Source organism: Thamnophis sirtalis, unplaced genomic scaffold, assembly GCF_051295495.1.
Source record: "Thamnophis sirtalis isolate CommonGarterSnake01/CBP01778 unplaced genomic scaffold, rThaSir2_p1.2 scaffold_10, whole genome shotgun sequence".
Classification (NCBI taxonomy): Eukaryota; Metazoa; Chordata; class Lepidosauria; order Squamata; family Natricidae; genus Thamnophis; species Thamnophis sirtalis.
Genome location: NW_028261390.1, coordinates 71,387,317 through 71,459,405, shown reverse-complemented (window position 1 = coordinate 71,459,405; position 72,089 = coordinate 71,387,317). Strand labels below are relative to the sequence as shown.

The window sequence follows — 72,089 nt, the reverse complement described above, 5'->3', positions numbered from 1 at the left end:
GAGAACCAGTAGTGGAAATTTTGAGTAGTTTGGAGAACCGATAGCAGAAATTTTGAGTAGTTCGGAGAACTAGTAGTGGAAATTTTGAGTAGTTCGGAGAACTAGTAGTGGAAATTTTGAGTAGTTCGGAGAACCAGTAGTGGAAATTTTGAGTAGTTTGGAGAACCGATAGCAGAAATTTTGAGTAGTTCGGAGAACTAGTAGCGGAAATTTTGAGTAGTTCGGAGAACCAGTAGTGGAAATTTTGAGTAGTTTGGAGAACCGATAGCAGAAATTTTGAGTAGTTCGGAGAACTAGTAGTGGAAATTTTGAGTAGTTCGGAGAACCAGTAGTGGAAATTTTGAGTAGTTTGGAGAACCGATAGCAGAAATTTTGAGTAGTTCGGAGAACTAGTAGCGGAAATTTTGAGTAGTTCGGAGAACCAGTAGTGGAAATTTTGAGTAGTTTGGAGAACCGATAGCAGAAATTTTGAGTAGTTCGGAGAACTAGTAGCGGAAATTTTGAGTAGTTCGGAGAACCAGTAGTGGAAATTTTGAGTAGTTTGGAGAACCGATAGCAGAAATTTTGAGTAGTTCAGAGAACCAGTAGTGGAAATTTTGAGTAGTTCAGAGAACCAGTAGTGGAAAGTTTGAGTAGTTTGGAGAACCGATAGCAGAAATTTTGAGTAGTTCAGAGAACCAGTAGTGGAAATTTTGAGTAGTTCACAGAACAAGTAGCAGAAATTTTGAGTAGTTCGGAGAACCAGTAGTGGAAATTTTGAGTAGTTCAGAGAACCGGTAGCGGAAATTTTGAGTATTTTGGGGAACCGGCAAATGCCACCTCTAGCTGGCCCCAGAGTAGGGTGGGATTGAAGATTTTGCAGTATCCTTCCCCTGCCACGCCCGTCAAGCCATGCCCACCAAGCCACACCCACACAGAACTGGTAGTAAAAAAAAGTTTGAATTTCACCACTGGCTATAGTTATTTATAGAATTCCAAGAAGTTGGAGAATTAGCAGCTACAGTCCTCCATCCCGGTCTCCAGAAGCAAAGGTCTACTGATTCAACAGATGCTTGCATCATCCTTCAGAACAATACAGGGGTTGAGGTCACAGAATGCTACCATGGGAATGTTCCATCTCGTTTGTGTCTCCATTGCCCAAATGAACCTGCTCTGAACTCCTTCCAAGAATGCGGGACTCACGGAATGAATCTTCCCGTCTTCCATACCCCAAATCCTCCTTTGCTTAGCTACGGATTTTCTTTTTTTGGGGGGGGGGGTGTTCATTTTTAAAAATAGCTTCCACTTTTCGTTGTTCCATGTTGATTTATAAAATGTCTCAAGTAACGTGAGACCCCCTCAGGCTTCTGGGGCATCAGACCTGTGGCTTGCAGGGATTGGACGACATCTAGTCATGTTCATCACCGGCATGACCCAGGCATGATCACCAACACGACTACCAATCAGTCCAAATGATGATCAGTAAAAAGCACATCACTACCCAGAGGGAGCTACAGAAGGAGGACAGCCCTTCCCCTTGGAGCAAGTTGGAAGGTCTAGGAATCTTGGAAGGTAATGTCTGAGAGAGAGAGAGAGACGGACACTTCGGAAATAGGAAATATAAACAATACAATGATAGGTAGGTAGGTAGGTAGGTAGGTAGGTAGATAGATAGATAGATAGATAGATAGATAGATAGATAGATAGATAGATAGATAGATAGATAGATAGATAGATCGATCATAGATGATAATTGGTGGATGGATGGACGAGATAGATGATGATAGATAGATAGATAGATAGATAGATAGATAGATAGATAGATAGATAGATAGATAGATAGATCCGCACAGCCCTCAAGACCTGGCTATCCCGTCAGGCCTGGGGATAAAGATTCTAATCCGTCCCCACCCGAATGATGAATGAATGTTGTGTCTCATGTCTTGTCTTGTATTCCCCTCCCATAAATTGTAAGCCGCCCTGAGTCCCCTCAGGGAAAAGGGCGGCCTATAAATAATAAACAAATGAAAAATAGATATATAGATAGATCATATAGATAAATAGAAGATAGATAGATAGATAGATAGATAGATAGATAGATAGATAGATAGATAGATAGATAGATAGATGACAGAAAGATGACAGGTAGAGAGAGATAGATGATAGATAGATAAATAAATAGATCATATAGATAAATAGATGATAGATAGATCATAAATAAATAAATAGATGATATGTAGATGATAGATAGAGATAGATCAGATAGATAGATAAATAGATAGATAGATAGATAGATATAGATATAGATAGATCATATAGATAAATAGATGATAGATAGATAGATCATAAATAAATAAATAGATGATATATAGATGATAGCTAGAGATAGATAGCAGATAGATAGATAGATAGATAGATAGATAGATAGATAGATAGATATAGATATATCATATAGATAAATAGATGATAGATAGATAGATAGATAGATAGATTATAAATAAATAAATAGATGATAGATCATAAATAAATAGATGATAGATAGATAGATAGATAGATAGATAGATAGATAGATAGATAGATAGATAGATAGATAGATAGAAAGGTAAATCATATAGATAAATAGATAGATGATAGATAGATAATAAATAGATAGATAAATAGATAGAGACGTCTTAATGTGGGGAAATTATTTCCAAATGATGCAATAACCATAGTTAAAGTGTCCCAAAGGGGCTTTTTTCAAAAGGCAACTGGATTTTCTTAGTAGTGGACTTTTTTCAAGTAGTCTCAGATGCCACCTCAATACCCTTTTACTGCTCTTCGGGGACTCCTTTCAATGCCAATCTGCCCTGAACGTTGGGGGCCAGATGGGAGCGGAAAATACTTGGGAGGAAGGAAAGCCCCCCGCTTCTTTTCCCAGCACCATCAAGGTCAACTCCTTGGGAATGGAGTGCGGCTGCATTCCCTCCGTTGACCGGTTCTAAAAACATCTTTTTAAAATTTGTTTGGATATGAGGAGGCCAACTCTTGAGAGGCGCCTTCGGGAGAGACAAAAGTTGCACTGGGGATTTTGGCGCGCGAATTTCAGTTCCGGCTTTGCTCTATTGCAGTGTTTCTCAACCTTGGCAACTTGAAGATGTCTGGACTTCAACTCCCAGAATTCCCCAGCCAGCATTCGCTGGCTGGGGAATTCTGGGACTTGAAGTCCAGACATCTTCAAGTTGCCAAGGTTGAGAAACACTGCTCTATTGTATTTCACTTGGTTTCTAGTAAACTAAACCTTCCTCAACCTGATGCCATTAAGGATCGTTCTTACTTAGAGCAGTTGCCACCTTGCTTTCAGCTGAGGCTCTTCTCAAAAGTGACGACAAAATTACAGCGGGTGCCAAATACGATTGCAAGGATTCTGACAGGGGTAGCTGTTAGGACTCATACGGCGCCCATTTGACATTGCCACATGCCCCACCCTCCCCCGTGTTCTGACTGAAGCTTCCCCCAAAAAGCATGAACACAATTCCTGGTCCTGACAAAACCCCTTTTATTAAGTGAATTCCTCTCCTTCACCTTCAGCAAAGGCCTGGCAAACAGTCTTTCAAAGGTGGATTTATGACCACAGACCTTATCTGGCTTGGAGAGCTGCCAGGCCAATATCTGTACAACTTGGCCAGGAGTCTCGGAGAGTCCCGAACCAATGAAGCGAACTCCTGCAAACTCCACTCCCCTTTCGCTCCTCTTTTTATTTCCACTGGGAGGGGCCATTCACTGTCCACCTGTGGCCTTTCTCCCAAGTCGACCCCTGTTGTTTAGATGTTCCCTTCGTCGGGCAGCTCTGCGCATGCGCACACTGGGAACAGGCTCCAGCTGTTCCTCTGCCTCACTGATGTCTAGCTCTGAAGGCAGCTGATAACTGTCAGGCGTCCCTGGCCCCCTCTCTGCCTCTGACACAGAGCCCTCCTCAGAGCCTTCCCCAGCCTCCAGGACTGGCCCATGCTCCTCCCCAACCCTCCTCACTGTCTGACTCTGCTGCCAGCTATGCTGACTGCTGGCGGGCCACAACAGATTCAAGATGAGGCAGGTCTGACAAAAACATCCTTTGTTGAACAGGGGTGAGGCACAAAATATTAGTCCCATTTCCAAGACAAGGAAATTAAAACTTTTTTAAAATGCATGGTGTAAACCCAAGCATATGCTTGGCTTACTTCCTCCTCTCTGCCCAAGATTCTGACGGGTGATTGATGGATTGGTTGATGTATGCCCAGCAGGGCTTCCAAACTACAACATTTCAATTGTTTTACGGACTGAAATCTCCAGAGCAAATGGATTGCTTTTATTCTGTTTATTCTGTCTGTAAAGGCACTTTCAGCTGGGCAATAATTCGGTTTCACCTCCGCCTAGATCATATCCGTTGTGCCACGCAGCAGCAATCCGTGGAGATCATCTCACTGATAACTTAATTTATTTCAAGCAATAAAACCTATTTTTACAGCCCTCGGTGTACTTTTCGGTTGAAGTGTCCCAGGGCCACGTGATTCCCCTTTTACGACCTTCTGACAAGCCCAAGTCAGCTGGGAAAGCCAGAATCATGTAATGACCGTGTGGCTAACTTCAGAAGTGCAGGGATTCCCTTAGCGCCAGCGGCAAGAAAGACTATGAAGTGGGGCTGTAAACTCACTTGTCTTGCTTAGCGACATAATTTTTGGAGTCAATATTATGGTTGTAAGTTGAGTGTCAAACCTGCAGCTAGGTTTCTTTTGGATTTTTGGCCTGCCGCACTTCTATCTACTATGCATTTTCTATTGGGGGAAAATGGGAAGGGGGGATTGTACGGAGTTAGATGCTATGTAGCCATAACAACATTCTTTCTAGAAAGCCAAGGTCATCCTTTGCACCTCTGCACCTGACTGGAATTGGATGGGTGGAACTGCCACATGGCAGCGGGAGATGGGACCATGGGATGGATTTGTGGGCATGGGGGCAAGATCTTGAACTTTCAACTGGGTGGAGAAAACCAGGAAGCTTTCAGATTTGGGTTTTCCCAGATGTGCCAACATGGCTCTCTTCATAAATTGGAACTTTGAGCAATACTTTGCCTTGGACTCTGATTTAATTTTGGATGCTATTTGAAACCTTGACACTGAGGGCTACCTGTGTTCTATCTGAAGGGTTATGTGTGAACAGAGTGTTGCTGTGTCTGTGAGGATCCTAATTTAGACATGGCTTTTTCGTTACAGGAAATCCCAAGGTAGCTTGCTTGGCTTTGAGCTAAGAAGGTTTAGGTTATCGCTAAACCACGATATATGGCCGTGTCAAATGAACATAGAGTCGTGTTACAACCAAGGGTGGCTTCTGTTTAATTGTGGCGGCTCGTATATGATTGCTGTCTTTTCGTTGAACAGATTTACACACCTGGAAAACATTTGCAAAATCTTCACCTCAGGATTCCAACATGAGAAGCTTGAGGAGAATTCTGGAGGGGATTTAAAGACTTGATTAACGGAGCTCAAGGATTAAATATGGTCAAAGCGATGGGATGCAGACATCTGTATGAAGGCAAGAAGAAATATACAGGTTAGTGAACAAATGTGGGATGCTGTGGCTTATTCTCCAAGTTTGCTTTTTTCTTTCTCCAAACTTGGGCAACTTTACAACTTGTGGACTTCAACTCCCAGAATTCCCCACACTGGCTGAGGGATTTTGGGAGTTGAAGTCCACGAGTCTTAAAAGTTGCCAAGTTTGGAGAGCATCATTGTAGACCTTTGCTCTGTTACAATCTATAAGATGTTGTCTTCAAGTCAAAATGAAAACTCAGTTCCATTATCTGCATCTGTACAAACTATGAACCACCATGAATTCATTTTATTAGGGTTAAATCCTTAGTGGAACTTCAACTGAATGTAAAATATAAGAGAGATCATTTATATCTGTCTACGTCACTGCAGTATAAGGTAAAGATAAAGGTTCCCCTCACACATATGTGCTAGTTCCCAACTCTAGGGGGCGGTGGTCATCTCCATTTCAAAGCTGAAGACCCAGCACTGTCCAAAGACATCTCCGTGGTCATGTGGCTGGCAAGACTCAACACCGAAGGCACATGGAACGCCATTTCCTTCCCACCAAAGGTGGTTCCTATTTTTCTACTTGCTTTTTTTACGTGCTTTCAAACTGCTAGGTTGGCAGAAGCTGGGACAAGTCGCGGGAGCTCACTCCGTTATATGGCGCTAGGGATTCGAACTGCCGAACTGCCGATCTTTCTGATCGACAAACTCAGCGTCTTAGCCACTGAGCCACTGCATCCCACATACACTGCAGTATATTTTACATTAATTTCATTGTTAGAAAACTGTTGAAGGCATTCACACTTGAGTCTCACAGTGGGATCTATTTTTAGGCTTTAGAGCTCTAACAGCTGAAGGGGTCTTGGATTAATTTATGGAAATGTTAAATCACTTGAATTTAAAAACGCGAGAATGATGCGATTAAAGGTGCATAAAGGCCTCTGAGGTCTCCAGAAGATAACTTCTAGATAACTTTTTTAATGGGAAATGAGTCTTCTCCAACATTTGCTATGAAGGGCAGGATTTTCATAATTCCGTTATCCGCCATGTCAGATTTCTATCAATCATACTAAATCCTCTAAAAGTCTTTGAAGGACGTGTTTTTCCCTAGTTCAGGTACCCTGTTTTCCCCAAAAATAAAACCTAACCAGAAAATAGGTCCTAGCATGATTTTTTGGGATGCTTGTAATATAATTCCTACCCCCAAAATAAGCCCCAGTTAAGATTGCCAGCATTTAGTATCGTATTTCCCTGAAAATAAGACCTAAGGAGAAAATAACCCCTAATGCATCTTTTGGAGCAAAAATTAATATAAGTCCCAGTCTTATTTTCAGGGAAACACAGTAATAGCCAGCACTCCACACACACACACCAATATTTATAGAAGGACGGCAGCTCCAATCACGCTTTGCTCGCAGAAGCACGAAGCCAAAGGCACCAGCCTGAAGATAGCAAGTGGGACCTCGTCGAAATGTTGCCAAGATACTCTCAATCTTACACGGGAAAAGACCCGAATACGCCAAAACCTGCATATATACATACATACATACATACATACATACATACATACATACATACATACATATAAAGAGAGAGAGAGAGAGAGATAGTTATAGTTATAATTGTTATAGTTATAGTTATAGATAGATATAGATATAGATATAGATATAGATATAGATGATATAGATATCGATATGTCTTTAACAAGATTTCGAATTGATGATTCTGAAAGGGGAATTTGAACTTGGAACTCATTGTTGAAAAGCTTCCTGGTTTGATTATTCTATACAACACTGAACATTCTGAACATTTTGTCAAGGATTCTCGTTTGGTAGGTTTGTTTATCCAAATTAAATCGAGCTGATTGTTCACCAATTTCCTGGTTGTCAAGTTATTGTTATTCCCCTGCGTAAAACAAAGACGAGAAACCTGACCTGGGGTTGTGTTGCGTTAAGCCAAACAACTAGCCGGCAAACCATCACAACATCCAGTAAAGCTGTAAATATAGTCTTTAGAAAGTCTGCTTTTGAATCTGTTCCCAGAGCTTGTGGGAGAACCTAAACAACTCTTGTATGCACACAAGATTATTGGGTTTCACCTGCTGAATCATACCGTTCAAACAGAATGTGGTGGCGAAGATAATTTAACCGTTTCACTGACAAAAGGGTGACCGACAAAAGCACGCCCGACTAAACCGTGGTGACAAAACCGCGAGTTCTAATGAATGGGCGCTGAATCGTGCCGACAACAGTGCGGCGACAAGTGCGCTGTAAACCTAAATGTAATGCTAACCCTAACCCTAAATGTAACGCTAACCCTAACCCTAACCCTAACCCTAACCCTAACCCTAACCCTAACCCTAACCCTAACCCTAACCCTAACCCTAACCCTAACCCTAACCCTAACCCTAACCCTAAACGTAATGCTAACCCTAACCCTAAACCTAACCCTAAACCTAACCCTAAACCTAACCCTAAACCTAACCCTAAACCTAACCCTAAACCTAACCCTAAACCTAACCCTAAACCTAACCCTAAACCTAACCCTAAACCTAACCCTAAACCTAACCCTAAACCTAACCCTAAACCTAACCCTAAACCTAACCCTAAACCTAACCCTAAACCTAACCCTAAACCTAACCCTAAACCTAACCCTAACCCTAATCCTAAACGTAATGCTAACCCTAACCCTAACCCTAACCCTAACCCTAACCCTAACCCTAACCCTAACCCTAACCCTAACCCTAAACGTAACCCTAACCCTAACCCTAACCCTAAACCTAACCCTAAACCTAACCCTGAACCTAACCCTAAACCTAACCCTTACCTTAACTTAAATCGCCCTTCTGTCGACGCGCTGTTGTCGGCGTGTTGATGACGTCGCGGTTTTAGCGACGCGCTTTTGTCGGCGCGCTTTTGTCATGCGCGCTTTTGTCGGGTCACGAATTTAACCAACCTCGTGCCTGTTTCACAGAAGTCTGGCAGGGTCGTGCTTCATTTTCCCCCCTTCATTTTGCTTCAAGAGTGTGTGGGAACGGGTTGTGTCCTCCTTACTCACCTAAATCAGGGGTCCACAAGCTGTAGCCTATTCGCAACCGAGCTGCAAAAGCATCGTGTTGGCGTGTGAATCGAGCTGCATGCACATGTGCACATCAGCCCACCACACACGTGGGCCAGTTTCCTTCTCCCACCCACACTGTACCACCAAGCCGGACAGGTTGGGGACCACTGGCCAAAGTGAATGAGTTATTGCAGTTCCTCCAGGGGTGGGTTTCAACCGGTTCACGGTGGTCCCTGCAAACCGGTTGGTCGCCGAACCCGGAAGTAAGCCCGCACCCGCTCCTTACCCGGTTTTGATGAATTCTGCGCTTCCACACATGCGCAGGACGCATACAGCGCCTGCGCGAACCTCCAGGAGCAGCTGGAGCATCGCACAGACGCTAGTACGCATGCGTGCACCGCACCCGTGCGCGAGGACGCCGCCGGCCTCGTTCCAACTGAACCGGTTGGAACGGGGCGAGAAACCCACCCCTGAGTTCCTCTGATCGTAAACTGGGAAGAGTTTGTCAAGTTATTTGTGAGGCATTGTTTGACAGAAATCTGATACCATTCCAGACAAATAACTATCTGATTACGGATGTTTCATCACTGGGGATTTTTAAGAAGAGGCTGGACAGCCACCTGGGCAAGACAAGGAATATTGTGATAGGAGTGATGGCAGCTGTACAGTGAGGAAGACCCCGCCAAACAAATCTTATTGCAACCTTCGACAAAGGGACAACATTAGTGGAGCAGAGAAATGCTGTGGATGTAACTTAGTTGGACTGCAGTAAGGCATTTGACAAAGTAGACCACAACCTTTTATTGGAGAAGATAGAAAAATGTGGGTTGGACAGCATCACCACCAGATGGATTCATAACTGGCTGACCAACTGCACTCAACATGTAGTCCTCAATGGAACCTCCATCTACATGGAGGGAAGTATGTAGTGTAGGCCCAGGACTCTTCGACATCTTCATCAATGATTTGAATGAGGGGATAGATGGGGAACTTACCAAATTTGCAGTTGACACCAAGTTGCCAGGAATCCCCAAACACTCAGAAAATAGGCTCAAGATATAGAAGGATCTTGACGGACTTGAACATTGGGCACTATCGAGGTGGCGCAGTGGTTAAATGCAGCACTGCAGGCTAATTCAGCTGACTGCAGTTCTGCAGTTCGGCTGTTCAAATCTCACTGGCTCTGGGTTGACTCAGCCTTCCATCCTTCCGAGGTGGGTAAAATGAGGACCCGGATTGTTGTTGGGGGCGATATGCTGACTCTGTAAACCGCTTAGAGAGGGCTGAAAGCCCTCTGAAGCGGTATATAAGTCGAACTGCTATTGCTATTGCTACTATCGAACAACATGAAATTCAATGGTGAAAAAAAGTTAGGTTCTACATTTAGGCAAGAAGAGTTGCTTCTTGTCCTGCCTTCAGGTTCTTTGGAGAATAGGTTGACAACCCCCCCCCCTCTTTTTGTGGCAGCCCCTCCAATATTGGAACCCTGCTATCATGTCACCTCTGGTCCTTCTTTCTCCTCCCAAGCAGTGATAGAGATACTCGAGGAGACGTTATCTGTGGTCCAGCTCATCTGCTCCAAGAAGAATTCTGCCATATGCTATAGGATAAACCAGGATACGCCAGGATAGAATCTGCTCGCTGTTTAGATCAGTTGATTCTCTGCGAATCACATTTTGGCTTTTCCACGGCTACATTCAGTTCTTTTCCATTAGTCTATCTTGGTTCACCGACAAATACGCGCCTGACAAAACCGCGCCAAGAAAAGAGCGAATTCAAAATCACGCCCACAGAAGCGCGCCGATAAATGCGCGCTGACAAAAGCGCGCTATCAACAAACCACGCGAAAACAAGGTAATAATCCTAACCTTAACCCTAAACCTAAACCTAACCCTTAGGGTTTTTACCTTGTTTTCGTGTGGTTTGTTGATAGCGTCCTTTCGTCGACACACATTTATTGGCGCGCTTCTGTGGGCGTGATTTCGAATTAGCTCTTTTTTTGGCACGGTTTTGTCGGCGCGGTTTTGTCGGGCGCGCATTTGATGGGTCACGGTTTACCTTGGTGACTGCTTTGAGGGTCTTTCCTACAGTGCCTTGCCCATAGGGGGGGGGGGAAAGTTGACGAATTCTCTTCCTCCAACCTATATTGTTACAGAGGTTTAAAGATTGATTACTTTCATATCAGTCAAGTCCTCTGGAAGGAAATATAATTGGCTTCTTAATCTTTCCATTATAATGGCAAAAAAAAAAAGAGCCGAAATGCTGATTGTCACATTCTTGGCAGCAGTTGTGCCTGTAACAACTATGTTTGTATAACTGGGCTGGTTGTTTGTTTGTTTTATATGTTTGACTTCTTTGGCTGTCTTTCTCCGAGTATTTATTTACACACTTCATGGTTTTTCATACGTTTTGATTGCATTCCTTGTGGTTTATCTCACGTTGTTTTAGTTCTCATTGTAAACGTTTATAAATTGTAAATGTTTATATGTGTATATGTTTGCATATATATCTATTTCTATATCTATTTCTATTTCTATTTCTATATCTCTATCTCTATCTCTATCTCTACCTCTACCTATACCTCTACCTATACCTATATCTATATCTATATCTATATCTATCTCTATCTCTATCTCTATCTCTATCTCTATCTCTATCTCTATCTCTATCTCTATCTCTATCTCTATCTCTATCTCTATCTCTATCTCTATCTCTATCTCTATCTATATCTATATCTATATCTATATCTATATCTATATCTATATCTATATCTATATCTATAAAGGGAGACTAGTATAGATCTATTTCAAGCTATTTAGCTCTCATCAGCTAGCCATACCCTTACTGGGATTCGAACCTGTGCTCTATTACATCTTAGGCAGACGTCTTAGCCATTAAGCCACAGGTGTCCTCCTTATCAGCTGAAGCCAGGGAGGAAGGTGTATATTTAGTGTCACAACCCCTGGTATGCCCCAATTATGGGAGGAAGCTAACTGCTTCCATTCTCTGTCCATCGGCTCGTCACAAGAGTCCATCACGACAGAAACCCAATATTTTTACTGTTGCCTTTGTTATATTTGTGTTATATTTGTGTTATATTTGTGTTGATAAATAAATAAAGGGAGACTAGTATAGATCTATTTCAAGCTATTTAGCTCTCATCAGCTAGCCATACCCTTACTGGGATTCGAACCTGTGCTATATTACATCTTAGGCAGATGTGTTAACCACTAAGCCACAAGGTTCTCCTCCTTTATCAACTGAAGCCAGGGAGGAAGGTATATATTTAGTGTCACAATCCCTGGTATGCCCCAATTTTGGGAGGAAGCTAACTGTATATAATATATATATACATATATATATATATGCTCTACCTCTACCTGTCCTAATGGAAAGTCCTATCAATTGTGACTGGCAAAAGGGAGCCACAGCAGACGGATGAAAGAGCCACATGCAGCTCTGGAGTCACAGTTTGCTGACCCCTGGTATAGGCAGCATTTAAAGGTTGTCACTAAAGATTAAAAAATTGTCCAGCTCTTCCTTCTCAGATCAGGAAACGGGCCAAAACATTGCAAGCATTGTTGCTTTAGTATGCTTTTTTCTCCCTTCTGCCAAGAAGGGCATAAACTATTCCTCAACCTGAAAATTCCCCTGGAGCTGTTTGCTCGTGAACTAAATAAACCTTCAAATGAAATATTGACAGAGTTCCAAAACAAAAAAGGGAGGGGGGAAATCAAGTATTTCTTTCAAGTGCTTTCAAAACATTCAGTTTAGAACGTTTTTCATCGGGTTTTATTCCAAAGCCATTTTATATGTCCAATGGTATTTTATTTTCTTTTATTTTGCTTCTGATCATCTTTGAAAGTTATCGCGGGACACACAGAGACTGGTGAGAGTTAGCATTTTTGCCACTACATAGATAAAAAGGATTAAGATATAATACCTACAGAAGAAATAATGGCAATAATCTTAATCCAGATGAGGTTTTTTTATTTATTAAAATTGATTCAGGGATTTATTACACCCTGTGGCTCTAAAACAATTCAATGCAATCTATCCATTTTGGTTAACAACCCATATTGATGATTTTCTGTAAGATTTATGGGTAACATCAATTGCCTTGAGGTTATAATACAATCATAATCAACGTAAGCGAGAAATTCATTTGTAGTTTCTGAAACGGAACCCTTTTCTTGAGATAAAATGAAATTAATTGCGCCTTTTAAAGCTGTGTTAAACATTAATTGTAATTAGTGCTTCCTTCTTGTTTGTTCTATAACTATATACTTAATTTATAAGGACATTATAATTATTCAGGAGGGATGCAGTGGCTCAGTGGCTAAGACGCTGAATTTATCGATCAGAAGTTTGGCAGTTTAGCGGTTCGAATCCCTAGCGCCATGTAATTGAGTGAGCTCCCATTACTTGTTCCAGCTTCCGCCAACCAACAGTTTGAAAGGAGGTAAAAATGCAAGTAGAAAAATAGGAACCACCTTTGGTGGGAAGGGAACAGCGTTCCGTGCGCCTTCGGTGTTGAGTCATGCCGGCCACATGACCACGGAGACGTCTTCGGACAGCGCTGGCTTTTTGGCTTTGAAACGGAGATGAGCACCGCCCCCTAGAGTCAGGAACAACTAGCACACATGCGCAAGGTGGAACCTTTACCTTATAATCATTCACATTCTGAATTTTGTACAATTTTATTTGGGGTTCCTTATTCCATTAAGTAATTACTCAGTTCGTTTTGAATTCCTGTTGTATTTTGCACGCGGTTAGAAGTAAGTTATTATTATTTTTACAAATCAGAACCTGCCTGGTTTTAATGGTCTAGGGAAAAAAAAATTGTAAAAACAAATCTGAGGCATACTCTGAGTGGGTTATCCGGCTTCTAAAATGTTGTACTTGGGCATTTAAAAGCATCAAGTGATTTATCCTAAGGCTTTTAGCAATTATGTGTAATCATAGTAGACAGGATTGAAACTCCGTGGCAAGTTATAGGTGAGTTCGTGGTGGTTTCACAATCACTCAACCGGAATTTTAATCTGAATGAATACTTGGGCTCTTTCCCCCTATTTTAAAAACTAATGCAAATATTATTATTATTTTGCTTCGTCATACAGTCAGCCAGCTGTTCAGACTACTGATTTTTTTTTTAATCTTCCTATTGCTTGGTTAATTGTTTTGGCTGTCAGGAAATTCCTCCTTAGTTCTAGGTTGCTTCTCTCCTTGATTAGAATAGAATAGAATAACAGAGTTGGAAGGGACCTTGGAGGTCTTCTAGTCCAACCCCTTGCCCAGACAGGAAACCCTATAGCATTTCAGACAAATGGTTATCCAACATCTTCTTAAAAAACTTCCAGTGTTGGAGCATTCACAACCTCTGGAGGCAAGTTGTTCCACTGATTATAAGGAGAGAAATTTCTACTTATTTCTAGGTGGCTTCTCTCCTTGATTAGTTTCCACCCATTGCTTCTTGTTCTGCCCTCAGGTGCTTTGGAGAATAGCTTGACTCCCTCTTCTTTGGGGCAGCCCCTGAGATATTGGAAGACTGCTATCATGTCTCCCCTGGTCCTTCTTTTCATTAAACTAGAATACCCAGTTCCTGCAGCCCGTTCTTCATATGTTTTAGCCTCCAGTTCCCTAATCATCTTTGTTGTTCTCTGCACTCTTTCTAGAGTCTCCACATCGTGGTGACCAAAACTGAATGCCGTATTCCAAGTGTGGCCTTACCAAGGCCTTATAAAGTGGTATTAACATTTCACGTGATCTTGATTCTCTCCCTCTGTTGATGCAGCCTAGAACTGTGTTGGCTTTTTTGGCAGCTGCTGCACACGGCTGGCTCATATTTAAATGGTTGTCCACTAGGACTCCAAGATCCCTCTCACAATTACTACTATTGAGCAAGGTACCACCTAGACTGTACCTGTGCATTTCGTTTTTCTTGCCTAAATGTAGAACTTCACTTTTTTCACCCTTGAATTCCATCCTGTCACCCGTGGTCCTTCTTTTCTCCAGATTAGACATTCTGACTTCCTGTGTTCTTCCTGTGTTTTAGTCTTCAGGCCTTTGAGCATCTCTGTTGCTCTTCTCTGCACTTTTTCCAAAGTCTCAACATCTTTTTTGCAATGTGGTGACCAAAATTGGATGCAGGATTCCAGGTGCTAAGGATTTATAAAGCAGCACTGATATACTTCATGTGATTTTGATTCTATGCCTCTGTTTCAGAGATTGTATTCAGCAGGTTCTGACCAGTTCTGGAGAACCAGTAGTGGAAATTTTGAGTAGTTTGGAGAACCGGTAAATGCCACCTCTGGCTGGCCCCGCCCGCATCTATTCTCTGCCTCCCCAACTAATTGGAAGGAAATTGGTTTTTTTTTTCAGTAACCTTCCCCTGCCACTCCCACCAAGCCATGCCCACCAATCCACGCCAATAGAACTGGTAGTAGAAATTTTTGAATCCCACCACTGTCTATAAGCTCAAGAGCTTGGACTGAAGGCCGACAGGTCTCTTCCGTTGCTGTCCAGTAGAGTTGGAAGGGACCTTACAGGTCATCTAGTCCAACCCCCTGCTCAAGCAGGAGACCCTGCACCATTTCTGACAAATGGCAGTCCAGTCTATTCTTGAAAGTCTCAAGTGACAAAGCTCCCACAACTTCCAAGGGCAACTTCTGTTCCATTGGTTATAGCAATAGCAATAGCAGTTAGACTTATATACCGCTTCATGGGGCTTTCAGCCCTCTCTAAGCGGTTTACAGAGTCAGCATATCGCCCCCAACAACAATCCGGGTCCTCATTTCACCCACCTCGGAAGGATGGAAGGCTGAGTCAACCCTGAGCCGGTGAGATTTGAACCGCCGAACTGCAGAACTAGCAGTCAGCTGAAGTATCCTGCAGTGCTGCATTTAACCACTGCGCCACATCGGCTCAAGGTTGGCTGCTAGCAGACTTTCTGCTTAAGGACTAACTTTCAACCTTCCACGACTCCACCGTTTTTACTTTTTCACGCACCCAGGAATGGAGTGTTGCCGTTTTTTATTGCCTCCGCGCAGGAGGCTGCAATTCTCATTAAGGTGTCACTTCAGGTTTTCCTCCCTGATTCATGACTATCTGTTCAGATCCTGCTAATAGATAGGTGAAGCTTATATTCCTAAGTGTGAGCCAGCGTGCTTCCTTTTACATAATATCATACCTGCTTGCGTGACCTGTTTCCATCAGGCACATCATTTACTTCCAGGTAATAATCATGTTTTCCATTGCACTATTGCAATGTGCAAGCTTACAGTATATAATCGCGCCAAATGTATTATCAGCACGCTTAGAAGAACCATTCCAACAACGGCAAATTAATCCAAACTAGGAACAAAAGTCAGGGTTTTTTTGGAAAGTACCTTAACCATGTTAAGCCGAGGTGGCGCAGTGGTTAAATGTAGCACTGCAGGCTACTTCAGCTGACTGCTAGTTCTGCAGTTCGGCTGTTCAAATCTCACCGGCTCAAAGGTTGACTCAGCCTTCCATCCTTCCGAGGTGGGTAAAATGAGGACCCGGATTGTTGTTGGGGGCGATATGCTGACTCTGTAAACCGCTTAGAGAGGGCTGAAAAGCCCTATGAGGCGGTATATAAGTCTAACTGCTATATTGCTATGTTTATTTTTCTGATGATGTTTTATGTGTCTGCAACAACGCTGAAAAACCTCTGGAATGGTAGGTGGGAATTCTAGTGCTTGAAGTTAAGAGGAATTGATAACTGCATGTCAAGTGTAGTAAGTAACTTGACTGATACTCTTTATACAGCGGTCACCTGCTGGTGGACCGTGAGAAAGTTTTGGTGGTCTGCAGAAAAAATATTTGCATTTCTTTATACTGCACTAAATCCGGGGTCCTCAAACTACGGCCCCCGGGACGGATACGTGCGATGAACGCTTGTGTTGCTGCAGAGAGTCTCCCCCTTCGGGGTCTTTTTGTGGGGGTTGGAGGGGGGCAGAAATTCCGACTTGGGGTCTCCTTCCGCCTCCTGCTGGGGGGCTTTGGGCGAAGGCTGAAGGGAAGCACCGCTGGTGGCGAAGAGCCGGAGGGCCTCGTTCCAGTGGGACTGCATTATGGCCTGGAACTGGCTGACCATCTCAGCCCGCTGAGCCTCCAGGCGCTGGCAACTGGCCTTGCACTCCCGCAAGTCTTCCCTCTGCTTGGAAAGCCTATGCTCCTAGTCCTCAGTGAGGTGCTTCTGCTGAGCCTCCTTCTCGCTCAGATCCAATTTGAACAGAGCTGTTTTGCCAACTCTTTCTCCTGGGGGCTGCTTAGCTCCAGCAACTGCTTCCTATTGGGGCCCTAAGGAGCCCCGGGCGTGCGAGGAGTGTGTTGGGAGGGGAGGGGCAAGTAGAGGCCGGCAAGGCGCCCCTCAATGTGAGTGACATGGAGTTGGCCACACCCACCCAGTCACATGGCCACCTAGCCACGCCCACCCCGCCAGTCATTAGGCAGATCATATTAGTGGTCCGCGGGATTTAAAATGATGAATTTAGTGGTCCCGGAGGTCCGAAAGTTTGTGGATCCTTGCTTTAGTAAGCACAAATAACAGAAGAAGAAAGTCCAATAAACAGACAAACAATCACAAATGTTTGTCTGTTTATTGCATCTGAAGGTCATAAAGCAGAATACAGACTGATCAGGTTTTGGTGTGTGTGTGTGTGTGTGTGTGTGTGTTTTAGATCTTTGTGGTGAAAAAGACCTAGAAGACTCTTGCCAACATGTGCAAGAGAAAGCAATGGAACTACAACTAGCCCCTAACTTACAACAGTTCGCTTAATGACCATTCAAAGTTACGACGGCTCTGAAAAATGTAACTTATGACCACTTTTCACAGTTACGACCTTCCCAGAATCCCCCTGGTTGCATGACCCAAATTCAAACGCTGGGCAACCGGTTCATACTTAACGACCGTTGTGTTCCCACGTGATCCGCTTTTGCGACCGCCCGATAAGCAAACTCAAGTGGGAAACCAGATTCAATTTAACAACCGGGATACTCACTTATCAACCGCCGTGATTCACTTAACAAGTGTGGCAAAAGAAAGCTCGTAAAATAAAAGAGTTAAATGACCATAGCTAGTACCAATATTATGAAAATAATGATGCTTAATGTTATTACTGTATTTTTATTAGAAGATACGTAGGTGAAGAAGGAAGTATAGAGTTTAATAAGGTTCTAAGTATTCAGCGTATTACAATTTAGGGAAGAAAGTTGCACAGGAATATTTGCACCCAGATGACACGCTGCTCACGGGAAGATGGAATGTTTATATTTTTAAAATTGAAAACAGATAAAAAACTTTATATATCCTAAAATGGGACAAAACTCACTTAACACATGTATCACTTAACGGCAGAAATGTTGGGCTCAATTGTGCTTGTAAGCCGAGGACTATCTATGGATTGGCTACCTCCATGGACTACAGATTGACCTTAAAAAGGCCTCTGTGTATCTCCCCTATATATTGGCACGATCAAAACAATAATCTTAACTGGAAATTGACGTGTGGCCTCAATTTTTATTTTTGCACCTGTCAGCTGGGTCCTTTCAGAATTTTCTTAGAAGACTTTTAGCTTCAAATTTTAGATTTTCTGGTGGGTCAGAAAAAAAACCATCTCCTGTCCAAGGCCAATACTCGTATTTACAGAATAAATAATATTGGCAGAAAGAGAGTAGCGTTAGGGAAACAAGGGTGTTTCAGATAGATACAGATTAACAGAGTTAGAAGGGACCTTGTAGGTCATCTAGTCTAACCCCCAGCCCAAGCAGGAGACCCTATACCTTTTCTGGACAAATGGCAGTCCTGTCTCTTCTTGAAAAGTTCCAGTGATGAAGCTCCCACCACTTATAACAGAATAATAAGAGACTAATATATTTGGAAGGGACCTTGTAGGTCATCGGTCTAACCCCCAGCCCAAGCTGGAGACCCTACACCATTTCTGACAGAGAGCAGTCCACTGTCTTCTTGAAAGCCTCCAGTGATGAAGCTCCCACAGTTTCTGAAGGCAACTTCTGTTCCATGGGTTGATTCCTCTCACTGTTGGAAAGTTGAATCTCTCCTTGGCCAGTTTCCATCCATTCTTCCTTCTCTGGCCTTCTCGGGGGCTTTGGAGAATAGCTTGGCCCCCTTCCTCCTCACTGTGGCAGCCCCTCAAGTGTGGAAGACTGCTCTCCTGTCTCCCCTGGTCCTTCTCTTCTCTAGACTAGCCATGTTTCTTAACACCTCCTCTCATCCTTTATTTGAGGGTTGAGAAAGAGTTACAAAACTGGTGACCAAGCTATCCTTCTCAGATCTCTATGCTGTCAAGGCTGGTGTTTGTTAGAGCAATTAACCAGTGGAACGAGTTGCCTCCAGAAGTTGTGGGCGACCTGACACTGGAGCTTTTAAAGAAGAGTTTGGACAACCATTTGTCTGAAATGATTTCCTGCCTGAGCAGAGGGTTGGACTAGAAGACCTCCGAGGTCCCTTCCAATTCTGTTATTCGCTTATATTGGTTCGATTTGTTTTTGTTTTTTTTTTGTAACCTTCAATTGGGCATAGCAGTGCATGATAGAACCACAGTTTTGGAATCAACGTATCTTGAACTGGCCAACTTACAAAATGGATCCAAAATCCAGGACTCCTGTGATGTTAAAATTTGGAGAAATTTGGGGCGTTTCAGTGCTGCCCCAATCAACCAGGTCATGTGATTGCCATTTAATAGAATAACAGAATAAGAGAGTTGGAAGGGACCTTGGAGGTCTTCTAGTCCAACCCCCTGCTCAGGCAGGAGACCCAACACCACTTTAGACAAATGATTATCCAACATCTTTTATATGTGTGTGTGTGTGTGTTTGTGTGTTGTATTTGTGCTGATAAATAAATAAAGGGAGACTAGTATAGATCTATTTCAAGCTATTTAGCTCTCATCAGCTAGCCATACCCTTACTGGGAATCGAACCAGTACCAATACCCTTATTGGGTTTCTGTCTGTATGGTCTCTTGTGACGAGCCGATAGACAGAGAAAGGAAGCAGTGGGCTTTCTCCCATATTTGGGCATACCAGGGGTTGTGACACTAAATACACATACATACATACATACATACATACATACATACATACATACATACATACATGGTTTTTTTTGTTACATAATAAAAGATTCTTTTGTGAACAGTGTGTTTTCCAGCTTCCCCTTTTAACATTCCCAGAAAAAATATAATCCATTTTATATATATAGATATTTTCCATTTTCCAATCTTAGCCGTATTCCTTTTCTTCTTTCCAGTGTCTACTTTTTAACGTATACAATTTCCCCTTCTCTTTAAAAACAAATCACATTTCTTTTTCATCTATTTTCCATTAACAACTTATGTCTTCAATTTCACATTTTATGTACTCAGCATTCAACATAATTACTTAGCCCTTTTAAAATTCCCACACATCTTAACGAAAGCCTATTATTACTTTGATTACAATATTTCATTTCATCCTACAAGATCTTATCATTCTACCATCCTCCTGTTCTTAGATTGTTCTTTTCTCTTTTTCTTCTTTTTATGCATCTTTTCTTCTGTATTTTTCCTCTCACTTTCCGATAATTTGTTTGGATATCTCTCCCCCCAAACTTTCTCTTTCCCATCTCCCGTTATTTCTCCCTTTTGTTGTTGGCTAATTTCTTTTTTCCAGATATCGTTTTCCCCTTTTCTTCTCTGCTCCCTTTGTGCCTCTATAGGTCTCTCTAATCTTACCCCATCGAGTTTTATTTTCCATTTCTATTTGTTTCTTGTTCATTTACATTACTTGTCTGTTCCCCTCCTGTCTCCGATTTCCCCGTTTTGTCTGGTTCCAACATCTTAAAAACCTCCAGTGTCGTTGCAGCATTCACAACTTGTTTCGTTGATCAATTCTGCTCACTGTCAGGAAGTTTCTTGATTACTTAGTTCTTGATTACTTCTCTCCTTGATCAGTTGTAAGCCGAGGACAACTATAAACCAGATTGGAGGTATTTCTCCTGCCTAAAATGTCTAGCTGGTGATTTATTTATTTTTCACGGAACCCAAACGGTCCCACATGCTCCTTAGGAAGAGCTTACGAGAATATCGTCTGAACTTCCTTACCGTCTCTGAACAATGACACACGCAAATAAAATCCTTGGATATTTGATATATTCGACTGGGCCCTGCTAAGCACCAACGGAGCCTTCTTAAGCCATAAAAATGTTGAAAGAATGACTACCTCAAGTGCCTAACTTCTCATCCCCCTGTGCTGACGAACCTTGTAGCTCCGGATACTTAACTCCTTATTCAGATCGTTCTTGGATTTCCGTGGCATCACAGGTATGATGTGCCTTCAGTTAGTCTCTTTATTGCAGACAAGGAAGAAATAAGAAAAGTTTATACCCTTGTCTTCCGTAGAAGCTAAAGCTTGTACATATGGATTTATGGTCTTGAATACTTGGCTGTTCGGCTGATGCCCTTGGAAGGCATCTGAGATTAGATTAGATTAACGGAGTTGGGAGGGACCTTGGAGGTCATCTAGTCCAACACCCCCCCCACCCTACACTGTTTCTGACAGATGTCCAGTCTCTTCTTGAAAGCCTCCAGGGATGAAGCTCCCACAACTTCTAAATAACAGAATAATAACAGACTAATGTATTTGGAAAGGACGTCGTGGGTCATCTAGTCCAACCCCCTGCTCAAGCAGGAGACACGGCACCATTTCCGACAGCGGGCAGCCCAATCTCTTCTTGAAAACCTCCAGGGATGAAGCCCTCACAACTTCCAAAGGCAACTTCTGTTCCATGTGTTGATCGTTCTCAAGAACAATCAATCAGAAAATTCCTCCTTATTTCCAGGTTGAATCTCTCCTTGGTCAGTTTCCATCGATTATTCCTTGCCTGGACTTCAAGTACTTTGGAAAATGGCTTGAGCCCCCCGCCCCTCTCTGTAATATACATTTATTTATCTCATAAATAAAGACTCCCTTTTCTGCTAGAAGTGGAAACGCAGCTACAAGGCCCAAAATCAAGAACTTTTCTGCTAATAGTGCTTATATTTAACAGGTCCCCTCCCTTCCTCTCTGCGTCCCTCTTAATAATACTTCAATAGCTGGATTGATTCCTTTAGCAAAGCCAAATTCAGAACAATGTTTTATTCATGAGGTGCCAAGCGTATAAAATTCTGGATCGGGAATCTGTCAAGCTACTGTAACCCCATCTCATTTCTAAGAGCGCAGAAGCCCATCAATAACATGGAACAATATATATTTTTGTTAAAGGCTGTTCGGCTTGCCCAACAATTCAGTGGTCATTGGATACTGCTAAACTAAGGTAATGGGTATAGAAGTGTAGCGATAATATCTCTTTACAGGAATCAGAAGGAAACTGGAGAGAAGCGTATACGCTACTTTGAACCCTGGGTTGAAAGCCTCCTTCGTTCCCCTAACTTCCGGTTTGCGCGTTAGGCATTTTTTCGCCCTCCAGAGCCCTTCGGAGGGACATCTGTGGCATGCATGCCACAGGTTCCCTCTCACAGTTCTATGCTCCGGTCGATGTCAGCTGCCATGTTCGTTGGTGGGTTCCACCACAAAACCGCGGTAGACAAAAGCGCGCTCGACGAAAGCGCGTACGTGACGTCATCACAGCGCGACGAAAACATCGCGCTGTGAGCGGTAAATTTAAAATTAAAGCGAAAACCTTACCCTAACCCCCCCAAACCTAACTCTAAACCTAACCCTAAACTTAACCCTTAACCTAACCCTAAACCTAACCCTTAACCTAACGCTAAACCTAACGCTAACCCTTAACCTAACGCTAACCCTAACCCTAACCCTAACTCTAAACCTAACCCTAAACCTAACCCTAAACCTAACCCTTAACCTAACGCTAAACCTAACGCTAACCCTTAACCTAACGCTAATCCTAACCCTAAACCTAACCCTTACCTTTATGTGAATCGGCTTGCTTTAATTTAATTTTAATTTCAATTTAATTTATTTTTAATTTTTTTAGTCACGCTGCTGATGACGTCAGGTACGCGCTTTCGTCGAGCGCGCTTTTGTCTACCGCGGTTTTGACGGGTCACGCGTTGGTGGCCTGGTTTCCTTTTACCGCTGCGTCTTCCAAACACAATTTCTTTCTCTAGTGAACTCCCCCACCTGGTTAAAAAACAAGGGAGATTTTGTAATTTTGTGATTTTTTTTTGCCTTCTGGTGACCCATCCGATGCTACGCGGCCCAGAATTTGCGTGTTCATCACCTGTGTTGTCCGAGGATGTTTGACTGATGCTTAAATCGCCCCAATTCTTGATTTCTTTACCGGCTTAAGCTGCAAAGGAGGCATTTGACAGGGGAGGAAACGGTGCGTTTGCTTAATAACTGTTTTGCTAAATATGAGCCAGCCGTGTGCAGCAGCCGCCAAAAAAGCCAATGCAATCCTAAGCTGCATTAACAGAGGGATACAATCAAGATCAAGGAAGGTCCTAATAATACTCTATAACGCCTTAGTAAGGCCACACCTAGAGTACTACATCCAGTTTTGGTCACCACACTATAAAAAAGATTCTGAGACTCTAGAAAGAGTGCAGAGAAGAGCAACCAGGATGATTGGGGGACTGGAGGCTAAAACATATGATGAACGGTTGCAGGAACTGGGCCTGGCTAGTCTAGGGAAGAGAAGGACCAGGGGAGACTTGATAGCAGCCTTCCAATATTTGAGGGGCTGCCACAGAGAGGAGGAAGGGGGTCAAGCTATTTTTCCAAAGCACCCGAAAGGACAGAGAAGGAAGAATGGATGGAAACTGACCAAGGAGAGATTCAACCTGGGAATAAGGAGGAATTTCTGACAGTGAGATCATTCAAACAATGGAACAGGAGTTGCCTTCAGAAGTTATGGGAGCTTTATCACTGGAGGCTTTCAAGAAGGAGACCGGACTGTCATCTGTCAGAAATGGTGTAGAGTCTTCTGCTTGGGTGAAGGGGTTGGACTAGATGACCTACAAGATCCCTTCCAACCCTGTTAATTTGTAAAGGATATTGAGACTCTAGAAAGAGTGCAGAGAAGAGCAACCAGGATGATTGGGGGACTGGAGGCTAAAACATATGATGAACGGTTGCAGGAACTGGGCATGGTTGGTCTAGGGAAGAGAAGGACCAGGGGAGACAGGAGAGTATCTTCCAATATTTGAGGGGATACCACAGAGAGGAGGAAGGGAGTCAAGCTATTCTCCAAAGCACCTGAAGGCCAGACAAGGAATAATGGATGGAAAGTGACCAGGGAGAGATTCAACCTGGGAATTAGGAGGAACTTTCCAACAGTGAGAACAATCAACCCGTGGAACAGAAGTTGCCTTTGGAAGTTGTGCGAGCTTCATCCCTGGAGGCTTTCAAGAAGAGACTGGACTGCCCTCGGTCAGAAATGGTGTAGGGTCTCCTGCTGTGAAATATTGCCTCCCGTTGTTTTTTTCCAACTTCAAATTGAGTTGGTCTGATCCTCTTGGAGATCAGGCTGCAATCAGGGAATGTCACCTGGGACAGATGCCAATGTCCTACTGGAATTAAAACATTTCTTGGTAAGGGTGAGCCAAATCTTACATGTATAATGAATCAAGTCAAGATGTACTTACTGGCATGGGGATTTCAAAATTTCACAATTTCCTTGTTCCATTCTCCAGCTCGGAACAATTGGCATTCAAGAAGGCAATGCCACCACCACCACCCCCCGCAAAAAAACCCTCAAGGAGTTTCTCTGCACACACACACCCCATACAAGATGGCTAATTGGTGGCTTGTTGTTGTTAGTTGCGAAGCTGTGCCAGCTTTCCCAAGGTTAACATTTTGCAATTTTTCATTTATAGTTTCTTGCTTTTTTCTGAATGTCTCATAAAACTCACTGCTGTTTTGAGTGCTGCCATCCAATGCTGAATAAACCCATGGAAGGATTCGTAATTTCTGGTTGAAATGCTGGAATGTCCTATATAGTATTTGTTGTTAGTTGCAAAGTCGTGTCCGACCCATGGCGACCCCATGGACCATGTTCCTCCAGGCCTTCTTGTCTTCTCCCATCCTCTGGAGTCCATTGAAGCTCACACTGACTGCTTCGGTGACTCCATCCAGCCACCTCCTTCTCTGCCGTCCCCTTCTTCTTCTTTTGCCCTCCATCGTTCCCAGCATGAGGCTCTTCTCCAGGGAGTTCTTCTTCCTTCTCATCAGGTGGCCAAAGTCTTTGAGTTTCCTCTTCAGGATCCGGCCTTCTAAAGAGCAGCCAGGGTTGATCTCCTCTAGGACTGACCGGTTGGATGGCCTTGCAGTCCAAGGGACTCAATGCAGGAGTCTTCTTCTCCAGCCCCAGAGTTCAAAGGCCTCCATTCTTTGGCGCTCAACCTTCCTTGTGGTCCAACCTTCACAGCCATCCATTGCAACTGGGGAAACCACAGCCTTGGCTAGACGCACTTTTGTTGGCAGGGGGATGTCTCTGCTTTTTAGTATGGTGGCAATTGTTGCCCCCCCCCTTTTTTGTGGCTTTCTCAGCCTTCTTTATCAATTCCTGGTTGGTCAGATGCCTGGGAACATCTGGGAACGTGGCTTAGATAGATGTTCTTCTTTTGTGTGATATGGTATTTTAGTAAGTCTCCAAAGAAGCATTGTGGAATTCCAATTATCCTGTTCTGAGGAGCTCCCAATCAAAACTACTTTAGTTAGGGAAGAAGAAAAAATTGCATTTTCCTTCTAACAATCCTGCTGCAATTTCGAAACCAACTGGGAAAGTCAGCTGCTCTTCAGAGCAACGTCCCCAACCTTTCGGACCTCCGGGACCACTGAATTCATCATTTTAAATCCCGCGGACCACTAATATGATCTGCCTAATGACCGGCTGGGTGGGTGTGGCTAAGTGGTCATGTGATTGGATGGGCGTGGCCAACTCGATGTCACTCACATCAAGGGGTACCTCGCCGGCCTCTACTCACCTCACCCCTCCCAGCTACTCCTTGCCTGCCCACCCGGGGGCTCCTTAGGGCCCCAACAGGAAGCCGTTGCTGGACCTAAGCAGCCCCCAGGAGAAAGAGTCCGGCAAAACAGCTCAGTTCAAATTGGATCTGAGCGAGAAGGAGGCTCAGCAGAAGCACCTCACTGAGGACTAGAGCATGTGCTTTCCAAGCAGAGGGAAGACCTGCGGGAGTGCAAGGCCAGGTACCGGCGCCTGGAGGCTGCGTGGGCTGAGATGCTCAGCCAGTTCCAGGCCATGATAACAGTCCCACTGGAATGAGGCCCTCCGGCTCTTCGCCACAAGCATCTCTTCCCTCCAGCCTTCGCCCAAAGCCCCCCACCAGGAGGCTGAAGCAGACCCCAAGTCTGCCCCCCTGTGGACCCACACAAAAAGACCCCAAAGGGGGAGATTCTCTGCAGCAACACAAGTGTCCATTGCACGTATCCGTCCCGGGGGGGCGTAGTTTGAGGACCCCCGATTTAGTGCCATATAAAGAAACGCAAATAATTTTTCTGCGGACCACCAGCTGGTGGCCGCTGCTTCAGAGGCTCAACCGGAGTAGCTAAATTTTCCTTTCCTCAATTTATACCCACCATGTCGGCTTGTTATGAAGCTAGAAGGAAGCAAAATGTGTGTGACCATTTACCTGCGACCTGTGAGCTTGGCGGGAGGGGAAGAAAATCTAAATAAATAAAGTTAATTACAATGTTGACGGTGCACATTTAGTTCCATTAATCCAGCACCTGGCTGGCTGCGGAGTGGCAAACACACATTTGTTTATTGTCCCCGGGAGAAGAAGAGACTTCAGTTTTTCACCTTTCCTGATTTGCAAACAGTTCTTTTAGTGACTGTTGAAAGTTACGACGCCACCGGAAAAAAGCCGCCTCGCCCCTGTTTTTTCACACTTGCAAGCTCCATCATCGTCATGTGATTAAAAAATACGACCCTTGGCCACGGATTCATATTTATGACGGTCGCCACGTCACGCGACCCACCCACCCCCTTTTTGCATCCTTCTGACAAGCAAGTCGAATTCGAGCCGGATTCACTTAACAACCGCGATACTCATTCAACAACTGCACTGATTCACTTAACAACCGTGGTGAGAAAAAGTCGTAAGACGGGGCAAAGCTCGGTTAAGAAACTTCTCGCTTAGTCACATCAATTTTGGGCTCAGTTTTGGTCGTAGGTTGAGGACCACCTGTAGAAAATCCAGATTTGGTCGCCGAGATATAAAACAGATGTTGAGACTTTGGAAAGGGTGCAGAGAAGAGCACAAAGATGGTTAGGGGGGTCTAAAACATATGAAGAACAGTTGCAGGATTTGGATATGTCTTGTTGTAGCCGACCCATCGCGACCCCATGGAGAATGTTCCTCCAGGCCTTCCTGTCCTCTCCCATCCTCTGGAGTCCATTGAAGCTCATGCCGGCTGCTTTGGTGACTCCATCCAGCCACCTCCTTCTCTGCCGTCCCCTTTTTCTTCTTTTGCCCTCCATCATTCCCAGCATGGGCTCTTCTCTAGGGAGTCCTTCCTTCTCATCAGGTGGCCAAAGTCTTTGTGTTTCACCTTCAGGATCCGGCCTTCTAAAGAACAGCCAGCGTTGATCTCCTCCAGGACCGACCGGTTGGATGGCCTTGCAGTCCAAGGGACTCAATGCAGGAGTCTCCTCCATCACCAGAGTCCAAAGGCCTCCATTCTTTGGCTTCCTTCCTTCTCATTAGGTGGCCAAAGTCTTTGAGTTCCCTCTTCAGGATCTGGCCTTCTAAAGAGCCGTCACAGTTGATTTCCTCTAGGACTGGCTTGTTTGTTCTAAGGTATGTCTAGTTTAATGAAAAGAAGGACAAGGGGGGGTGACATGTCAGCAGTTGACAATATTTGAGGGGCTGCCACAAAGAAGAGAGGGTGAGCCTATTCTCCAAAGCACCTGAAGGCAGGACAAGAAACAATGGGTGGAAACTAACCAAGGAGAGAAGCAACTTAGAACTAAGGAGAAACTTCCTAACAGTGAGGACAAATAACCAGTGGAACAAGAAGTTGTGGGTGGAGGTCAGTGGTGGGATTCAAATAATTTAACAACCGGTTCTCTGGCCTAATGATTTCGTCCAACAACCAGTTCACCAAACTGGTCAGAAAGTTAACAACCGGTTCTCCCGAAGTGGTGCGAACCGGCTGAATCCCACACACTGGTGGAGGTGGAGGTTTTTAAAGAAGATACTGGACAATCATTTGTCTGAAATGGTGCTCGAGCAGAGGGTTGGACTAGAAGACCTGCAAGGCCCTTCCAACTCTTGTTGCTCTCTTAAAAGTTGAGCTCCTCCTTATCTCCCAACACATCATTATGTCATAATTATAAGACGCGTCGGGCCATTCTCAGGAGGCATCCACGCCTTTTCCAACAGGCTTCCTGACCTGCTCCCTTACTGGTTCCGTCCACTCTTCGTTTTGTCCCCCCCACTTCCCTCAAAAAAGGCGCAGATACCCCTCCCCAAAAAAAGTCAACGGGATTTCTAACAAGGTGGCTGAGAAAAAGTTATCTGCTCTTGCCAAATGATTAAACAGGGCTGTCCCATTATTTCCAAAAGGCTTCTTAAGCTAATGAGCTTTAATATCTATGTGCGGTTCGGCTAATCTTTTCCTTTCTTTGGCAACAGATCCGCGGGGAGATAAGCCCTCTCCGGAAACATTACTTTTCTCTCTCTCGTCCGAGGGGGGGGGGGCAAGCCCTATTTTAACACCCTGCTTTGTTTTGTCCCGAATGAGCCGGAGAGGTATAATAAACAGGCTGGCCAATTAAAAGAAGTCACCGCTAAATGATTATAATGCTCAGGCATGTTTTGGCAGCCGAATGACCAAAAGTTTGGACGAAGGTGGCTCTTTTAAAATTAGTCTTCACGCCAGCTAGCTTTTCACAGGGGTGGAAAAAGAAAGGAAGGAAGGAAAGGAAGAAAAAAAAAGAGAGAAGCTAAGGGATTATTAAACTGCAGGTAGGCTGTGCCTTGACAGCTATTTAGGAATGTGAGCCGGCGAAAAGCAGACTTTGCCCAATACCTGTTGTCTATATATATATATATATTGTAGCTGCAGCAGGAGACCTGTTGGAAATCTTCATTGGACACGGAAGGAACAGGTGAGTAATCGGAGCTGCAGTTTTGTGTTCCCTTCCAGCTTTGGTGGAGACAATACAGTGTTTTCTTGCCAAGGTTCTCTTGCTTTCATCTGCCGGATCTTCGCTGCGGGTCTGATGAATCGAATTGAACAAATACCAAAAAAAGAAAAAAGGCAAAGGAAGAAACAAATGTTGTTTGTGAGATCCAGATTGGCAGACTTTTGAGTCGGAGCTCAAAGTGGCATTTATCGTGCCTGGAATGCTTGATTGCTCCGGGATGGAAGGGGGGAAAGTTTTCTTATTAATGAAAGAGTCGTTGAATCAAAAAGACTAAAATAAAAAATTGAAAGTGATAGGGGGGTTGTTTTTCATTGTGGAGAAGTCAAGATGGGATGTAGGGTCTAATTCGCTGGAAATCCTTTCCTTCCGTTAATGGGATTCTCGGTTTTTTTGTAGATTTTTTTCACTTTTCAGGCTATTCTTAAATATTTAAATAATTAGATTTTTTTTCACTTTTCAGGCTATTCTAAAACATCTCAATAATTAGATATTTTTCAATTTTCAGGCTATTCTAAAATATCTAAATAATTAGATTTTTTTTCACTTTTCAGGCTATTCTAAAACATCTCAATAATTAGATTTTTTTCACTTTTCAGGCTATTCTAAAACATCTCAATAATTAGATATTTTTTCACTTTTCAGGCTATTCTTAAATATCTCAATAATTAGATTTTTTTTCACTTTTCAGGCTATTCTTAAATATCTCAATAATTAGATTTTTTTCACTTTTCAGGCTATTCTTAAATATCTCAATAATTAGATATTTTTCAATTTTCAGGCTATATTAAAATATTTAAATAATTAGATTTTTTTCAATTTTCAGGCTATTCTAAAATATCTCAATAATTAGATTTTTTTTCACTTTTCAGGCTATTCTAAAACATCTCAATAATTAGATATTTTTTCACTTTTCAGGCTATTCTTAAATATCTCAATAATTATATATTTTTCACTTTTCAGGCTATTCTAAGACATCTCAATAATTAGATATTTTTCAATTTTCAGGCTATTCTAAAATATTTAAATAATTAGATATTTTTTCACTTTTCAGGCTATTCTAAAACATCTCAATAATTAGATATTTTTTTCACTTTTCAGGCTATTCTAAAATATCTAAATAATTAGATATTTTTTCAATTTTCAGGCTATTCTTAAATATCTCAATAATTAGATTTTTTCACTTTTCAGGCTATTCTGACATCTCAATAATTAGATATTTTTCAATTTTCAGGCTATTCTAAAATATCTAAATAATTAGATTTTTTTCACTTTTCAGGCTATTCTTAAATATCTCAATAATTAGATTTTTTTTCACTTTTCAGGCTATTCTAAAATATCTCAATTATATATTTTTCACTTTTCAGGCTATTCTTAAATATCTCAATAATTAGATATTTTTTTCACTTTTCAGGCTATTCTTAAATATCTCAATACTTAGATATTTTTCCATTTTCGGGCTATTCTAAAATATCTAAACAATTAGATGTTTTAAAATATCTATTTAAAAATAGGGGGAGCGATAATTTGCTTTTGATGTGGTGAGTTAAAGTGTTTAATTGGAAAAAGTTTATCAATAGGAAAAAGTCCAGTGAAACTCAAACTCCCAACCTCGCACCCACACCAAAACGATTCGATGACATCTAACGCTTTCCTGGATTTGGATCTTGTTGGAATTATTTATTTAGATTTGAGTGCGCTATGTTATTTTATTTTATTTTATTTTATTTTATTTTATTTAGAGCAGTTTTGAAGTTGAGAAGGGCAGGACAGAATCGTAGCAATTGTTGGCAAGATGCTCCCTTCTGAATGCATCCGTCTTAGGAAGGATGGGTAGTGCTTTGAATTTAATGAATAGCTTCTTTGATGCAATCACAAAACTTGGAGATTACTCATGCCCAGTGTCATCCTTCTCTCTCTCACACGCACACACACACACACTCTCTCTCTTTCTCGTTTGGCTTCTGGTGACATGTGCATGTGATCGGTGCACAGATCCTGACAGGGAGGGGTGTCCCAGGAGCAGGAAAAACTCGCCCTTGTAATTTTCGGCTGCTCCAAGCTCTTCTTTAAAAATCATCGCTTGTTCCATCATGCAAAACAGTCTTGTCACCGATGATTTCATTAGAAAGTCCCCGGGGTGGCGGGTGGGAAGCAGGGGGGCAGGAGGGGGGAAAGAAAATCATAATTAACGAGGAAGAACTAATTGGGCAAGCTGGAACTATTTGACTGAACTTCTATGTGAAGTTTTTTTTAACCTGGTTGCATCTGTGGCTGTGTGTAAGCCAGGGTTACATTTGGAAGGATCAAACAATTTGTAGTTGTGTTTAACCACGGTGCAGCCTCCTAGGAACCGTGTGTGCCTAGCATTGTTTTCATTTCTCTTTTGTGTGTTTGCCAGTTTTTGTGAATTGTGTATTTTGTTTTCAAAACAAAGTTGAAGCCAAGGGTAGACTGGTTTTTAAATTGAGGAGATGGGCGGGAATGTTTGTGTTCCTCTGTATGTCACTGAATCTTTGCCAGCCAGCCTGAAATTAGCCTTCCCTGCAGAGTTCTGACATTTAATTGAATAGGAAATGCTTCATGGAGGGAATAGGATCTTTTTCCCCAAAGGAAGTTGAGAATTATTCTGGAAGATGATTAGAATTTAGAATAACAGAGTTGGAACGGACTTTGAAGGTCATCTAGTCCAACCCCCTGCTTAGGCAGGATACCCTACACCACTTCAGACAAATGGTGTCCAACATCTTCTTAAACACGTCCAGTGTTGGATCACTCACAACATCTGGTGGCAAGTTGTTCCACTGATTAATTGTTCTAACTGTCAGGAAATTTCTCCTCAGTTCTAAGTTGCTTCTCTCCTTGATTAGTTTCCACCCATTGCTTCTTGTCCTGCCCTCAGGTGCTTTGGAGAATAGCTTGACTCCCTCTTCTTTGGGGCAGCCCCTGAGATATTGGAAGACTGCTATCCTGTCTCCCCTGGTCCTTCTTTTCATTAAACTAGACATAACCCAATTCCTGCAACCGTTCTTCATATGTTTTATCCTCCAGCCCCCTAATCCTCTTTGTTGCTCTTCTCTGTCCTCTTTCTAGAGTCTCAACATCTTTTTTACATCATGACAACCAAAACTGGATTGTTGGGGATGTTCTCACCAGCATAAAATATAAAATAGGCAATCCAAAATGCAATAATTTTGTATTGGTAATGCAAGCTCTTTAATTGCCTCCAATATGTTTATAGCAAAATGCTTATAACCCACAACTACATCTGTGAATTAATGCTAAAAGAGGACTAAATTCTGCATCTTATTGTATATTTGACGATATAAATAACGACAAGCATAAAATTGAGAAGAGAGGCACAAATGAACTGAGAAATCATCCCGAGATCTATTAGTTGAACTAAGGCCACAAAAATTAATTTGGCCCTTATCCATAATATTGACCTTGGAACGGCATCTAATCTATCTGAAATCATAACTGTTACTTTATAATGTCTAAATAATAAGAGCAAAATACGAACATGGCTGGCTTCTAGTCCCATTCACATGCACTACGCATAAATTCCTGTTTTATTTCATATGCTGACACCTAGGATTTAGCTACATTATAAATAATGGACAAGCCACCATTCAAATGTAACGCATGGGGATGAAACAGTTTTACCAGTAATGGATAAATAGGTGAGATGAATGTTTGCAGAGATTCTTAGTCAAAGGTGCTTTAAATTAAATTAAATTAAATTTTCAAAAGGCCCCTGGACTGTGTTTTTCCTTTCGCTTCTCATCCAAGATACTTCTTCAGTTCTGACTGAGTGGTGGGGAGATGGAAGGATTGATGCTCCTTGCAGACAGCTGGTCATTTGCATCCTTTTGAGAGAGTCATTGAGGCCACTTGGGTCCTCAGAGTCACCTGAGTGGTGCAAATGGATGTGGAGCCTTCTTAGATCTGCTGAAAGGATCTGTGTTGTAGCCAGGAGATACACAATGTCGTATCCCTCCTCCTCTGTTGAGAGGGGGCTCTTCAGTTTTGACGTAGATGGCTTTTTTTGACAACACCGATAAACCTCCAAGTGGCCTCAACGGCTCTCTCAATGGCTCTCTCTACTTGACAGACGGCCTACTGCCAATTACCTCCACTAGGCCAATAAGATCCCATAGATTAGGCCTCCTCCGAATTCCATCAGCCGGTCAATGTGGTCAATGTCGACTGGCAACTACCCGGAGGAGAACCTTCTCTGTGGCTGCTCCGACCCTCTGGAACGAACTCCCCGTGGAGATTCGAACCCTCACCACCCTCCAGACCTTCCGCACAGCCCTTAAAACCTGGCTATCCTGGGGCTAAAGACTTCAACCCCACCCGAATAGTATGACTGTTGTGCTTTTTTAACGATGTATTGTCTTCATGTGTATAACTTGTTTTGTCCTTCCCTCCCCCTGAACTGTGAGCCGCCCTGAGTCCCCTCAGGGAAAAGGGTGGCATACAAATAAAGTTAAATCCAAATCCAAATCTCTAAAGAGGATGCAAATGACCAGCTGTCTGCAAGGAGTATCAATCCTTCCATCCTCCAGCATTCAGTCAGAACTGAAGAAGCTTCTTGGATGAGAAGCGAAGTGTCTCCAAGTTTTCCCAGTTGACTCTTGAGGACGAGCGAGCTTCAGTACTGTAGTACAATATGCCATGAAGAAGGACTCGTTCACATGCCACCATCACAGCACATGCTCACGTGTGCCAAAGTAAAAGAACTTTTTATATTGAGGAAACTTCTAACTGGGTTAGGCAGGAAACAGATGCCACTCGATGTTTGAAACTTGAGTTGGGGTTGTTAACCAGATCGGATTGGATTGGTTATCATAGGAATGTTAACCTGAGCAGTAAGGCATGCTTTTCAGTTTATAAAGTTAATCCTTGGTCTATGCGGTGGCTCAGTGGCGAAGACGCTGAGCTTGTCGATCAGAAAGGTCGGCAGTTCGGCGGTTCGAATCCCTAACGCCGCGTAACGGAGCGAGCTCCCGTGACTTGTCCCAGCTTCTGCCAACCTAGCAGTTCGAAAGGACGTAAAAAATGCAAGTAGAAAAATAGGGACCGCCTTTGGTGGGAATGTAACAGCGTTCCATGCGCCTTTGGCGTTGAGTCTTGCCGGCCACATGACCACAGAGACGTCTTCGGACAGCGCTGGCTCTTCGGCTTTGAAACGGAGGTGAGCACCACCTCCTAGAGTCGGGAGCGACTAGCACATATGTGCGAGGGGAACCTTTACCCTTAGTTGCAGAAAGATACATGTTGTTCATGCTGAATATTACTTACTCCTTTCTTTTGATATTTATCCTGCTTTCCTTTGGAAGAACCAGTGGCGAACGATAGAATAAATGAAAACAAACAGCATGAAATAATCAGGAGATAGCGACGCTGAGAACAGAGTAATGTAAAACTGTTAGCTGAGTAACTCAGTTTGCACTCTGCCCCTAGGAGAGCGAATGAGCTTTATGGCGGTCAATTAGTGCTCAAGATAATATGTCTCATGAAAGTTAAGGCGAGAGAGAGAGAGAAACACAGAGCCCTCTCTTCCACTTTCGAAAAGCCAGTTAAAGTCCATCGCTTGACTCCGTGGGGAAGCCATGAAAATGGTCCTGATGGATTTTGTTGGGAAGATATTCCGAAGGTCACGAGATCATCTCGGTACTGCGCTAGTGAGGCCACACTTGGGAGTACGACTTACAACAGTTTCATTTAGCGTCCGTTCCAAGTTGCAACAGCGTTAAAAAATGTGACTTACAGCTGTTAGGACCTTTGCAACATCCCCATCATCATTAGGTGATCCAACATTCGGATGTGTTGCGACCCGCCAGCCGCCAGCACAGCTGGCAGCAGAGTCGGACAGTGAGGAGGTTGGGGAGGAAGATGGGCCAGTCCTGGAGTCTGGGGAAAGGCTCGGAGGAGGGCTCTGTGTCAGAGGCAGAGAGGGGGCCGGGGCCCTATGCCAGTTACCAGCTGTCTTCGGAGTCAGAGATCAGTGAGGCAGAAGAACAGCTGGAGCCTGTTCCCAGTGTGCGCATGCGCAGAGTTGCCAGACGAAGGGAGCAGCTAAAGAACAGGGGTCGACTTGGGAGTAAGGCCACAGGTGGACGGTGAATGGCCCCTCCCAGAGGAGATAAAAGAGGAGCGAAAGGGGAGTGGAGTTTGCAGGAGACAATTAGTTCACTTCATTGGTTTGTGGCTCTCCCAGACTCCAGCCAAGTTTTGCAGAGATCGTCCTGGCAGCTCTCCAAGCCAGATAAGGTCTGTGACCGTAAATCCTCCCTTGAAAGGCTTTGCTGGATGGGAATGAGCAGAATTCACAGTCAATCAATACAAGGTTTTTTTGTCGGGACCAGGAGTTTGCTTCATGCTCTTGGGAAGCCTCGGTCAGAACAGGATGCTTAGCAATTGGTTCGTACTTACGACCGTTGCTGAGTCCCAAGGTCCTGCGATTCCCTTTAGCGACCTTCTGACAAGTCATTTCAATGTCATCTGGATTGTTAACTTATCAACCGCAGTGATTTACTTAACAACTGAGGCGAGAAGATTGGAAAATGGGGCAAAGCTGACTTAACAAATGTCTCACTTAACAGCCAAGCTTTTGGGCTCAATTGTGGTAGAACAATTCCAGGAAATAGCTGAAATACATTTTTTAACCGGTTGTCTCTAAGGTCCAAGTAGATCCATTTCACGCACATAATCCACATCAAGGGCATTATTATAGTTGAGTCTACCGGCCAGGGTTTCGCAACCTTGGCAGCTTTAAGATCTCTGGACTTCAACTCCCAGAATTCTTGGCTGGGAAATTCTTGGAATTGAAATCTCAAAGTTGCCAAGATTGAGAAATCCTGGCCAATAGGTTACCAAAAGAGTCTTGTTCAGCCAGAAAGTCTCTTTACTGGAGATAAAAAGGGGATTGGTTATGAGTTGCTGGGAGCTCTTTACATATTAATATTTTACTGGATGGATGGATGGATGGATGGATGGATGGATGGATGGATGGATGGATGGATGGACAGACAAGATAGATGATGATAGATAGATAGATAGATAGATAGATAGATAGATAGATAGATAGATAGATAGATAGATAGATAGATAGATATAACAGACAGGCAGATAGATAGATTAGATAGCTACAAGATAGATGATAGATAGATAGATGATAGATAGATAGATAGATAGATAGATAGATAGATGATAGATAGATAGATGATAGATGATAGATAGATAGATAGATAGATAGATACAATAGATAGATAGATGAGAGATAGATAGATAGATAGATAGATAGATAGATAGATAGATAGATAGATAGATAGATAGATGATAGATAGATAGATGATAGATGATAGATGATAGATAGATAGATAGATAGATAGATAGATAGATACAATAGATAGATAGATGAGAGATAGATAGATAGATAGATAGATAGATAGATAGATAGATGATAGATAGAGAGATACATGCATACAATAGATAGATAGATGATAGATAGATAGATAGATAGATAGATAGATAGATAGATAGATGAGAGATAGATAGATAGATGATAGATAGATAGATAGATAGATGATAGATAGATAGACAGACAGACAGACAGACAGACAGACAGACAGACAGACAGACATAGACATGAGAGTGGGGATACTTTCTGCAAGTACCAACTATAGGTGAGAATGTGCGAATAAAGAAACACAACTACTCTTCGACTTACAGCAATTCATTTAGAGACTGTCCAAAGTTACAACTACCGGTTGCCTAAATCGGCACTGATAACACAATAATGTTTAAATGGAGCTGCCCCGGCCCTCTGGAACGATCTACCCCGAGATCCGGACCCTCCCCACTCTCTCGGCCTTCCGAAAGTCTGTTAAAACCTGGCTGTTCCGGCAGGCCTGCTGATCCTTGATTGGACTTCAGCCCCATTAAATAGCAATAGCAATAGCAATAGCAGTAGACTTATATACCGCTTCATAGGCCTTTCAGGCCTCTCTAAGCGGTTTACAGAGAGTCAGCATATTGCCCCCAACAATCTGGGTCCTCATTTTACCCACCTCAGAAGGATGGAAGGCTGAGTCAACCCTGAATTAAAATCGAGTGTATGTTGTGTCTCTCTTAATTTCTTTCTGTCTTGCATTTTAAACTCTTTTTAATATTTTTAAACTGTTTTTTTTTTGTGTGTGTGAGCCGCCCGGAGTCCTCTGGGATTGGGCAGCATACAAATCTATTAAAATTGACAAAGACCCGTCTAGTTTTCTCTTTTGAGAAAACTAGACACCCGTGTGTATCTACAGAGGCGGTTTAAGAAGACAAGATGGGACTGAAACAGTGAAGTGGAAGAGCTATCCGTATTTTATATGCAACCCATTCCCATGATTATGGTTGGAATGTATTTTTGTGCAACAACTACAGTAGTATTCAGCCAGTAGGTGGCAGTGTTTACAAGTTTGGCTCTATTGTATTTATTCCACGCTCTTTTATTCCAAGTAGAGTTTCCTGTTTCCTGTTACAGTTAAAACAGTTAAGCAGTAAAGTACATGGTGACTGTTGCTTTGTTTGATCTGTAATGCACTGTATATGTACACAAACATATATATGTGTTTTTTTATTTGTTTTATAACACAAATATAACAAAGGCAACAGTAAAAATATTGGGTTTCTGTCGTGATGGACTCTTGTGACGAGCCGATTGACAGATGATGGAAGCAGTTAGCTTCCTCCCATAATTGGGGCTTACCAGGGGTTGTGACACTAAATATAAACGTATATATATATATATATATATATATATATATATATATATATATATATATATATATATATATATATATATATATATATATATATATATATATATATATATATATATATATATATATATATATATATATATATATATATATATATATCCGCTGATAACGGATAAGAGCCTGTGGCCTAATGGCTAAGATGTTTGCCTAGTATGTAATATAGCCCAGGTTCAAATCCCAGTAAGGGTATGGCTAGCTGATGAGAGCTAAATAGCTTGAAATAGATCTATACTAGTCTCACTTTATTTATTTATCAGCACAAATACAACAATATATATATATATATATAGAACAGTTACCATCTTGCCTTTTTGAAATGCAGAGATACTCCTGTTAGGGCATCTTGTCCCAAACAGGGCTAAAAATGCAATGACTCCAATCCTGATCTTAATGCTTGAATTGCTTTAGAGAGCTTAGTATCATCTCAAATGTTTTAAGCTTTGGAGACTCCCAACAGTTTAATGGATGGGTTCCCCCTCCCCCACCCCAAATTAGCATAAATAATAATAATAATTAATTAATTAATTAATTAATTAATTACATAAATAATACAGAATGGTGTAATATGATTGCAACATTTAATATTCATTTTGTGCCAGTTTGCAATTTTGCAGTTTCCAAAACATTTCCAGAGGCAGCTTACTCTTGAGTGCATTGCAGTAACTTAATCCAGGCAAAACCCGAATTTGGGGTCAACTTAGAGGTATAGCAGTAGCCTCAACTGGTAAAAAGATCCTCCCAACTAATCCTAGTTGTATTTCCAAGGTAGGAGGGGCGAATTCAACAAGGGTTCCACATTGTGCAACTGATCTTTTAATGGGGCCAGGGGTTAAACTATATATAGAAGCTTCCTTCTTGCCTAACTCCAGTCCAACCAGCCTTAGAGCATTTTCAACAAATGGTTGTCCAGTCTTTTCTTGAAAACCTCCGGTGTTGGAGCACGTACAACTTCTGAAGGCAACTTCTGTTCTGCTGGGTTAATTGTCCTCACTGTTTATGTTTGTTTATGTTTATGTTTATTAACATTTGTATGCCGCCCTTTTCCCTGAGGGGACTCAGGGCGGCTCACATAAAATCAGGGAGGGGGAATACAAACAATGACGTAGACACATATAATAAAAGTAATAAGCAACATACATTCATCATTCGGGAGGGGCGGCTATCCTTGTCCCCAGGCCTGACGGGCTAGCCAGTTCTTAAGGGCTGTGCGGAAGGCCTGGACGGTGGTGAGGGTACGAATCTCCACGGGGAGTTCGTTCCAAAGGGTCGGGGCTACTACTGAGAAGGCTCTCCTCCTTGTAGTTGCCAGCCGGCACTGGCTGGCCGATGGAATACGGAGGAGGCCCAATCTGTGAGATCTAATTGGTCGCAGGGAGGTAATTGGCAGAAGGCGGTCTCTCAAGTATCCAGATCCACTACCATGCAGGGCTTTATGGGTGACTAATAGCACCTTGAAGCGCATCCGGAGATCGACAGGTAGCCAGCGCAGCTCGCGGAGGATAGGTGTTATGTGGGTGAACCGAGGTGCACCCACAATCACTCGCGCGGCCGCGTTCTGCACTAACTGAAGTCGCCGGATGCTCTTCAAGGGCAGCCCCATGTAGAGCACATTGCTGTCAGGAAGTTTCCTGCTGTCACTGTCAGGAAGTTTCTCCTTAGTTCTCGGTTGCTCGGTTGCCCATCAGTCTCCAAATGCGCTTCAAGGTGCTGGTCATTACCTTTAAAGCCCTACATGGCTTAGGACCTGGATACCTATGGGACCGCCTCCTGCCACATACCTCCCAACGACCTATAAGATCCCACAGATTGGGCCTCCTTCGGGTACCGTCGACCGGGCAATGCCTGTTGAATACCACCTCTGCATTCAATGTAAGAGCCGAGGTGGCGCAGTGGTTAGGGTGCAGCACTGCAGGCTACTGCTAGATCAGCAGGTCAGCGGTTCAAATCTCACCGGCTCAGGGTTGACTCAGCCTTCCATCCTTCCGAGGTGGGTAAAATGAGGACCCGGATTGTTGGGGGCAATATGCTGACTCTCTGTAAACCGCTTAGAGAGGCCTGAAAGGCCTATGAAGCGGTATATAAGTCTACTGCTATTGCTATTGCTATTGACTGTTATTTGTTATAAATAAATAAATAAATAAATAAATAAATAAATAAATAAATAAATAAATAAATAAATTGTAGCATTATTACTAAAATGTTTATTAGATGATATCTCTTGTTATCTCACCTTGTTCCACCTTCTCCTTTATTGAAAATGCATAAAGCTTTCTTAATCCTTTGTTCTTGGTTTCTTGGCCTTATCACCCATACTCGATACCAATGATCGCTAACCTTTTTTTTGGCTCCCGTGCCAAAAGCGGGGGGGGGAGGGCAGGGGGGGGGTTGTGTGCAGGTATGCCTCACCCATAATGCTATGTGCGCGACCAAGCATGCATGCAACCCCCTACCCTGCGCACATGCGCACGTGACCAGCAACCCCCTACCCCGCTTTTGGGACAATTATTATTTCGCCCTCCCCAGGCTCTAGAGGCTTTCTAGGAGCCTGGGAAGGGTGAAAACAGCCTCCCTCCACTGCCTCCGGAGGACCTCCAGAGGCTTCAGGAGTATCCCGGAAGCCTCCAGAGGGCAGAAAAATGGCCCTACAGGGAACCTGGAAGTCCGGGAATAGTGACTTCCGGTTTGTCCGTAGGGCCGATTTTCAACCTCCGGAGTCTTCAGGAGGCCTCCCGGTTGCAGGATTTGGGTTTCGCCAGTCTAGAGAAAAGAAGGAGTGAGGCGGGGGAACGTGATAGCAGTCTTCCAATATTTGAGGGGCCGCCACAAAGAAGAGAGAGCCAACTTATTTTCCAAAGCGCCAGAAGGCAAGAAACCATGGGTGGAAACTCATCAAGGAGAGACGCAACCTGGAATTAAGGAGAAACTTCCTAACAGTGAGGACAATCAACCAGTGGAACAGAAGTTGCCTCCGGAAGTTGTGGGTGCTTCATCCCTGGAGGTTTTTAAGAAGAGACTGGGCAGCCACTTGTCTGGAATGGTAGAGGGTCTCCTGCTTGAGCAGGGGGTTGGACTAGAAGACCTCCGAGGTCCCTTCCTGCTCTACTTTGATTGTGAAGGTTCTACCGCTTGTCTTGTGAACATAAGGATCGACCTAGAACCAAACTGGGTGCCTTCCACCTTCAGGAACTGTAGCAGCATGAGGTCAGCGGTGTTCCCATGCATTCCTCTGACTCGCAAGAGGTGTGGGAAGCAGAGCCTGGCAGGGCAGGTAGTTCTGCAACATTTTTCCCCCCGCCAGAGCTATGGCGGAAGATGTTCCTCATCGAAGGAACTCTGGTCTCATTCCACCTCCTTCCATCTCCTTCCAAAATTACTCAACTTCTCTGTTCATTTCTACAGCAGCCCAGGGACGCGGTGGCTCAGTGGCTAAGACGCTGAGCTTGTCGGTCAGAAAGGTCGGCAGTTCGGTGGTTCGAATCCCTAGCGCCGCGTAACGGAGTGAGCTCCCGTGACTCGTCCCAGCTTCTGCCAACCTAGCAGTTCGAAAGCACGTAAAAATGGAAGTAGAAAAATAGGAGCCACCTTTGGTGGGAAGGGAACAGCGTTCCGTGCGCCTTCGGCGTTGAGTTATGTTGGCCACATGACCACGGAGATGTCTTCGGACGACGCTGGCTCTTTGGCTTTGAAACGGAGATGAGCACCGAATGTTCTGACGGGGAGAACAATTCACCCATGGAACAGAAGTTGCCTTTGGAAGTTGTAGAAGCTTCATGACTTGAGACTTTCAAGAAGTACCATTTGTCAGAAATGGTGTAGGGTCTCCTGCTTGGGCGGGGGCTTGGACTCGATGACCTATAAGGTCCCTTCCAATCAGGGGTGAAATTCAATTTTTTCCCCCCTACTGGCTCTGTGGGCGTGGCTTGGTGGGTGTGGCAAGGGAAGAGTATTGCAAAATCTCCCTTCCCTCCCCACTCCAGGGGAAGGACACACTGTAAAAATCCCCATTGCCTCCCCACTGTGGGGCCAGCCAGAGGTGGTATTTGCCGGTTTTCCAAAGTACTCAAAATTTCCGCTACCGGTTCTCCAGAACCTGTCAGAACCTGCTGGATTTCACCCCTGCTTCCAGCTCTGTTCATCTGTTATCTGTTATATCTGTTCGTGGCACGACAAAACCGTGCTCGACTAAAGCGCGCCCGATTAAACCGCGTCGCTGACGTCATCAACAGGGCGACAACAGCGAGCGCGGAGAAAGAAGGGCGCTTTAAATAGCGCTTTGAAAGCAAGCCGATTCAAGTTAAGATAAGGGTTAGGTTTAGGGTTAGGTTTAGGGTTAGGTTTAGGGTTAGGTTTAGGTTTAGGTTTAGGTTTAGGTTTAGGGTTAGGTTAAGGGTTAGGATTAGGGTTAGGATTAGGTTTAGGGGGGTTAGGTTTAGGTTTAGGGGTTAATTTTAGGTTTAGCGTTTACAGCGTGCTTTTTTCTCTGCGCTGTTGTCGCGCTGTGATGACGTCAGCTACGCGGTTTCGTCGAGCGCCCTTTAGTCGAACGCGGTTTTGTGGTGGAACCATATCTGTTTAAACATAAGATGACTGTTTGTAACTAAGCCAGTTGCTTTTAAGGAATGGTTGTTTGACATAACCTTGAAGATATGACAGCGGAGGGTTCAATATTGACCTTTCTCTCCCACCCCCATGTCTTGCAGGACATGGCTCCGTGGCCTGAGCTGGAAGACGCAGAGACCAATAAATATATTGAAGACCCTTCCTCAAAACCCAAGGAGATCATGTCTGACAAACAGGGGAAAGACACCAAAGGTAAAATGGAAGGGCCTTCTCCTGATCTCCCCTCTCCTGTCTTCCGTATCTCCAATGCAACCATTAATGACCGCCTATGGGTCAACTGACGGTAACATCGCCTTGCTTGTTTTTTTGTCCACCAGACGGGGTCATTTCCATGGGAAACCAGGTGGAGCTTCTGCCTGCGTATTCCACCATTGCTTTGACCGCTGCATCCGAAGAGGAAGAAGAAGATCCGTGGAAGCTACCAGAACTTCAGGATACCGGAGTCAAATGGTCAGGTGAGGCTCTGTCGCCAGAGAATGGATGGCCTTTGTTTCAGTTTCTCAAGGTTCTAAGAACCTCCGTTGAGGTTCTCCTCATGGAATGTTATAGGTTGGGGGATAGAAAAGAGCATTCGGATGGGTTTTGCTCCGGATGGCGGGATTTCTTCATTCGTAACCTCGATCTCCTCTGTTTTGTTTCTGTCTTTTAAAAAAAAAGCAAATGGTGGGCTGGAAGGACCAAGGGGGGCATGGCGCACCACCACGAATGATGGCAAAGCAGTATTAAGTGATAACCTCTTCCTCCAAATTTTGATATTCTCTTAATTGAGTCTTAGTTAATGCACAGCACCCAAAATTCTGCAAATGTTATGTATATATTTATATATCTACATATCTCTGTCTATCTATCTGTCCATATAAATGTCTCTCTATGTATTTATTTGCCTGTCTGTTATCTGTCTGTCTGTCTGTCTCTATCTATCTATCTATCTATCTCATCTATCTATCTCTATCCTATCTATCTATCTATCTATCTATCTATCTATCTATCTATCTATCTATCTATCTATCTATCTATCTCATCTATCTATCTATCTATCTATCTATCTATCTATCTATCTATCTATCTATCTATCTATCTATCTATCTATCTATCACCTACCTACCTACCTACCTACATCTATCTATCTATCTATCTATCTATCTATCTATCTATCTATCTATCTATCTATCTATCTATCTATCTATCTATCTATCACCTACCTACCTACCTACCTACCTACCTACATCTATCTATCTATCTATCTATCTATCTATCTATCTATCTATCTATCTATCTATCTATCTATCTATCTATCTATCTATCTATCTATCTATCTATCTATCTATCTATCTAGGCATACCAGGTGCTTTGACAAAAGGAAAAAAAAACCACTTAATCATTCCCCCGGCTCAGCTGATAAGGGAGGAGAGCTTGTGGCTTAGAGGTTAATATAACTGCCTAATATGTAAAAACAGCCCAGGTTCGAATCCCAGTAAGGGTAAGGCTAGCTGATGAGAGCTAAGTAGCTTGAAATAGATCTATACTAGTTTCCCTTCATTTATTTGTCAGCAAAAATGCAACACACACAAACACACACACACATGGGAAGATGTGTGTGTGTGCGCGCGCGCATGCTAAAATAAATGGGATGAGCTCGATCAATAAAAGAATCTAAACACGAAATGGTATTTTCTCTTTCCAAGTAAAGGACCGTTTAAAAATGTTTTTTTTAAGCTTCGTTTAAAAAAAAACAACTCCTTTTAGCTAAAGTTAAATTTTAATGATGGGAACATTCCTTCTGGTTTATTATCCACAGGGCTCCCATTATCAACCTTGACTCCATGAACTTATAGATGAGATTTTTTTGAGACTTATATTTTGTGCTAATTACAGACAAATGCTCCCTTTGTCTTTTGCAGAGCTCGATGGAAAACACAAAGTCCTTTATGTTTTGCGAGGCGCCGTGAAATTTATTCTTCTGCTCGGATTGCTTTACTTTTTCGTCTGCTCCTTGGACGTGCTCAGCTCTGCCTTCCAGTTAGTTGGAGGTAAGGCAGGAATTTCAAGTGTCTCCAACTCATTACATTACAATGTACGTTATTTGAGGATAGAGAAAGTCTTATCGGCTTCATTTCTGCAGAATAAATATTTTCAAGCATTGCAACTCCAAAAGAACGGCTCTTCGAGGCCGAGGAATGTGTCAATAAAGCTACAAGGGGCATTTATGGCAGCTCCAAAAGAATCAGAAACAATTCTGTTTTTAAGGCATTATATAATCAGGATTATTGGTACTAAGGATAGCTGTGACAATTCGCTGTGGCCAACTTGCCAAGGTCAACTTGCCATGGCCAACTTGCTAAGGCCAAAATGCCATATACATACATACATACATACATACATACATACATACATACATGTATGTATATATTTAGTGTCACAACCCCTGGTAAGCCCCAATTATGGGAGGAAGCTAACTGCTTCCATCATCTGTCAATCGGCTCGTCACAAGAGTCCATCACGACAGAAACCCAATATTTTTACTGTTGCCTTTGTTATATTTGTGTTTTATTTGTGCTGATAAATAAATAAAGGGAGACTAGTATAGATCTATTTCAAGCTATTTAGCTCTCATCAGATAGCCATACCCTTACTGGGATTTGAACCTCGGCTATATTACATACTAGGCAGACTTCTTAGCCATTAGGCTAAGGGTAGTAAGGGTATGGCTAGCTGATGAGAGCTAAATAGCTTGAAATAGATCTATACTAGTCTCCCTTTATTTATTTATCAGCACAAATAAACACACACACACACACACACACACATATAATGTGTGTGTGTGTTTAAAAAAAACAACACAAATATAACAAAGGTAACAGTAAAAATATTGGGTTTCTGTCGTGATGGACTCTTGTGACGAGCCGATTGACAGATGATGGAAGCAGTTAGAGGAAGCTGGGGCTTACCAGGGGTTGTGACTATATATATATGCATGCCCACCACATATGACAATATGTTCCTTGGGCCTTTTTCCAGCAGTCCGTTGATCTGTTTGGAAATATTTTCGCTAATCTCGCTGGCACCAATTCAACCCCTCTTCGTTGATTGCTCCGACTGTCCGTGGTGTACACAATAATTTATATCATGCCGCAGTTCACAGGCGCCAGTTCTTCTTCTTCGATCAGCCTTTCTTCGTGCCCAACTCTCACACCCGTACTTCATTGCACGGAGGATTGTTGCTCCCGCTAGTTCAGGAGTAGCTGACGTAATTGATCTTTCCTCCAAGGCCGTGTCAACAAACTTTTAAGATGGGTGGACTTCAGTTCTCAGAAATCCCCAGCCAGCCTTGGACTCCATCCATGTTGAAGTGGTTGAGGTTGGTAAACACGGTTCTAAGAGGCTCCTGGCAACTCAGTTTCCCTGGGCATGCTTAGTTGAACACAACCAGCCTCTGAGGCCCACTGGGCATAAGAGCTGTCAATCACAAGGGGGAGATAGTGGGCGTCGCGTGGGAGGGGACCTGTTTGTTTTCTTCCACCTGCACTGTTGTAACTTTGTGCAGGTAGCTGCCAATCTATGACTTAATCTCTTACCCAAACTAATCTCTTAATCCAGAGTTTGGTAATGCACATGGTGATGGAGAACGTCTTATCCAGGAGATTCAATAGATAAAACACCTTTCACAGACACTTGAAGGAGGTAGATCGGTGTATACACCCATATGCAAAAAGTTGTGCGAACCCTTGTAGCCTTCATCTCCAGTTAAGGAAACAAGTTCCCTTCCCTATAAGTCTTTCATGCTATGAAGGACAGGTATTGTAGTTAAATACAATTTAAGGGACATTTTTCCACAGTCTTTTTTTTTTTTTTTGAAAGGCTGGTGATATAACGTTGTTGGAATTCATTGTTGGAATGGGGTATTTCTGTGCAACAACTACAGTAGTATTCAGCCAGTAGATGGCAGTATTTACAAGTTTGGATCTATGGTATTTACTCTATGGTCTTTTGTTTTAAGTAGAGTTTCCTGTTTCCTGTTGCAGTTAAATACAGTAGTTTAGCAGTAAAGCACATGGTTATTGTACTCTTTGCTCTGTGTGGTCCTTTATATAAACAGAATGCCTAATAAACGTAAACCTCTGTTCTTTATGCTATGGTTCACATCCTGTGAGGTGCATCAGATCATCTCCAGATGTTGCTCTTTTTGTTATGGAGTTATATAGTTGGAGTTATGGAGTTATATAGTGTTATAAAGGTTATTTAAAGCTGTAGTATTCCATTCACGACCCTAATTGAGCCTAAGACTTCTGTTGCTAAGCAAAATATTTAAGTGAATTTTGCCCCATTTTACGACCTTTTCCACCACTGTTGTTAAATGAGTCACCCCAGTTGTTAAGTGACTCTGTTTTCCCAATTGACTTTGCTGATGATAAGGTTGCAAAAAGGTGATCACATGACCCTGGGACACTGCAACCGTCATAAGTATGAACCAGTCACCAAGCATCCAAATTTTGACCCCGGAGAGGCTGCAATGGTCATAAGTGCGATGAATGGGCCTAAGTCTCTTTGTTTCAGAGCCGTTGCAACTTTGCAACGGTCGCTAAGTGAACTGTCGCACGTCAAGGACTACCTGTAAGTTTTATTTCCGCAGGCAAAGCAGCAGGGGACATTTTCAAGGATGGTTCCGTCTTATCAAATCCCGTCGCAGGCCTCGTCATCGGCGTCCTGGTGACAGTGATGGTGCAAAGTTCCAGCACTTCCTCCTCTATCATTGTCAGCATGGTGTCTTCTTCACGTGAGTCAACCGTAGAGCCGATTTTGGATTTTCGTAACTTCTTCTGAGAGTTTGTCAGCCGCAAAATAGGGGAATAACAAGGGAGCAATCCACGAGTAAGGGCCTCCTTCTATCATTGTCAGCAGGGTGTCTTTTTCACGTGTACCAGGGATGGTAAACGGTTTCGGTACCGAGTGCCCAAACCAGAATGCGTATGCATGCATGTGTGTGTGTGTGTGTGTGCCCGCACACACTCTGGAGCTCCGGAAACCCGAAGAACAGCTGGCCAGTACATGCCTGTCTGGTTTTTGGCTATTTCTGGCTGTTTTTCTGGGCATTTTCCAGGGCATTTTCCAGCGCTCCAGTGCCCGTCAAGACCAGTGGTGGGTTCCAGAGCCTCTTCCAACCGGTATGTCTGGAACAGGCCCGGCATCACCCACATGGTTGTGCGCGGCGCGTGCATGCATCATACCTGCCTGTGATACCTCTTCCAGCCTCCGTGATGCTCCAGCTGCTCGGTGGACAGGTGCTGTTCATGCCATGCTAAGATGAAATGCCCATCGACGTGAATGATGTTGAGTTGGCCATGCCCACACGGTCACATGACCACCGAGCCATGCTCACCCAGCTGGTCATTAGGGCAATGAACCGGTTGTTAAATTATTTGAATCCCACCACTAGTTAGTTTCCACCCATTGCTTCTTGTCCTGCCCTCAGGTGCCTTGGAGAACAGCTTGACTTCCTCTTCTTTGTGTCAACCCCTGAGATATTGGAAGACTGCTATATATGTCTCCCCTGGTCCTTCTTTTCTGTACACTGGCCAAACCTAATTCCTGCAACCGTTCTTCATATGTTTTCTCCCTCCGTCCCCTGATCCCCTTTCTTGCTCTTCTCTGCACTCTTTCCAGAGTCTCCACATCTTTTTTTTTTGGCATGTGGTTACCAAAACTGGATGCAGCATTCCAGGCATGGCCTTAACTAAGGTTTTACAAAGCGGTACTAAAACTTCACATGATTTTGATTCTGCTCCTCTGTTTACACAGCCTGTTTATGTTTTGTATAAACTCTGTGCATACAAAAGTTTGGCAGAAAGCAATTGGGAGGACTGGAATTTGGTACCTTGCAGGCACTGAAGCAGTCCTGTATGAGCCAATAAGTTCTCCTTTGTTACATGTTTACCTGTAATCCTTATTGTGTTATACATTTATTTTTGCAGTGTTGAGCGTTAAGCATGCTATCCCCATCATAATGGGAGCGAATATTGGGACTTCGGTGACCAACACCATTGTGGCACTGATGCAAGCTGGAGATAGGAATGAATTTCGAAGGTATCACTTATTTATCTTAAGATTTATCTTTATCTAATAGGAATCAGGGTAATAATGTCACTGCCGAGAAAGGCAGCCCAAGAAAACCTCTAAAATTAGTACAAAACTAAATGTTTATGCCATCTGTAATAACAATCCTGGTCAGCCCTCAACTTCCAAGAGTTTGTTCAGCCACTGTTCAAAAACCACACTGAAAGAAAGTGACTTTTGGCTAATTTTTCACCATTTGTATTTATTTATTTATTGTAATTTGTCAAACAGAAACGAAAAGAGGAATAGTATAAAATTACAATGATAGGGACGATAGGCACGTTGGTGCGCTTACGCATACCCCCTCTAGTGAGCACTTAAGTATGAAGTAAGGCAGTGGTGGGATTCAAACTTTTTTTACTACTGGTTCTGTGGGCATGGCTTGGTGGGCGTGGCAGGGGAAGGATACTGCAAAATCCCCCTTCCCTCCCGACTCCAGGGGAAGGATACTGCAAAATCTCCATTCCTTCCACACTCCAGGGGAAGGATACTGCAAAATCCCCATTTCCTTCCGACTCCAGGGGAAGGATACTGCAAAATCCCCATTTCCTTCCGACTCCAGGGGAAGGATACTGCAAAATCCCAATTTCCTTCCCACTCCAGGGGAAGGATACTGCAAAATCCCCATTTCCTTCCGACTCCAGGGGAAGGATACTGCAAAATCCCCATTTCCTTCCCACTCCAGGGGAAGGATACTGCAAAATCCCCCTTCCCTTCCGACTCCAGGGGAAGGATACTGCAAAATCCCCATTTCCTTCCCACTCCAGGGGAAGGATACTGCAAAATCCCCATTTCCTTCCGACTCCAGGGGAAGGATACTGCAAAATCCCCATTTCCTTCCCACTCCAGGGGAAGGATACTGCAAAATCCCCCTTCCCTTCTGACTCCAGGGGAAGGATACTGCAAAATCCCCATTTCCTTCCCACTCCAGGGGAAGGATACTGCAAAATCCCCATTCACTCCCCATTCCAGGGGAAGGATACTGCAAAATCCCCCTTCCCTCTCCACTCCAGGGGAAGGATACTGCAAAATCCCTCTTCCCTCCCCACTCCAGGGGAAGGATACTGCAAAATCTTTATTCCCACCCCACTCCAGGGGAAGGATACTGCAAAATCCCTCTTCCCACCCCACTCCAGGGGAAGGATACTGCAAAATCCCCCTTCCCTCCCGACTCCAGGGGAAGGATACTGCAAAATCCCCATTCACTCCCCACTCCAGGGGAAGGATACTGCAAAATCCCCCTTCCCTCCGCACTCCAGGGGAAGGATACTGCAAAATCCCCATTCACACCCCACTCCAGGGGAAGGATACTGCAAAATCCCCATTCACACCCCACTCCAGGGGAAGGATACTGCAAAATCCCCATTCACACCCCACTCCAGGGGAAGGATACTGCAAAATCCCCATTACCCCCCAACTCCAGGGGAAGGATACTGCAAAATCTCCATTCCCAATAGTTGGCTTGAAACTCAACCTTAAGAAAACTAAGATCATGGAATCTGGCCCTCCCAATTCCTGGCAAATAGAGGGGGAAGAAATGGAGGTAGGAACAGATTTTATTTTCCTGGGCTCCAAGATGGGGATGGCAGCCAAGAAATCAAAAGAGGCTTGCTCCTGGGGAGGAAAGCGATGGAAAATCTAGACAGCATCCTAAAAAGCAGAGACATCCCCCTGCCAATAAAAGTGCATCTAGCCAAGGCTGTGGTTTTCCCAGCTGCCATGGATGGCTGTGAAGGTTGGACCATAAGGAAGGCTGAGCGCCAAAGAATGGAGGCCTTTGAACTCTGGTGCTGGAGAAGAAGACTCCTGCATTGAGTCCCTTGGACTGCAAGGCCATCCAACCGGTCAGTCCTAGAGGAGATCAACCCTGGCTGCTCTTTAGAAGGCCAGATCCTGAAGAGGGAACTCAAAGACTTTGGCCGCCTAAGGAGAAGGAAGAAGGACTCCCTGGAGAAGAGCCTCATGCTGGGAAAGATGGGGGGCAAAGGAAGAAAAAGGGGACGGCAGAGAAGGAGGGGGCTGGATGGAGCCACCGAAGCAGTCGGAGTGAGCTTGAATGGACTCCAGAGGATGGTAGAGGACAGGAAGGCCTGGAGGAACGTTCTCCATGGGGGTTGCTTAGTTGAACATCAACCCTCTGAAGCTCTTTTTAATGCCTTTGGTTGTCTTTCTGCTGAGCCTCTTCTGACCGCCCTCTGTTTCTTTGTCTCCAGGGCCTTTGCGGGGGCCACTGTCCACGATTTCTTTAACTGGCTCTCCGTGTTTGTCCTGTTGCCCATCGAAGTGGCCTCTCAGTATCTCTACCGCCTGACCAGCCTTATTGTGGACTCGTTTCAGCTGGAGAGTGGGGAAAACGCCCCCGAATTGCTGAAAGTCATCACGGATCCCTTCACAAAACTCATCATCCAGGTATAAATTCTTCCCTGGTTTATTGACCCAGACCAGGTTGGCTCCGATCTCTCTGCGCCCCTCACTAATGCGATGCTAGGAATGTGGGGGGGGGGGGGGAGGACTCCAGAACATCCATGGGGCTTCTTAGTCCTAGTTGGCCCAAAAGTGCTTTTTTTTCAGGAGGCAACTGGAGTTTTTTGTTAATTTTTGAAGATGTTTTGCTTCTCACCCAAGAAACAAGTTCTTCTCCTTCTCTTTCTTCTCCTTCTCCTCCTTCTCTTTCTCCTCCTTCTCCCTCCTTCTCCTTCTCTTTCTTCACCTTCTCCTCCTCCTCTCTCCTCCTTCTCTCCCCTGGTCCTTCTTTTCATTAAACTAGACACACCCAGTTCCTGCAACCGTTCCTCATATTTTTTTAGCCTCCAGTCCCCTAATCCTCTTTGTTGCTCTTCACTGCACTCTTTCCAGAGTCTCAACATCTTTTCTACATCGTGGCGACCAAAACTGGATGCCGTATTCCAAGTGTGGCCTTACCAAGGCCTTATATAGTGGTATCAACACTTCACGTGATCCTGATTCTCTCCCTCTGTTGATGCAGCTTAGAACTGTGTTGGCTTTTTTGGCAGCTGTTGCCCACAGCTGGCTCTATAAGTTATATTTTGTTTTGACATCGTGTTAGCTTTTCAAACCTCCTGAGTCACATTGGGTTGACCTTTTGGAAGCTGCAAGGCACAAGAAAATTAATCTGATGAAATGTGCGTCCTTCAATTGAACCCCCCATAAACTGGGATTTCCATTTTCCTTCCTTTGATTAACAGCTCGATAAATCAGTCATAAATGCAATCGCGACGGGAGATGAATCAGCGAAAAATAAAAGCCTGGTGAAAAATTGGTGCAAAACAACCAAGAACGTGGTGAGTGTTGCGTTAAGGGATGATTTGATGCAGATAAGAGGCCTGGCTTATCGTTGAATTAGTCCTTTTTATCTTTAATAACTGCTCACTAAATGAAGGGGGTGATCATGATAATGTGATAATGTTCTAGGTAGTCATTCTTCTAGGAAATCAAACTGAGATTGCATTTATTGTTTTGGAAAGGGTAGATACCGTATTTTTCAAAGTATAAGACGCAGCCCCTAAAAGAGAGTGAAAATGTGGGTGCGTCTTATACACTGAATGTAGCCCCCACCCACCCACCGCCCCCCACTCTGCCTCTGCCTCCCAGCAATTTACCTCCTTGCAGCCAACGGGGAAAATGGGGCTTGCGGGAGGCGGCAATAGGCTATGGCCATCCCTGCAGCCTGAAACAGCTGATGATCGGGAGGCCCGTGCTTAAACTGAAAGTGAAAGTGAAACTTGCTGTTTTCTGCAAGGAGGCAAATTGCTGGGAGGCAGAGACAGATTTTTTTTCTTCTTGTGCTAATCAGGCTAAACTGAAACCGGCTGTTTGCTGCAAGGAGGTAAGTCAATAACTATAAATGCCTGTAGAATGTCCAAATTATGAGACTTATTTTTTTAAAGACTGCTTTATTATTGTTCTAGTCAACTTAACAAAATGAAGCAGCTTTTTAAAATAAACGCTTGACCTGAAGAGGCCCAGGGCTATTGTATCTCCTTTTAAATAGCAGAGACGAACCTGGACTTCCAGAAAGCCACAACAATTTTAACAGCCTCTGCACAAGTATAGTGTGAAATGTAACGGTTCCACCACAAAACCGCGTTCGACTAAACCGCGCTCGACAAAATCGCGTAGCTGACGTCATCAACAGCGCAACAACAGCGCGGAAACAGAAGCACACTGTAAATGCTAAACCTAAAATTAACCCCTAAACCTAACCCTAAACCTAACCCTAACCCTAACCCTTAACCTAACCCTAAAGCTAACCCTAAAGCTAACCCTAAAGCTAACCCTTACCTTAACTTGAATCGGCTTGCTTTCAAAGCGCTATTTAAAGCGCCCTTCTTTCTCCGCGCTGGCTGTTGTCGCCCTGTTGATGACGTCAGCGACGCGGTTTAATCGGGCGCGGCTTAGTCGAGCAGGGTTTTGTCGTGCCACGAAATGTAACACTACAAACAGTGTATATCTTCTGTACTGTTTGCTGTTTGCTGAAACACCTGCAGGAAAACCACCAGGCCCAGGGAGCACGAAAGACACCCCTCAATTTTAAACCATTTCTGGAAACCTTGCCAAGGAAGGGACTTATCTGTAGGGTTGCCAGGAGTCAATGCTCCATCTCTGGAGCTTTTCCAGAAGAGGTTAGCAGTTAGCAATAGCAGTTAGACTTATATACCGCTTCATAGGGCTTTCAGCCCTCTCTAAGCGGTTTACAGAGTCAGCATATTGCCTCCAACAACAATCCGGGTCCTCATTTTACCCACCTCGGAAGGATGGAAGGCTGAGTCAACCTTGAGCCGGTGAGATTTGAACAGCCGAACTGCAGAACTAGCAGTCAGCTGAAGTGGCCTGCAGTACTGCACTCTAACCACTGCGCCACCTCGGCTCTAGGTTGGACTGCCATTTGTCTGGGAGGGTGGAAGGTGTCCTGCTTTGAGAAGAACTTTGTATCAGAAGACCCCCCCAAAGACCCTCCTGGCTTTGTGATTCTCTTACGCCGTGAATTAACATTCCACTGTGACGGGTGAAATAGGGCCATCGTTCCATCGTTCCCACTGCTAAGGTGGATTCTTTGTGGTTGCCATGGTTTTTTGCTGTTTGTTTGAATAATAATAGAGCCTAAATCAGCATAAGGAACTGGGTTTCATCGAGCTGTTTTGTCTCAATGCCTAGGTTGAAATGAATACGACCGTCCCAGGACCCGAAAACTGCACCTCTTCGGGACTTTGCTGGACCAGCGGAAATATGACCTGGACCCTCAAAAACGTGACGGAAACCCAGAATCTTGAGAAATGTAAGGGGAAGGGGCTGCCTTAAGCCTTCTCTAAAGAGAGAAGGCCCGTTTCTCAAAACAAGAGGTGGCCAGGGGCTGCGCTGGGAAAACGTCAGGCTGGAGAGAGGGCTCACCCCATCGCAATAGCGGCCCAAGAATCTGAGCGTTGATCATGGGGAAGCCGCAACAGTCACAGGGGTGGAGGGGGGGGAAATGGCCGTAAGTCCCTTCTTCCTGCGCTGTTGTAACTTTGAACGGCCACCGAAGGAACTGTGGTGCTTTATGAAAGTGCAATTTGATAAGTGTCTGAATTAATGCTAACTCGCTTACTTAATTGATTAGTAATTAATTAATAATACTTTTTAATCTACACCGAGAGCATATGCACCAAAGACAAATTCCTTGTGTCACACTTGGCCAATAAAGAATTCTATCCTATCCTATCCCATTCCATTCTTTCATTCCTCTATTCTATTCCATTCCATTCCATTCCATTCTCTTTTTTCTATTCTAATTCTAATTCTATTGTCTCTTCTCTTCTCTCTACTCTACTCTACTCTACCCTACCCTACTCTACTCTACTCTACTCTATTCTAATTCTATTCCATTCCACCTTACTCCACTCCACTCCATTCCTTTCTCTTTTTTCTATTCTATTATCTATTCTTTCTTCTCTTCTCTTCTCTAATTCTATTCCATTCCACTTCACTCCACTTCATTCCATTCCATTCTCTTTTTTCTATTCTAATTTTAATTGTATTGTCTATTCTCTCTCCTCTCCTCTCCTCTTCTAATTCTAATAATTCCATTCCACTCCACTCCAATCCAATCCATTCCATTCCCTTTTTTCTATTCTAATTCTAATTCTATTGTCTCTTCTCTTCTCTCTACTCTACTCTACTCTACCCTACCCTACTCTACTCTACTCTACTCTATTCTAATTCTATTCCATTCCACCTTACTCCACTCCACTCCATTCCTTTCTCTTTTTTCTATTCTATTATCTATTCTTTCTTCTCTTCTCTTCTCTAATTCTATTCCATTCCACTTCACTCCACTTCATTCCATTCCATTCTCTTTTTTTCTATTCTAATTTTAATTGTCTATTCTCTCTCCTCTCCTCTTCTAATTCTAATCCTAATTCCATTCCACTCCACTCCAATCCAATCCATTCCATTCCCTTTTTTTCTATTCTAATTCTAATTGTATTGTCTATTCTCTCTTCTTTTCTCTTCTCTGTTCTATTCTATTTTCTATTCTAATTCTATCCTATTAAAAAAAAAATACAAGTGAAGGCAGGAAAGGAGGAGGAAGGAATGGTTCAAATCAAAGGTTTCTCGCTGGATCCCAAAAGTCAAGATCGTGGCCACATCTGAAGCATTGCACATAAAAATACTAGCGGGGCATTGTGGCTGTTACGGCAGCCATCTTCACCTTCCTACCCAACTGTCAACTTTTCGGACCCAACAGGACACGAGCCGCTTAGCCTTGGTTGACTTGTCCCTTCTCCCTCCGTAGGCAAGCACATTTTTGTAGACTCTCCGCTGCAGGATCTGGCCGTGGGCCTCATCCTGCTCGCGCTCTCGTTGCTCGTCCTCTGCACGTGCCTGGTGTTGATCGTCAAACTCCTGAACTCGGTGCTTAAAGGACAAGTCGCGAATGTCATCAAGAAAACGCTCAATACTGGTACGTATTTCTCCCCCTCTTCTTTCTTTTCGGTATTTAATTGTTTAAATAGTTTTCAACAGAAAGAGGAAAGCAAGGGAGTATAAAGGAAGGAAGGAAGGAAGGAAGGAAGGAAGGAAGGAAGGAAGGAAGGAAGGAAGGAAGGAAGGAAGGAAGGAAGAAAAAAGCTGCTCGGAGGAGGGGGGAGGCAAAAAAGTGCAAGAAATGAAACGAAGGGTGAACCAAAAACAAAAAGGGCAGGAATAGTTTTTAAAAAGATATTAAAAAGTGAATTCTTCCTAGCAGTTATTAAGTCAAAAGTATTTCTTCGGAACAGAGTGGAGTAGAATAGATGAAAGAATATAATAGAATTAGGAATGAAAGAATAGAATGGAATGGAATAGAATATGAAAAGAATAGAATAGAATAGAATAGAATAGAATAGAATAGAGAATGAAAGAATAGAATAAAGAATGAAAGAATAGAATAAAGAATGAAAGAATAGAGAATGAAAGAATAGAATAGAAATAGAATAGAAATAAGAATGAAAGAAGAGAATAGAATAGAGAATGAAAGAATGGAATAAAATAAAGAATGAAAGAATATGAATAGAACAGAATAGAAAGGAATGAAAGAATAGAATAGAAAGAAATGAAAGAATAGAATAGAAAGAAATGAAAGAATAGAAATAAGAATGAAAGAATAGAATAAAGAATGAAAGAATAGAATAGAATAAAGAATGAAAGAATAGAATAAAGAATGAAAGAATAGAATAGAATTAAGAATGAAAGAATAGAATAGAGAATGAAAGAATGGAATAAAATAAAGAATGAAAGAATAGAATATGAATAGAACAGAATAGAATAGGGAAAGAATAGCATAGAATAGAATAGAGAATGAAAGAATAGAATAGGAATAGGAATGAAAGAATAGAAATAAGAATGAAAGAATAGAATAAAGAATGGAATAGAATAGAATAAAGAATGAAAGAATAGAATATGAATAGAATAGCTACAGGACCACGGAGACGTCTTCGGACAGCGCTGGCTCTTCGGCTTTGAAACGGAGATGAGCACCGCCCCCTAGAGTCGGGAACGACTAGCACATACGTCCAAGGGGAAACCTTTCCCTTTACCATTTAAGATCCCTTCCAACTGTTAGCCTGTTATAAATATTTAAGACAATGGATTAGGTAGAACGGAACGGGCTGCATAAATCTTCTACTCCTCTGTTTTCCAGATTTCCCCTTCCCGTTTTCTTGGGTAACTGGTTATCTGGCTATGCTGGTAGGAGCTGGGATGACCTTCATTGTTCAAAGCAGTTCGGTCTTCACCTCGGCTATCACTCCACTTGTTGGTAAGAGCTGGAGAAATCTTTGTAACACAAAGCGCTTTTTTTTTCCTTTTGTTATTATCTTTCTGTGCGTGTGAATTTGAACAAAGTAGAATCTGTCTATCTTTCATTTGCTGGATTGATCTGCAACAGAATAGCTGCTATATTTTATACCCATGAGGGCCAGCCTATGGCACAAGTGCCACAGGTGCCATGCAGAGCCGTCTCTGCGGGCACGCCAGCTGTTGCCCAGCTCAGCTCTACCACGCAGGGATGTGCGCCTCCCAGCGGCCAGCTGGATTTCGGGTCTGAGGGAGGGAGGGAGGGAAGAAGGAAGGAAGGAAGGACGGACTAGCAATAGCACTTAGACTTATATACCACTTTACAGTCCCTCTCTAAGCGGTTTACAGAGTCAGCCTCTTGCCCCCAACAATCGGGGTCCTTGTTTTACCCACTTCGGAAGGATGGAAGTCTGAGTCAACCGTGAACCGGTCAGGATCGAACTCCTGGCAGTGGGCAGAGTTTGCCTACAATGCTGCACTCTAACCACCGCAATTCGAGCCACTGCGCCACCACAGCTCCTCTCTACCACCAATTCCCTTTGACCGTTAGTAGCTCAGATTCTTGTAGAGCGCTTAAGCTTGCAATGAACCTTCATAGTCATTTGAACGGCCCGGATTAACCCGATTTCCACACGTTTGACAGCAAGGCATCAGAATTGTGGACGATGGGAAAGCCACTCGCTCAGTGGATGAAATAATTTGAGCGCTACGGCATTGTGTAGACCAGTGGTTGCCAAACTTGGCAACTTTAAGACTGGTGGACTTCAACTCCCAGAATTCTCCAGCCAGCAGAGCTGGCTGGAGAATTCTGGGAGTTGAAGTCCACCAGTCTTAAAGTTGCCAAGTTTGGCAACCACTGGTGTAGACTTACCATCAAACAATGCAATTTCTCCCCTTTTCTTCCCATCAGGAATTGGAGTTATAAGTATAGAGCGGGCCTACCCCCTAACTTTGGGGTCGAATATTGGGACAACGACAACAGCCATTCTAGCCGCAATGGCCAGCCCGGGAAACCGACTGAAATACTCCTTACAGGTGAGCACTTCTTAGTATTCGAAAGACTCTCGTTGATGCAATTCGACTAAAACCACTCCTTTCCACTCACGTTTCTCTTCAGCCGGGACGATTTGCTTTAAGGCAACGATGGTGAATCTTTTCGGTACCAAGTACCCATACCGGAACAAACGCCAGAGCACAGGAAATGCATGTGCACCGGTCAGCTAGTTTTCGGGGTTCCAGTGCTCGGGCCCGCGTGAAGATAGGGTAGCCAGAACATGCATGCATGCCAGCCAGCTGGTGTTTGGGTTTCCACATGTGCAAAGCCAAGCTGGCCGGTGCTTATGCACGCCGGAAACCAGAAGAACACTGGCTGATGTGCATGCGCTAGCAGCGGTGGCTCTTCCGTCCCAAGGACCGGCCCATAGATTTCCACTGCTCTCCTCTCCTCTGCTTTCTGTGCATCTGTGCATCAGGCACTGGGCACAGCTTTTCCTCCTCTTCCTCATCACCCCCTCCAGACCTGGGGGCTGTTGACTCTCCATCTGAGGGCTGATGGACGGCCCAGGCTCCACCTCTCTCTCTGTCTCTCTCCGTCTCTCTCTCTATCTGTCTCTCTCTCTCTATCTCTCTCTGTCTCTGTCTGTCTCTCTCTCTCTGTCTCTCTCTCTGTCTCTCTCTGTCTCTGTCTCTGTCTCTCTCTGTCTCTCTCTCTGTCTCTCTCTGTCTGTGTCTCTCTCTCTGTCTCTCTCTCTCTGTCTCTCTCTGTCTCTCTCTGTCTCTGTCTCTCTCTGTCTCTCTCTGTGTCTCTCTCTCTGTCTCTCTCTCTGTCTCTCTCTGTCTCTGTCTCTCTCTGTCTCTCTTTGTTTCTTTCTGTTTCTCTCTCTCTGTTTCTCTCTCTCTGTCTCTCTCTCTCTCTCTCTGTCTCTGTCTGTGTCTCTCTGTCTCTCTCTGTCTCTCTCTGTCTGTGTCTCTCTCTCTGTCTCTCTCTCTGTCTCTCTCTGTCTGTGTCTCTCTCTCTGTCTCTCTCTCTGTCTCTCTATCTGTGTCTCTCTCTCTGTCTCTCTGTCTCTGTCTCTCTCTGTCTCTCTCTGTCTCTGTCTCTCTCTGTCTCTGTCTCTCTCTGTCTCTCTCTGTCTCTGTCTCTCTGTCTCTCTCTGCCTCTGTTTGTCTGTCTCTCTCTGCCTCTGTTTGTCTGTCTCTCTCTCTCTGTCTCTGTCTCTGTCTCTGTCTCTGTCTCTCTCTCTCTCTCTGCCCCTCTCTCTCTGTTTCTCTCTATCTCTCTCTCTCTGTCTCTCTCTCTGTCTCTCCATTCCCTCTTCCCCCTTGGAGCTCTCAGGTTTCCTTGATGCTGAACCTGACTCCCATGCCTCCCCCTCCTCTAATTCAGCTGCTGAATGGGTTACAACACCTGCGTTTAAATTCTCTTGCCAACTTTCTCAAAGCTTTCACTTCAACTGGATATTTTAAGGGGAGGAAAGGGGACTTTAAAACATGCTGCTTCTTGAGACTTGCGTATTCTAAGTACAGACTGCTTATTATTTTGCGATGAAAAGCACCATATGAACCGATCAACCATCGGCAATACTGGTTTTTAACCACCACCTGGGCGGTTATGGATTCTCTCCGGCTGTTGTGGCCCACCAGTGGCCAGAGGAGCTGGCAGCAGACTCAGACAATGTGGAGGTTGTGGAGGAAGATGGGCCAGTCCTGGGGGCTGAGGAAGGCTCTGAGGAGGGCTCTGTGTCGGAGGCAGAGAGGGGGCCAGAGCCATATGCCAGTTATCAGCTGCCTTCAAAGTCAGACATCAGTGAGGCAGAAGAACAGCTGGAGCCTGTTCCCAGTGTGCTCATGCACAGAGTTCCCACTGCACAGGGTCCACTTGGGAGTAAGGCCACAGGTAGATGGTGAATGGCCCCTCCCAGAGGAGATAAAAGAGGAGCGAAAGGGGAGTGGAGTTTGCAGGAGACCATTAGCTCTCTTAATTGGTTCATGACTCTCCGAGAGTCCTGGCCAAGTTTTGCAGAGATCGGCCTGGCAGCTCTCCAAGCCAGATAAGGTCTGTGACCGTAAATCCTCCCTTGAAAGACTTAGCTGGATGGGAATGAGCAGAATTCACAGTCAATGAATAAAAGGGGTTTTTGTCGGGACCAGGAGTTTGCTTCATGCTCTCGGGAAGCCGAGGTGATAACACTGGCATGGCTTCTTTTCCTTTGAATTGAGAGGTGTGTAGCAGAGAACCGAGATATATTTATACAATCCGGAGTAAGTCAGGGGTGGTTTCAGTGTCAGAGAAGAAAACAAGAGATGATTGTACGGTATGTACCATCTTGATGTTCCTCTGACGTCTCCTCTGTTTCATTTCCAGATCGCGCTGTGCCATTTCTTTTTCAATATCTCAGGGATCATCCTTTGGTACCCGGTTCCTTTTATGCGTATCCCCATCCGCTTGTCAAAAGGTCTGGGGAATATCACCGCCAAGTACCGATGGTTCGCCATTTTCTACCTCCTCACCTGCTTCTTCCTGATCCCGTTGGCCGTGTTCGGCCTTTCGGTGGCCGGTTGGCCCTACCTGGTGGGCGTGGCCGTCCCCGTCTTCTTGGTCTTGATCTTCGTGCTCACCGTCCACCTCCTGCAGAAGAAGAGGCCGCACCTGCTCCCGGAGAAGCTGCGGAGCTGGGATTTCCTTCCCCGGTGGATGCATTCCTTGCGGCCCTGGGATGATGCCATAACCGCCGCGGGCGGCGTCTGTGGCAGGTATTGCTGCTGCTGCTGCAAACGTTGTCGAAACAAGGAGGCTGACCCGAGCGTGGAAACCAAGGACACGAAAGCGTTGGAAGTTCACGAGAACCCCGTATCGCTGGCCGACGAAGAGAACTGTCTTCCCAAGGCCGCGAAAGCAGAGAAAGCAGACTTGAGCACCACGGCGTTGTAGCAGAGAGGGGGACGTTGAGGCCCAAGGACGGAACGTTTGAGGGGCCTGCCTAGAGGGGGAAACGGGGAACGCGGGGCCAGTGACTTGCGCTCAGTGAGAAGATTCAACCAGGGATGGGCAACCACAATTGTCAAGAACCCTTAAGTCGTGTCTGAATCTCAAGACACGCATTCAAATCACCGGTAAGGTTAAGGCTTTACCTCACACCTGCTCACGTCATGGAAAAAGCAAAGTCCTCTACTTGTCTCCACACTAAGGAGACTCCCTGTGGACAAGTACTCCACTTGTTTTTTTTTTTTTAAGAGATCTATGAGTCAACAGTGCTTCTGCCCATCACTGCTAAGGCTCTCTCATTTGCAGTCCTGTAGAAGTCCGATCTACTCCGCGTTCTCAGCCTCAGTAGACCCACAAGTAGGACATCTGGCCATGGGCTATATCGTATAGTAGATCACTAGCTGGATCAGGTTTTCAGCAAGAGCTTTAAAACCATATCCCCTCAATCCCATGTTTTGGAGAGTTTAGGCCTACTACGCCATTGTAACATAATGTAATATAGTGTGTACCACACGGATCTGTTCAACCAAACCAATTTTCTAAAACCGTGAATAAGTGCCGGTTGAGGTGTGTGTTAAAGAAATTATCTCTCTCTCTCTCTATATATATATATTTAGTACTGTAGGTTCTGTGGTTTGTGCAATTTATGACCTTTCTAAAGCACTTGTCCTTTTTTTCCGGCCTAAATTATTTGAAGGCTGATTTGAGAGAACAATCGTCAAAAGAATTGAGCTGCTATATCTCCATAGGATATGCAGGGACACCGTTTTTGATTAGCGGACACAAGATAGTGAGGAAGAAGAGCGCAGGGGTGGGTTCCTGTACCGGTTGGCACTGGTTCAGTTCATGCGTGCTTTGCACGCACGCGCTGCTTGGTTCACTCGCAGCACATTGCTCGCGCAAGCTCGGTTGAGTGAAAATTGCTCTGCGCATGCGCAGAAACATGCCAGCAACAGCAAAAGAGAGCAGGGAAGCAGTTCAGGGGTGTGGCTGCCGGTTCTGCGACCCAGGCCAAATCACCATTACTGGTTCCGCCGAACCGGGCCAAACTGGGAGGAACCCACCTCTGAAGAAGAGGATTCAAGGGGGCGTTTCTCCTCCTGACAAGATTAAATTATGTAAATAATGTGTTTTTAAGAAGTGGATTGCTCTAAAAAATATACCTCGTGTTGCAGAAGCATTAACTCGCGGAATGTCCCAAAGCTGGATGGGAGAAAGCCTATTGCTCTGACGCACAACCTTTTTACCTCTGTTGTCGGTTGTCTGATTGTGTTCACCGTTTTGTAAATGGATCTAGGACAACTTGCCATGGCCAAGTCACTGGAGGCCAACTCGCCATGGGACAAGAGTTACACTGATATCAAAGAAACGGTGGAATGGAGTCATTACAGAAAAGACTCCAAAGGAAGACCAAAAATGAAAGGTGAATTAGAAAAGTTAAATTATTTTAAGTAATTCAATTGAATGGTTGAATAATCTCATGGCGAGTTAGCCGTGGTGTGTTGTCCGATCCAACAGTAAACAACAGTTTGTTGACCTGTAGCATTATACAAACCAGCCTTCAGATTAAAGGGGGCAGGGGCAGAACCGTCAGGATGTGTGGGCGGAGCCTTCTTCTGCCGCTACCACCGGTTCGGCTGATCGCGGCCGATCCGGGAACAACCCACCTCTGCTTCAGATCAAAGAGAACAATTTGTAGATAAGGTTTGCTCCATATTTGGAGAAACTTGTTTTCACTAAGCGGCTTCTTGGATATTCGGAACAAATTTATAGAGAAGAAGTTGCAAGTCCTGACTTTTGGTAACTCCTCAACACTTGCGTTTCCAGCCGCTGAGGCATCTTTTCAATCAACCAGGATGAAACCTGGATACCGAGATTATTGTAAACCCATACCGCTGAAAAGAAACCTAGCATTTTGCTCCAAGGTAAAGTATTAGGTGACTCAGATCAAAATGAGAACTAATTCATATCTTGTGATGTGCTATGCTCTATTACAGTTTAATGTCCCTCGCCTACAGTTATTATCGGTCTGTTTATTGCCTCGTGGACTGATTTTTCCAACAGCTGATAATGTCTCCCTCGTTTTTCCTCATGATGCCATTTATTGCAAAACTATCTTACATTTCTGTGAATGTACCACTATAAAGAATTTTATCTAGATGTAGATATGGAATTATATTTACTTGGCGACCCAGTCGAAATGCACAGGAATATAGGCAGGAAGTCCATATAATGACCTTAGTATTTGCTGGCTTAAAAATATCAAGAAGAATACAAGGCAAAATTCAGGTTTTTTAAAATAATAATAATAATCTGATAGATTACAGTGGAGAAATTGTGTCTTACATTTATTGCTACTGAGATGAGTGAAATTTAAAAGTACTTAAACGTGTGCTTCTTGGAAAGCAAAGGAAGTGAGCCTCCAGCCCACTCAGAAGTAAATTCCCTGTGATTCACCCGAAATAACTTTTTCATTATTAAAAGGGTGTGTATTTTTACTGGAAAGAGACCACATTGTACAAATGCATGGACCTGCCAGGCTCAAAGCGCATTTAAGAACGCTCGAGATTTAACCAACTTAGAAAGGATAGAATATATATTTGGGTAGTAAGATGTTGGTTGGTTCTTCGGGCTAGATAGTCTCCTCAACAGGGCTTTGGTTGAAGTCTCGGTTCTTCTCCGCATTTATTGATCTCATGTGGTCAGTGGGTCGTGTGACCATCTGGTCATGCCTCGTGAAGGTCGCTAAGCGAGATCAATCAGAGTGGAGGAGAACTGCAGCAACAACAAAATGTTTGGAAGCCCGGAGAACCAACTCTCACCACTTAATCAACGTTATGCAGAAATGGATTAATCCCGATGTGATATTGTAGACGTGAAGTTTCTATGGCAGTGTTTCTCAACCTTGGCAACTTGAAGATGTCCGGACTTCAACTCCCAGAATTCCCCAGCCAGCGAATGCCCAATCATGAATGCTCCTTGCATTCTCTTCCTCCAACCTAGCGCTCTTTTGTTAACTTGAAGTTTGCTCGCTGTGGTACGCAGGTAGTTGCAGTAAAAGACAATAGGCAGGTTTCCAGACTCAGGGAAGTCGGAAATCTAGGTGGCCTCCAGAATAACCTCCAAAAATCACCAGATCATGCCTATAACCTCATCTCTTTTTAGCGTTTCCCATTATTATTTATAATGTGTATTTTTTTCCCTCCGGTGTACAGTTTTGTATATGTTCTCTAAGGAACCCTGCTTGCGAAATTTGAATTATGTATTGTGTATTTTACAATGTTGTGGTGTTTATAAGGAACTGTGCGTCGGGGGGGGGGGGAGGGAAGACTTCTGTAAAATAGCTTTGGGTTGTCCTATTTCCGAAAAGAATGAGCGGGAATATTGCTTATTGCTTTGATAAGATTTGTTGAAAAAGCAAAAAAAATAAAAAATAACCTGCTTTCATTTTTGTGATGCGTATATATATATATATATATATATATATATATATATATATATATATATATATATATATATATATATATATATATATATATATATATATATATATATATATATACTTAAAGTCACAACCCCATATATATATGTATATGTATATGTATATGTATATGTATATGTATATGTATATGTATATGTATATGTATATGTATATGTATATGTATATGTATATGTATATGTATATGTATATGTATATGTATATGTATATGTATATGTATATTTTTACATCTTACTCCCTTTGGCTTTAATTTGTTTTGCAAATGACCAACAATGTAAAACAGAATGATATTGTAATCTGGCATGGCTTTTGTCTCATTGGAAAAGAATGATAGGATATTGAATGCAATACCAAAATATGGAAAAATTAAAAGATTTGTAAAAAGACTATAAACAACGAAACTCTATTTTTATTAAAAAAAAACAAACCTCGGGTATAATAATGTATTATTTCATATCATGATGTGCGCATTTCATTTGTAACCGTACATACATAGACATACATTTCTTTCTTTATTTTTAAATAGTATTTATTACATTTCCCAACATTAAAAAACAAAACACACAAACAAACAAAAAACAAATTTACCCTTGTAACACCTTTTCCATATTGGTATACATATTTTTCGTAACAATCCTATTTACAAAAAAAATGTATCTCTATATCGCTATCCTAAGTTATATCCTTATTTAAATACTCTCCCTATATTATACTTTTACCCTCTATATACCTTAAGTTTTGTGTTTGCTCTCAAGCCAGGAATACCATCTATTCCCAATTTGATAATACTCGATTTCTTCCCTCTCCTTCATTCCCATAGATAGTCTATCCATTTCTGCACATTCATAGATTTTCCTTCTTATAATCAGGTCTGGGGGAGTATTTGTTTCCAATTCTGTACTAGTACCATTCTAATTGCAGTTAATATATGTATTGTATTTTTTTTCCCCCATTTTCCCATCAAAGATTCCCAGGAGAAACAATTCCGGCTTCAGCTCTATCCTTTATTCAGTTATCTCTTCTAGCCACTTCCTTATCTTGCGCTAATATTTTCCAACCTTGGGCCAGGTCCACCACATGTGATAGAATGTTCTCTGCTTATACCCACACCTCCAATACTCCGGTGATCGGTTTGGCAATATACATTTATTTTTTTACTATTTAGAATGTTACTCATTCATTGTTCATGTATTCTATCCATTTATCCATCTAGCCATCTAGCCATCTAGCCATCTAGCCATCTAGCCATCTAGCCATCTAGCCATCTAGCCATCTAGCCATCTAGCCATCTAGCCATCTATCAATCTAAATCTATCAATCTATCAATCTATCCATCTATCAATCTATGAATCTAAATCTATCAATCTGTCAATCTATCAATCTATCAATCTATCAATCATCTATCAATCTATCCATCTATCAATCTATCAATCTAAATCTATCAATCTGTCAATCTGTCAATCTATCAATCTATCAATCTATCAATCATCTATCAATCTATCCATCTATCCATCTATCCATCTATCCATCTATCCTTCTATCCTTCTATCCATCTATCAATCTAAATCTATCAATCTATCCATCTATCCATCTATCCATCTATCCATCTATCAATCTCAATCTATCAATCATCTATCAATCTATCCATCTATCCATCTATCCATCTATCAATCTAAATCTATCAATCTATCAATCATCTATCAATCTATCAATCTAAATCTATCAATCTATCAATGATTATCAATCTATCAATCAGGGGGCTTTCAACCCAGGGATGACTTCTAGAGAAGACAAGGGTGGGAAGGAAACGGGGGGTCCTTGAATTACGACCACAATTGACCCCAAAATTTTGCTAAATCAAACATTTGTGAAGTGAGTTTCGCCCTTTTTAATGACCTTCCTTGCCACAGTCGTTAGACAATCATTGCAGTTAAGTTAGTGACACGGTCGTTAAGTGAATCTGGCTTCCCTGTAGACTTTGCTCATCAAACGGTGGTCGCAAAAGGGGGTCGCATAACCCCGGGGATGCTTTAACCATCATAAATATGAGTCAGTTCCCAAGCGTCTGAATTTTGATCATGTGGCCGTGGGGATACTGCAGTGGTCGTAAGTGTGAAAAACGGACACAAGCCCCTTTATTCAGTGCCGTTATAACTTTGAGTGATGAATCATTGTAAATTGAGGACTACCTGTATCTGGCCCAGGGTCACCCCAGCTTATTTTGGACCTAAGATGGGACTAGCGTTCACACTCAAGTGGTTTCTAGCCTGTTGCCTTCCCCACTGCACCCAACTGGATCTCCCAGTATGTTCCAGTAGCCAATTCTTTCTCCATTTCCTGAATGGCCACCTGCACAGCTCACTTTAAAATGCTAGCAGAATTACATGTCTTAACAGGACCGAGGATTATATTCACACAACATTGGACAGATGAAGAAACACCGCAAGATGAAGAGATAATTAAGAAGATACTACCATGTTGCCCCCAAAATACAACCTACCCTAGCTTGATTTTTTTTACATGTGCACCCCATATAAGTCCTATCCCCAAAATAAGTCCTAATTAAGACCCCACCCACTCCAGGGTGCATGGGTAAAAATTAAGCTAGGGTGGGGATGGGGGGGATGGACAGTTGAAGCCCGGCCTTGCTTATCACAACACTTTCTGCAGCCAGGGTGACACACGTAAGTGAGGTGAGTCAGTGGACAACATCCCCCCAAAATAAGACCTAGTGCCTTTTTTTGGTGGCAAAAAATATATCTAAGACAGGGTCTTATTTTCAGGGGAAAACAATAGACTCTGCAGAAATGGAGAGACACACATTGAAAGAAGACACAGAATATTTGAATAGAATAGAATAACAGAGTTGGAAGGGGCCTTGGAGGTCTTCTAGTCCAACCCCCTGCCTAGGCAGGAAACCCTACACCACTTCAGACAAATAGTTGTCCAACATCCCCTTAAAAACCTCCAGTGTTGGAGAATTCACAGCTTCTGGAGGCAAGTTGTGCCACTGATTCATTGTTCTCACTGTCAGGAAATTTATCTTCAGTTCTACAAACCCTCATCTGACGTGACCCACACTTGACCCATTATGGCCCATCATAAGAGCCCTCACGACCCTCATCTGACGTGATCCATCTGACCCATCACGACCCATCACAAGACTCTCACTTGACACAACCCACACTTGACCCATCACAAGACCCTCGCCTGACATGACCCTCACCCAGTGGTGGGTTTCAAAACCCATTCCAACCAGTACGGTTGGAATGGGGCTGGCGGCATCCTCATGGGTCCTCCGGAGCACCGTACTGGAACAGTATCCGATGCCCCGGGCTGGCTCCGGTACAGGTGTACCATGGCGTACCCCCTGCAGCTCACCACTGCCCCAGAGGTGGGTTCCTACCCGTTCGCACCTATTCGGTAGAACCGGTTCGTCAAATCTACCGAACCGGTTAGAAGAGGTTCCACCAGTGGACCCGGAAAGCAGGCCACACCTACAGAAGAGGTTCCAAAAATTTTTGAAACCCACCACTGCTACACACAGAGAAAGAGACAGACAGACAGACAGACACACACACACACACACACACACAGAGAGAGAGAGAGAGAGAGAGAGAGAGAGAGAGAGAGAGAGAGAGGAAGAAATAAATAAAGAAAAAAGAAAAAAGAAAGAAAAAGAGTGAGAAAGATTAAAAAAAAAGAGAAAAGGGACAGAGAGACAAAAGGAAGGAGAGAGAGAAATAGAGATAGAAAACACATGGCCAGCAAGCCACTCCCACCAGGTCACATGGCCAGCAAGCCACTCCCACAAAGGAGCAATAGCAATAGCAATAGTTAGACTTATATACCGCTTCATAGGGCTTTCAGCCCTCTCTAAGCGGTTTACAGAGTCAGCATATCGCCCCCAACAATCCGGGTCCTCGTTTTACCCATCTCGGAAGGATGGAAGGCTGAGTCAACCTTGAGCCTGGTGGGATTTGAACAGCTGAACTGCTGAACTGCCTTCAGCTGAGGTAGCCTGCAGTGCTGCATTTAACCACTGCGCCACCTTGGCTCCCACACCCACAGAGTAGGCCACACCCACAGAGTAGGTTCCAAATTTTTTTGAAACCCACCACTGCACTGCCCTCACCTGATGTGACCTCTCCATCACAAGACCTGCTGACCACACAAATCCCTTATTAGCAGAAGGACACCCACAATGACGTCCCCTCAACTCCGCTGAAGATGTTACCCAGCCTGCTAACAAAACACTTAGAAACCACCAGCTTGAAGAATGAACCTTTTGCCCTCATCCTACGCCCGAGCTACAGATATTCGCCACTATTGCACACCCAAGCTTATTATAAAAAGCCTTTTCACCAGCTGGCTGTAGGCCTCTCACTGACTAGTAGTCTCAGTTATAAAAAAAAGTATTTAAACTTCACAGCTCTTGTGTATTTATCTTCCTAGCTACGTTTTATTACTCCTTTCCAATCAAGAAACTGTTGACGCTGTGTTTTCCATGTCTAGTATCTACAATTTGACGTCATTGCAGTTCTCACGGTGTTCTTCCAGACCTGGCTATTATGGTGATTCCTGCAAATAAAATAAAATCACACCGTTTTCACGTGAGTGTAAATACAGCCTCCAGGGTCAGCAGTTACATAACCGTGTTTTGAGTATGTTCCTGGGGAATAACGCTGGATCATAACATGGCGGATGTCACTTGGAAAGAGCAATATTGTTTGAAAAATAGCCCAAGTTTGCTGGGCTGTTGTGATGTGATCGCTGAGATTCTTCTTTTTGATCTAAACAGATGTAACCATGGCTGTCTTACTCCTTTTTTTAAAAATAAGTATAATCTTTATTGTCATTAATTACGACTATCGCCAACCATCCTCAATAGGGATGTGGTGGCTCAGGGGCTAAGACGCTGAGCTTGTCGATCAGAAAGGTCGGCAGTTTGGTGGTCCGAATCCCTAGCGCCGTGTAACGGAGTGAGCTCCCATGACTTGTCCCACCTTCTGCCAATCTAGCAATTGGAACGCACGTAAAAATGCAAGTAGAAAAATAGGAACCACCTTTGGTGGGAAGGGAACAGCGTTCCGTGCGCCTTCGGCATTGAGTCATGTCGGCCACATGACCATGGAGACGTCTTTGGACAGAGCTGGCCCTTCGGCTTTGAAACGGAGATGAGCACCGCCTCCTAGAGTCAGGAATGACTAGCACACATGTGCCAGGGGAACTTTTACTTTTAATCATCCTCAACATAGGTGTTGTGGCCTGTTGGCTCCTCCAGCAGCTCAATCGGGAGGAGGTGTGGGAGTCTGGGTCAGCATCAAGGCAACCTGGGAGCTCCGAGGGGGAAGAGGGAATGGAGATGGCAGAGAGAGAGAGAGAGAGAGAGAGAGAGACAGAGGCGGAGCCTGGGCTGCCCGTCAGCCCTCAGATGGAGAGTCAACAGCCCCCAGGTCTGGAGGTGGCTGATGAGGAAGAGGAGGAACAGCTGGGTCCAGTGCCTGACGCACGGATGCACAGAAGGCAGAGAGGAGAGCAGTGGAAATCTATGGGCCGGTCCTTGGGCCGGAAGAGCCACCGCTGCTAGCGAAGCCCCACTGTAGCTCTGGGGATCAAAGGCAGGGGGCGGAGAAGAATAGATGTGGCAGAGGAGAGGAGAGCATTGGAAATCTATGGGCCGGTCCTTGGGCCGGAAGAGCCACCACTGCTAGCGAAGCCCCACCCTAGCTCCGGGGATCAAAAGGAAGAGGGCGGAGATGAATAGATGTGGCAGAGGAGAGGAGAGCAGTGGAAATCTATGGGTCGGTCCTTGGGACGGAAGAGCCACCGCTGCTAGCGAAGCCCCACCCTAGCTCTGGGGATCAAAGGCAGGGGGCGGAGATGAATAGATGTGGCAGAGGAGAGGAGAGCAGTGGAAATCTATGGGCCGGTCCTTGGGACGGAAGAGCCACCACTGCTAGTGAAGCCCCACCCTTGCTCTGGGGATGAAAGGCAGGGGGCGGAGAAGAATAGATGTGGCAGAGGAGAGGAGAGCATTGGAAATCTATGGGCCGGTCCTTGGGACAGAAGAGCCACCGCTGCTAGCGAAGCCCTACCCAAACTCTGAGGATAAAAGGCAGAGGACGGAGATGAATAGATGTGGCAGACAACTGAACATCTCCCCTGCCAGATGGACTTGTTAGCCTGCGGTGATAAACGGGGCTGCTGGCGCTCCAAATAAAGGAAGTGTTGATTTAAATACATTGGATTTGTCGTGTTTGGGAAGCTGGGTCAAAACGGTAGGAAGTTATCAGTTATCACTTGTTCTTTGTATCTTAGGTTTAATGTTGGTAACTATGATTTATGATCTGTCACTTTGATGTTAGTATGCATACTGAGAGTTTCTGCAACAGAGACCAATTCCCTGTGTATCCAATCACACCTACCCAATACAGAATTCTATTCTATTCTGTTCTATTTTGTTCTGTTTCTCTCTCTATTCTAGTCTAGTCCTTAATCCTATTCTATATTCTATATTTTCTATTCTGTTCTGTCCTGTCCTGTTCTGTCCTGTGCTATTCCACTCCACTCCAATCTACTCTACTCTATATTATATTGCATTCTATTTTACTCCACTCCATTCCATTCTCTGTTCTCTACTCTATTCTTTATTCTGTTCTGTTCTGTTTTGTTCTGTTCTACTCTACTCTATTTCTGAACTGTATTCTGAATTGTATTGTATTGTATTCCTATTCCTATTGTATTCTAAATTCTCTATTCCTATTCTATTCTATCCTATCCTATTCTACACTACTCTACTCTACCCTATTTCTGAATTCTATTCTATTCCATTCTATTCTTTCCTATTCTATTCTGAATTCTCTATTCTATTCCTATTCTCTTCTATTCTGTCCTATTCTATCGTATTTTATCCTATTCCTATTCTATTCTACACTACTCTACTCTACCCTATTTCTGAATTCTATTCTATTCTAGTCTATTCTAGTCTAGTCTGTATTCCATTCCATTCTCTATTCTTTTCTTTTCTATTCTATTCTTTTCTTTTCTATTCTTTTCTATTCTATTCTATTCTAGTCTATTTTTTCCTATTCTATTCTGAATTCTCTATTCTATTCCCATTCCCATTCCTATTCTATTCTATTCAAAATTCAGAATCTGAATTCTGATTTTTGAATTCTGAATTCTGATTCTGAATTCTGAATTCTGAATTCTGAATTCTGAATTCTGAATTCTGAATTCTGAATTCTGAATTCTGAATTCTGAATTCTGAATTCTGAATTCTATTCTATTCCATTCTATTCCAGCTCTGAGCACAATTTTCTGAGGCTGACCATAATCTCTACAGACTGAAACTGAATCCAGCTTTGCTATCTCTTTTGCCTTAGGACAACAAGGAGTTGATGTTTAACAAACACTTACTTACTAGAGGGGGGGGGGAGATAAAGAAAGAAAGAAAGGAAGCCATGCCAAATATTGATCTGAACGCTACCCCAACATTATATTTTGCAACCTTCACGACTGTAATTAAATCCTGATATTCTAATATTCAGTAAACAGTATAGTTTATGGCAGGAGATTACGGTTATACATCTACTCTATTTGCAATCATAATTGTTAAATAATAAGTACTGTTTGACATCATAACATCTGAATGATGAGAATAGTTAGGCTTAAGATTGTTAACCCCTTTCTTGTTTACGCTAATGAATTCCCTCATTAAGCCATATCTCTTGGTTTGTCTTATACGTATACGCATTTTCTTTTGATGATGGAAGTAGCTTGCAAAATACTGTTGTATAACAATATAAGATCAATAGGTTATCAGTTGTGTCTCATAAAGCAGCCACAGGAACTGCGTTTACATAATTTCCAGCCAAACCTCTTTCTGAGCCTCCGTGTTTCAATCAAATTCTAGAAAAATAAAATAAAATCTTGGTATTTTTAATTATTAT

General features: G+C 43.5%; 1 protein-coding gene across 3 annotated transcripts; it reads left to right on the top strand.

Annotated features, from left to right (window-relative positions):
- The first annotated feature begins 12,353 nt into the window (after positions 1-12,353).
- Positions 12,354-61,515, top strand: SLC34A2 (solute carrier family 34 member 2). 3 transcript variants are annotated; one of them, XM_087724885.1, is made up of 13 exons: positions 12,354-12,483; positions 42,286-42,397; positions 42,523-42,660; positions 44,107-44,235; positions 46,836-46,979; positions 48,175-48,286; positions 50,530-50,725; positions 51,523-51,618; positions 53,492-53,612; positions 55,110-55,277; positions 56,496-56,612; positions 57,561-57,685; positions 60,015-61,515. In XM_087724885.1, the coding sequence occupies exons 2-13, from the start codon at positions 42,289-42,291 to the stop codon at positions 60,579-60,581; spliced, it is 2,022 nt and encodes a 673-aa protein (XP_087581011.1). In that variant the 5' UTR covers positions 12,354-12,483; positions 42,286-42,288; the 3' UTR covers positions 60,582-61,515. The 3 variants fall into 3 exon arrangements, with proteins under 3 accessions (XP_087581011.1, XP_087581010.1, XP_087581012.1); XM_087724884.1 differs by lacking the exon at positions 12,354-12,483 and adding an exon at positions 13,051-13,246; XM_087724886.1 differs by lacking the exon at positions 12,354-12,483 and adding an exon at positions 28,411-28,715.
- The last annotated feature ends 10,574 nt before the right edge of the window (positions 61,516-72,089 follow it).

What these genes read in the sequence shown, in the direction of transcription:
- SLC34A2 (XM_087724884.1), top strand. An exon ending in TGCCTTCCAGTTAGTTGGAG is followed by an intron (nt 44,236 to 46,835) that starts GTAAGGCAGGAA and finishes TTATTTCCGCAG; the next exon opens with GCAAAGCAGCAGGGGACATT. An exon ending in GACTGAAATACTCCTTACAG is followed by an intron (nt 57,686 to 60,014) that starts GTGAGCACTTCT and finishes TTTCATTTCCAG; the next exon opens with ATCGCGCTGTGCCATTTCTT.